The sequence below is a fragment of the Mytilus galloprovincialis genome, chromosome 9 (genome assembly GCF_965363235.1).
Source record: "Mytilus galloprovincialis chromosome 9, xbMytGall1.hap1.1, whole genome shotgun sequence".
NCBI lineage: Eukaryota > Metazoa > Mollusca > Bivalvia > Mytilida > Mytilidae > Mytilus > Mytilus galloprovincialis.
Window position 1 is genome coordinate 48,526,158 of NC_134846.1, and position 66,180 is coordinate 48,592,337.

The 66,180-nt window shown below is 32.0% G+C and overlaps 2 protein-coding genes across 5 annotated transcripts; both read left to right on the forward strand.

The window, feature by feature from the left end:
• Window positions 1-6,860: 6,860 nt before the first annotated feature.
• On the forward strand, window positions 6,861-38,664 carry LOC143045178 (uncharacterized). Of its 4 annotated transcripts, none has more exons than XM_076217518.1 (6): window positions 6,861-6,970; window positions 23,641-23,730; window positions 29,494-29,788; window positions 30,905-30,968; window positions 33,101-33,197; window positions 35,211-38,664. In XM_076217518.1, the coding sequence occupies exons 1-6, from the start codon at window positions 6,887-6,889 to the stop codon at window positions 35,571-35,573; spliced, it is 993 nt and encodes a 330-aa protein (XP_076073633.1). In that variant the 5' UTR covers window positions 6,861-6,886; the 3' UTR covers window positions 35,574-38,664. The 4 variants fall into 4 exon arrangements, 2 of the variants coding, with proteins under 2 accessions (XP_076073633.1, XP_076073634.1); XM_076217519.1 differs by having other exon boundaries at window positions 29,494-29,647; XR_012968900.1 differs by lacking the exons at window positions 6,861-6,970; window positions 23,641-23,730 and adding an exon at window positions 23,191-23,427.
• A 2,831-nt stretch (window positions 38,665-41,495) lies between these two features.
• LOC143045180 (uncharacterized) lies at window positions 41,496-58,151 on the forward strand. Its single transcript, XM_076217520.1, has 10 exons — window positions 41,496-41,534; window positions 42,864-42,891; window positions 44,225-44,263; window positions 44,942-45,024; window positions 46,226-46,297; window positions 48,983-49,127; window positions 50,161-50,252; window positions 50,806-50,874; window positions 52,012-52,165; window positions 58,029-58,151. Exons 2-10 carry the CDS (start codon window positions 42,873-42,875, stop codon window positions 58,061-58,063), a joined length of 708 nt encoding a protein of 235 aa, XP_076073635.1. The 5' UTR covers window positions 41,496-41,534; window positions 42,864-42,872; the 3' UTR covers window positions 58,064-58,151.
• Window positions 58,152-66,180: the final 8,029 nt, after the last annotated feature.

Here is a 66,180-nt window from a genome sequence, read left to right on the forward strand (position 1 = left end):
ATCTAACGGGGTCTGTTTTAAAACACATAAAACACGATTTTAATTCAAATTTAGTTTTAGAAAATTTACTCCCGGCCACATAGCGTCGAAGACATGTATTTTCTTCCTTTATTTCCTTTCAAGTTTATCTTAAATTAAACAGTTTCAACTCAAATTGTTGTTTCCTTATAAGGGGTTTTTGATTGATTGATTAAAATATGACTCACTACTAACCGGTTGAACATCCCTACAGAGTTTCAAAAGAATTGCATAATAACTTTGCATTTACACCTTAACAACACCTTATGCAGACATTGCATTCATACACAGGTTATTTAGGACAACAGAAATTATATAAGATTTATTCGAAGTTGTTTCCTAGGACACCAAAATGATTCCCAACAGTATAATCTATTGTCTTTAATTGGACCAGGTTTACAGTTAGATTTCCTCTAGAATTTTGTCATCTTAGCGGATAAAATTTATCCATGTCGATCGTTCCTCGTTACCCCTTACAGATGCCATCAACTAAGAACTTAAACCACGAGCAGAAAGAAGGAAATGTAAAAATATGAATTTGCGTATATCAGAGTGGCGGGTATGTGTCGAACACGCTATAAGACGCTTAACAACTTTCAGAGTCATTGGAAGCATATGGAGACACCCGAAAGAAAAAAAACCCAACCAGACTGTAGAGTTTTGTGCGGGATTAGTGGAGCGACAGATTTAACTTTTTCAGGAACTGTAATACAACAATAAAACTTATATCAAACGTGCTTACTATGTATTAATTATCAATCTAACTAGAATCGAATGAACTTGTATAACTCTCAGCCCCCCTTTTTCTAGCCCACCCAATCCGGCACGCACACACCTTTTATGTCTTATGATATTACAAAAGCAATTGTCATATAGGATGTTACATAATGATGTTCTAGATAAATGTGATTTGAGTTAACCAAGGCCGTGTTCACATTGACCTAAACTCGGTGTAGTGTAAGTGTAACTCACACGTAAACTAAACAAAATTACGTTCCCATTGATAAAATACAATGTGTACATGTAGTGTAAAACATGTTTTGTCTACATGCAGTCGATACTCGATGTAGGCCTTGTGTAGATTAAGTGTACTCAAAACTAGGCATTTAAAACATTAGTTTCACCGTGTATATTTAAAAAAGAAACATTTTTTGAATAAAATTGATATTTATAACAATTATTAATAAAGATCTTTACAGAAATATTTGTCTAAACTTGATATATTTATTTGTTTTTTTTTAAACTTGACGTAGCTTTATTAAGCCCTTATCAAGACTCAAAGCAGCATCATTGCCGAACACACAATTCATTTGAAAATTAAGGTCTATCCGAATCGACTTGACTTGCACAAAAATGTTTGCCACTGGTCTTAACTCAAACAACCATTCACTCATAAATGCATTACTTAAAAAGTGTGAGGTAAATGTATTGTTTGTCTAGTACATGTATCTCGGATCCGTTAAAAGAGGGACGAAAGATACCAAAGGGACAGTCAAACTCATAAATCTAAAACAAACTGACAACGCCATGGCTAAAAATAAAAAAGACAAACAGAAAAACAATAGTACACACGACACAACATAGAAAACTAAAGAATAAACAACACGAACCCCACCAAAAACTAGGGGTGATCTCAGGTGCTCCGGAAGGGTAAGCAGATCCTGCTCCACATGTGGCACCCGTCGTGTTGCTTAAGTGATTACAAATCCGGTAAATAGTCTAATTCGGTAGGTCATATTCATGAAATTGAAGGGGATTGTAGTTACGACGTAAGGAACATATCCGATATCATTTGTGAAACGGTTATTCCATAACGGTCAACCAACTCGTGATGGCGTCCGTAAAATTTACGAAGGGATGATTTCAACTTCACCATTTGGAACTCTTGGTTTAATAGCTTCCTTGTGAGCAGCAAACCTCTATCAAGAAAATCATGATAGGAAATGCAAGCACGGGAATATCGTATCAATTGGGAGATATATACCCCGTATGCAGGTGCTGCTGGAATGTTGCTACTTAGAAATGGAAAGTTCACAATTGGAAAGCTGAAATCATCTCTTTTGTCGTAAAGTTTTGTTTTCAACCGACCCTCATTGTCAATTTCTAGATGTAAGTCAAGATATGAAGCCGACTTAACTGTATCTGTAGTATCCTTTATCTCTAGTTCGATTGGATAGATGCGTTCCACATAGTCACCAAATTTTGAATTGTTTAGTGAAAGAACATCATCTATATAGCGGAAAGTAGAGTTAAAGGATATTGCTAACTTCTTATCTTTCTTCCTAAGAAGTTCCTGCATGAAGTCAGCCTCATAATAATAAAGAAACAAGTCGGCGAGTAGAGGGGCACAGTTTGTTCCCATTGGAATGCCGACAGTCTGTTGAAAAACACGTCCTCCGAACGTAACAAATATGTTGTCAATCAAGAAATCAAGCATCTTGATAATATCAGTTTCAGAGAATTTTTTGTTTGAATCAGAGTGATTCTTTACAAAGTAGGATTTATCCCTCCCTAAGACAAGATACTTGTATCTACGTTGGCCATTCTTTTTTATGAAGCAAAGTAATATCAACTCTTTCAATTTGTCTTTTAGTTTGGAATGTGGAATACTTGTGTACTTAAATTACCCTTAAAACTAAAAAAAAAAACCATTACCCCTCCCTTTGCCAAATACTCCTTGGAGAAGAAATATACCATTTGAAACAAACAAAAAAGATAGGAACATAGTGATCCCTAATATAATCATTCCTTCGTCTCCTTCCATCTCTGTACCGATGTAATGCATAATTGGCTTTATGAGAATAAAAATACATATTCTTCGCCTGTAAGCACGCTGCTGCAGCCTACTTTTTCTAATGCTTAATCGAGACATCTTTATTATTTTTAAACTACTGCAAATCATCAAAATGGCTTTCATAAAGAAGCAACCACTTAACTTAAAAAAAAAGGGGGGGGGGGGTATTTTGTTAATTTATCTTAGCCAGAAATTTTTCCGCGCAAACGTTTATTCCGGTTTTTTTTTCGATGCTGGTAATCAATTTTTTTTCAACATTTAACACTATAATGTATGGGGAAACTCTTGATTTAGAATATATTTGTATCATCTGTAGGACCTTTTTTTTTTTTATCCAATTGGGGTTCGGAATATTTCCATCGATACCCCCAGCCCCATTTGAAGTCAAATGGTCGTTCCCTTACTGCTAGAAAAGTTGTCCGAAAACTTTGCATTCGGTTCTACGTAATGAACATTTAAATGACATAGAGTTTACAAGTGTGAACAAATCTTATGTACAGGTAATTAAACAAGGTGTATAGATGTGAACAAATTTAATGTGAAACCAATGTCCAGTACGTTAAACTAATTGTAAACAAGTTTACTGTACATGGCGTTTGGTGTGAACACGGCCCAAGACGCACAGGATTCAAATGTTACCTGTTTAAATCTAGAATCAATGTTTTGACACCGTCCCCAATTTTAAAGTGTAATTTGTCAACCTCAGCGTCGAGAATATACCTTTTCGTAACATGTCTAATAATAGCCATTCATTAAATATCATCACTTGAAAATTCAACTGGTAATTTGAAATCTATTTATCTCAAGATTGTTAATGCATATACCTATGATAATTTCCAAACCTATGGCAGAATAACCATGAGTTTATAAGATTAAAAAAATAAGATTTCTTTTTAAATAGTGTATTAAAATTATCAAAATTGAAAAAAAAACAAAGTTAGCAGGCAAAATATTAATGGCACTGGGATGGAAAAAAAAACAAAGATTTCGAAAAAAATCGGACAAAAGGTCACCACCAGCGAGCATCATTTAACCTTCATTGTTAATCTGCAGGTTCTAAAAGAAACTAATACGCATAGTTTTGCGTTTTAGAAATGCTTTAAACACATGTGTAAACGGACGGCTTTTGTTTCCTAAAATTCAATCTCAATCTTAGCAGAAAACGTATTTCGCGTGAATTACCTGAGCACCACATAAATTGGTTTTGGAAAATTAACTATTTGCACTTAATTTTAGGGTTTAAGCAAAGATGGAACACAACCATAGGGAGGAAAACCCCAAATAGTTGGTATTTCATCAAAAAGGTGAAGGAAGAAGAAAGCAGATCGGTTTCCCTGATACAGGCTAGTGATCGTGTAGAAAATTCTCCTCCCCGTAGGCTGAAGTACAGATGTTTACAATCGAGGATTGATCGATTGCAGGGCACTTACAGAGCTGGTAACAGAAATATTGAAGACTACTGGAACGCAATGATAAACATTGTCGAGACATTTCTGTGAAAATGAAAACCGTTACAGTATATACTATTCACCTATTTGATACATGCAGATACATATAGCAAATAACCCTATAAGTCTTCACCAGATATTTATTCTTTTAAAAGTATATATAGATGTTATCGTCATAACTACAATATAATTAGCTTAAAACATTATAAGATGATTACCAATGCGACAACTCTCCACCAGAGACCAACTGACATAGATCTTAAGAACTATAGGTCACGTACGGTGTTCAACAATGAGCAAACCTATACCGTACAGTTGACTTTAACAAGCCCCGAAATAACAAATGTAAAAAATATGATGTAAAGCAACAAAAGACAACTACTGAATTAAATGCGCATTTGGGACAGACACATACAAAGGGCACCAACCCTCTATATAACCTGCGCCAGTGGTGTAACGGCACATCCCAAGAACAAACTAAACACATTTAATTTATAGACGAAACTTTATAAATCCCCAACAATACAAAAAGACACAAAGTATAAATGATCTGAGAGTACCCGCACCTACTTTCAGGCCGAAAAACAAACAATAAAAAAAACATGTAATCTGAGACATTAAATATTAATCATAATTACACCTTATACAAGAATACCGTATTATTAGTGGTTGTTTACATGTAGTGAGTGTATTTTCCCCGCATATTCTAACATATTTTATCATGTCCATCGAATGTTCATGTTTTTTCGCCACTTCCCGTGGATATGCATCAAACTTTCCTCTTTGCCGTGGTAATTGCCATTTTGAATATTCCTTTACCCTCGGAAGTCTCTTTCCGAAAAATCATTCGGATATGACGTTACATAAAGCATTTTAATGTAAAATTCCTGCAATACTTTGATAGTCTCTACTTTTTTTTTTCTTTTTTTTTAACCTTTACCCTAGTGGCGTTTTTAAGCGAACTAAACTGTAATTATACTTCTTTTGTATTTATTGTTGATTTTTATTTGTAAGTTCTATATTATTTTTTTGAAGCATTCATGAATAGATATTTTATAATTGTGTGTACATATTTAATGAGTTTTAAATCATGTAATGCATGACTATGCCTTTTTATAAAAACATTTTCCTTCAGAATAACTGTTATAGCTTTTATTTGTATAAACAGTGTCTCGTAAGTCTTTATAGGCTGGGTATTGATCCTTTTTTTTTTAAGATGTTAACGTTTTTATGTATTTTAATGTAGATCAATATGTGATACTTTAATAAACTATTATTTATCTTATCTTATCCTTAAAATTATGCACAAACATGTTTCTGGATTACAGCTTACTAGTAAATTTTTTTTACCCTTCACCTATATATAGAGGGTTTTAATCAAAATCTATTCGGTGTAATATGTCGAGCCTGGCGTCTCGGGAAATTTCCCCTTAATAGCTATTTTTCGCAAATACTCTTTCAATAACATGATATATCTGTTCAGTACCCAGCTTACATCCAATGGAATTAGTATGGTTTTAATTTACTGAGAACAAAATCAGTGCTTTACCAATAAAACATACTAGTATTCAAAGATCAACTTACGTTGTTGAACCGTCTACGGGTCATTCCAAATTTGGTGACTGTGTTGAAGCATTTATCCCATCGAACTTGAGATAAAAGACAAGTTACGTCTGCCTCATATCTTGACTTACATCAAGAAATTGACAATCAGAGTCAGTTGAAATCAAAAATTTATGACAAAAGAGAAGATTTCAGATTATCAATTGTGAACTTTCATTTCTATGTTGAAACATTCCAGCAGCTCCTGCATACAAATTGATACGATATTCCCGGGTTCATATTTCCTAATATGATTTCCTTGATAGAGGGTTGCTGCTCACGAAGAAGCTATTTAACCAAGAGTTTCAAATGGTGTAGGTGTACTAATCTATTCGTGAATTTTACTGGTGCCATCACAAACTTGTTGAGCGTTGTTGAATATCCATTTCACAGATGATACCGTTACTACAATCATGTTCCTTTTTCACGAATGAGACCTACCTGTTACTATATTTGTATTAACAAGAGCATCACGACGGATGAATTTGAACTTTCTTTTGAGTTCCGTATTTCTGTTATTTTACTTTTTCTTCATTGACATGACCCTTTTTCCATGCATAGAAATACAACAATTGAGGTCCTCGAAGTTGCGAATCCTGCATATTCATTTTTTCCGTATAATGTGCCTAATTTTATGTAGAATTAAACAAATTCGAGGTAACTAAGAGGTTAATTAATTATAGTCATAATTTCTATGTGCATTTTCACCTATTTCTCTTTTAAGCAACAACGATTGTAAAAAAAAAAATACATCTTACTTTTGAAAGTAGTAATATCTATTTATCTTCTTCAATGTAATACACATATATTTAGCAAATCAAATACATAAACAGATTTATCTAACATTTTATTTGTTTGTTGGTGGTCCGTCACCGTATCGGATATTAGATACAATCGAGACTAAACATTTTTGCAGGACTTTAGACACAGTGTATAATCTACCTTTATTAAAGATATTTATTTAACTGTTTCAGTTTTAATCACTTGAATAAACATGTAATTGAAAATTGACCATACCAACATAATGCATGAGAGACACAATGTTTATCTTTCATTTTTTCTGTTCTTTCTGGTGCTAAAATGTCATGGAGAGGAAAACTATTTCAAGGTATTGGTAGCGATGACAATAGATCCGCCATATTTGGTGTCGCTATCTGGCCAAGGTAAATAGGTCAAATTTTAATTCATTTGTAAAAGTAATAAAAATACATCGTAGAGGTTTGACAGAACATAGGTGTACTAATAACAATTTGAAATTTACGATTTACATGTTTTTTATATATGTTTCGTGTTCACCAAGTCATAAAACCTCTGAAAAAATCGCTTTATTTTGATTTCCGGAAGAAAGTGGATCGGCCATTTTGAGCAAGGAAGCTGCATGTCACATGCTTCATAACGTGACTACTCATTTTCTGATGACGTAACACACACATTGCGTACCTCGTTTTGAAGATGAAGAATGGCGGAACACAATGGTATTTTGATTGTTTACTTTATTTTTTTTCCTCAAATGTCACATTTTGGTTGAAGTTGGTCAACTTTGAGATAAATTGTACAAAATATGACAACATTGCCATGTTTTGCTATGGTAATTTATTGATCTTTAGAATTTATTAAGAAGAAATTATACCATAAACTTAACAATAATCTTGACGCAAAGTGGCGCAAATAATTTTTGAATGCAAGTGTTCAACAACTTTTCAATCACCTCTAAAATTACCTCCCCTTTTAACTTCCGGTTTGGCCCAGTATTTCATAATGCAAGAAACTCATTTTATAATTAATAAATATCGACGTTTTCTTACTTCATTTAAGTAATTAAAAGCTTCTTATTAAACAGAAATAATTTGTGTTCCATTTAATGTGTAATAATCCTGTATTAAAACATTGCTTTCCTCCTTAAAATTGGCGTAATAAACAGACTTAATAAATTGATTTTTTAATTAATTAACACTTTTTAACACTTTTTTATTTTCATTCAGAGATAGCTAACTTTAGTTTATAATTATAAAAGTATGTTTTTGATTAAACATTTGTTATAAATTGTCATGGTATCATTTTTTTTTAACTCTAAGAATGAAAGACATGATCTTTTGTATTGGTAGGGATGGCACAACTAAAATCTCAATAGTGAAAACATTCCAAGTCTATTTTTTTTTACATAAAATACAGGTTTTTGCATAGCAAAAAATAAGGTATTAGATAGACTAACATAATTTATATGTATCTTCTTGAAATGTTTTACTTATTTTTATTAAGGGGTGCCTTGTCCATCCGTCTGTCTTCACTACAATTTTAGTATGAGATTTCAGAAATTTGCTTCACATAATTACCCGTGTTAAGAGAGAGCCCTATCTCTTGCACGTAAAAAGACACCCTTGTAGATTTTGAAAAAGAGCAGGTTAATGCCGCTAAGTGGAACGGGATTAATATAGGTTGCTATAACTTTTTTCCCAATCCACTATAAATAAATATGTTTAAAACTAATTATCAGTGTGCGATTGAATTGGTATATATATACTCGGCCATCAGCTTAAGTATGACAAGTTGTACTGATACAAGCCAGTTTCACATCAATCTGACAGTACTACTAGATTCCATTTTTAGTGGTACCTGTAAAGTTAAACGCTTGCCTGCTCCTGTAAACAGTGCCAGTGGTTCAAGTAAAAGTTCACCTAATGTAAGAAGCTGATAATTTCAATTTCAAAAGTTAAAACTGACCATTTAATAGAATATTTAAACAAAATATTCCATAAAAAACTGATCCATGTAAAAGAGCAAATTAAGCTCACATTTATGCTTTAACATACAAATTATTTCATGTTATTTTCATGTACATGCAAGCTAACTTTTTATTGAGAACAACAGCAAACGAATACCGAAGCAACATGGGATACATCTATAATTAAGAAAAATCATTAATTGCATAATTATGCAAAAGTAGGACACGTTCAAATGAAAGTTCAAAATATATATATTGAGGAGATTTATTAATAAATAAAAAAAGTATGTGTGTTTACTGTACCTTGCTGAAAAGAAAGGGTACGAAAGGTTTTGGTTTTTAAAATTTTTATTATTCTACTTTAGTCTATGGGAACAATTTTGTGACTTTAACAGTGCTAAATGAAAAAGTTCAGGGTAGGGGGTAAAAATTAGGGATGGTAGGATTACAGTATTAAACAGGCATACTTTTTTTTGGGTTTAATTTTAGTCTGCACATTTATATTTAATATTCACTAATCATGCTTATTATAGTCTGCACATTCATATTTAATATTCAATAATCATGCTAATTATAGTCTGCACATTCATATTAAATATTCACTAATCATGCTAATTATAGTCTGCACATTCATATTAAATATTCACTAATCATGCTAATTATAATCTGCACATTCATGATATTCAATATTTACTAATCATGCTAATTAGTCTGCACATTCATATTCAATATTCACTAATCATGCTAATTATAGTCTGTTATTTACTACCTTCTATGTACTGTAAAATCAGAAATGATTGAGTGCATTTATTACTGCGATTTTGTCATTTTTGACTATTATGCGATTTAAATTTTTGTGATATTATGAAAAATCCTGTTCAATTTATATAATAAATGTCAAAATGCCAGTATAAACAATTGCGATTATAACCTTGTCACTTTTCTTGCAATAACAAGAACATCGCAATAATTTCTGAATTTACAGTACATCTATTGCTATTGAAATTTGAAATATGATTGCTTTATCTCTAAACCTTTGCTTGCACATATATGAAGGAGGAAAGGTTTTTTTCTTGACACATGATTGGCTGGTTCTTTTTTTATTTCTTGTGAATTGTTGTTTAATGCTTTTATTTACGGTGAACTGTGATACAATAAGTCTTATGAATCATGATTTGTCGAAATTTTCCCTTTTATATGATTTAAACATTATTTAACGTTATCATGATCATTTAAAAAAAATATGGCGCAAGTGAGAAAATTCCTAATACTTTTCAGCTAGACGTGATAAAAAAACCTATTTTTCATGACTCAGGAACCCCCTTTCCCCCTCATATATACTCTTGGCCAACCTTAGAAAAATGTTAAATGTTTGCTCTCAATCGACTTATTCAGACCTACCTAATAAAAAAAAACCGTTTCTTTTTTTCAGTACATTTCCTTTTGAGCTTAAGACACTTTAACATCTCTCAGAAAAATAGTTCTCTTGTCTCCCTACCCACATCCAAAATTAAAAGTCGATAGACAGCAAACTAAACTTTTTATTAAGGATGGCCCTATGTAGTTGTACTATATGGTGGTTTGGTTTTATTTACAGCTTCATAGTATATCCAGCAATAGAAATTTGTCTGATCAAAGCCATACTAACATTCATCACACTAATAGCACTCAAACAATTCTATCACACCATTTTTCTGAAGACAACGTATATTATGAGAAAATTTATACTGAAAAACACTTCTTTTATACTAGAAGCAACATTAGCATGTGATTCACTTGAAGCAGGTTTTCCCCAAGATATATTAACTCAAACTATTAATTCCGGAAATTATAGACCTAATAAAGGTGTGCAGGTCAACAGATTCCAAATGCCTTTGCAATTTAGATTACAAAATATATATACTGGAGACGTATGTACAAAAGAAGAAATTCAAAATAGCAAATGTATTCAAACTCTAGTTACCTATGTATAAATATTCCCATATAAAACAATGTCACATGTCACTACAATACAGGATATAATCTACCATGTCAATACTGAAGGGAAATCGTCATGTGTTCAGTGGCTAACTTCAATTTCAGATAAAAGTTCGGCGAGATCTTCAATTTTAAATTCAGTAAATGCGATTTTGAAAAAAAAAAAAAAACTTTTAAATAAATCTAAGTCAAGACCAGATTTTCCCAAAAAAAAAGATAGCTTTTTGTCTACCGAATACACTTTTCCAAATTTTAAAAGTGGACATGTACAAGTCACACAAAAAAGGAAATACGATAAATGCCTTGATATCCTTGATGAAGAGAAACAATGTGCTGTGAATGTTGTTCTTGATTTAGGCAAATATCTAAATGATTCTTTAAAAAAGGAAGAAAAGTTGAAAATTGAAAATAATGTGTTAAATTTGTCATTAAAGAAAAGATGCACTACAAAATATAAACTGAAATTGAAAAGGACAGATCTTTGTTCCCTTCAGAAAACTGTTTTTAATTTAAATAATAGAATAACAAGCCAAAGAACTGTGTTGAAACGTATAAGGTCACAAAATGTATATCTCCAAAAAGTAAATGATAAAAGCATTGCCAAGTTGGATAATCTGAAGATTCAGAATAATGAAATAATAGCTCAGATGGCTAGTTTACAAAATGAATTATCTTCTCTTAGGGAAAAGTTCAAAGATGAAAGAGAGGACAATGAATATTTAAGACTTTTAATATCTGATGATATAGGCAAACCGATCAAATTGTATGATGAACAATCCAGAAAATACACAAAAGAAGCACAAGAATGTGTTTACCAGTTGTAAAATAACAATGTGACTACTAGTCGTGTTGGTCCGGTTATTACTACAGTGTTGAAGCTTGTTGGTATGAGGTCACATAAGTTGCCATCTGTCTCTACTGTTAACAATATGAATGTTCAGAGACTTATTCTCGCCCAAACACAGTTAGCTGAAGAATTAAGTCAAAACAATTCTACTTGTTTACTTAGCGACGAGACATCAAAATATGGAACAAAATTTGAAGGTTATCATGTGTCTGACAATGAAGGGAGATTATGGGTATTAGGTTTAAGAAACATCTTGACCAAAGGGGCAAAGGACACTCTAAAAACATTCCAAGAAATTCTTCAAAACATAAGTGAAGTAAGTGAAGTTTGTGACCATGAAGCTGGCAAAAAAGTATTGCTAAACATTGTTTCTACTATGTCAGACAGGGCATCAACTCAAATTAAATTCAATGAATTATTGGAAGAGTATAGGGCTGAAATATTACAAGATCAGTTAGGTGAATCATGGGGTCAGATGAGTGACAATGAAAAATCATCAGTTACCAAACTTAACAATTTCTTTTGCAGTTTACATGTGCTTGTTCATGCGGCAGAGACTTCAACAGCATGTCTTCTGGAAGCAGAGGGAGGATTATTTGAAAATAGTCCACCAATTTATGATGCGACATTTAAGAAAGCAAGTGAACCTGGATGTCTTCGACTCATAAGAACTGTATCGAAAGCTTTTAGCTGTGGAGGAGGTCCATTTATTGTTTTTGTCAAACCATTTGTAAAGGAAAATGGAATACATAGCATCCCAATCGACCGATTTAGGGGCAACCGCTTTAATATTTTATTCACTAATGCAGCTGGTGTGTACTTTCTCAGTTCCAAAATTAAAGAATTTTTACAGTCAAATGACAGTAATAGATTGCTGAAATCGGTGAAGTTTGATGTCAATAATAATGTGTTTGTAGCAGGATGCAAGGCCCTTGGTTTGATTGCGTATCTCATCACAGTTCCCTTATGGCAGGTAATTGAAGACAAAACAATTCACATTCTTGATATTTCCGTTTACTACAAAGAAATAATCGAGTATATAGAATCATCAATTGATGACATTGAAAATTTTATGTCTGGAATAACTTTGTTGTCTTTTTGTAATAGGGAGAGTTTGGCCAAAGACAGTATCTTCACTTCTTTGATTGATCCATCTGATTATGATGATACAGTTAGCGTGATTTTACGAGTGATTTTGCCTGGTATATGCAATCTGTTAAAACGATTATTTTCAGACTATCTTACTGGAGGAAAATGGGAAATTGAGATGAACAATCAGGAATTACGGGAAAATTTATCAAGTGCTCCAAAACATAATAAATTTTCTGAAACCATTTTTGGTCACATGGACAGAATCCTTAAAGAGAAACCCAATATATCCTTAATCGCAAGCGAAGCATATATTATGTTTGTTCACAATAAAACTGATGATTGGCTTAATGGCAAAAATGATCAAGAAAAGTCATTGTTGTTAAGTAAAGCAAGAAAAGATGTCAAGTCAACACGTCAAAAGTTTAAGAACCGTCTTCTTGAGATAGAAAGGTGTCGGAGAGCAAATTTAGAAGAGAAAATGAAGAAAGCAGAGGAAACAGAAAGAATTAAAAAGTTAGAAGGGTTTACCAGTGCAATCTTAGATTGGGGATTGTGGCAAACAGATGCACAAGTAGATTTAAATATTGGGACAATCAGCAAAGGCAACAAGGAGAAAATAGAAGCGTTAAAAGCCCAACTGAATTTTAGAAGACATGTTCTTATACAAAAACCCAAGGAAAAAGATGTGTTTAATTTTACAAAGGTGATAGGTACATGTAAACGACGTGTAAATCTTATAGTAGAAGAGCTAACTTGTAATGTCAAAAAACTAGTAGAGCATGCTTTTACAATAACTTCCAGTACTGTGGACAATCAAGAGGAGGGGGATGTTCCCATCTTAGTGGGAAAGGCAATTAAGATGTATTTTGAAGGGACAGATGGGTCGGTGAAGACTTCATGGACAGGACGTAATATCAACGGTACACACAATTACTATACCATTTAAAAAAGAAGATGTGGTTTGATTGTTAATGAGACAACTATCCACAAAACACCAAAATGACACAAACATTAACAATTATAGGTCACCGTACGGCCTTCAACAATAAGCAAAGCCCATACCGCATATAGTCAGCTATAAAAGGCCCCGATAAGACAATGTAAAAAACAATTCAAGCGAGAAAACTAACGGCCTTATTTATGTAAAAAAATGAACGAAAAACAAATATGTAACACATAAACAATCGACAACGACTGAATTACAGGCTCCTGACTTGCGACAGGCACATACAAAAATAATGTGGCGGGGTTAAACATGTTAGCGGGATCCCAACCCTCCCCCTAACCTGGGACAGTGGTATCACAGTACAACATAAGAACAGTTATTGAATCTTAATTGAATTTTACTTACAAAATTTTAGTCACGATAAATATATTTAAAAATTAATAGGGCAGTTTATGGAATACCGGTACTCAAACTTTGATAATCAAGACAAATATAGGCAATGTGACATAAATTTTCCAATAATTGATTAACCAGTTTATAATATGAATGAAAAGATAACAGATATGGAGTTTATGTCAGGAAAGTCGATATTTTCAAAAAAATAAAAATAATGTATGAATGAAAAAAAAAGGGGGGGGGGGACTAAATTTCTGCATCATAAATTGTTTTGAAAATATTTCCCAGATTATATTGGACTCTATTTACTTTTATTCACTATTTGAGAAATTGAAAGTTAAGCCTTGTTTAATGTTGAATTGTCCTTTTCAGGTGCCAGCTTATTCACAATGGTTTAATGTCAAGTTTGAAGGAGACCATGCCATTTATACATACCGACTTATAGAGGACTATCGCAGGGGAGACATTGAAATCATCATTTAATTTTCATATTCATTTGACAAAAATTTACTGTTTGCAATAGCATGAATTGTTCTATATAATAAGAATGTTCTTATCCCGGGCATAAACACAATGTCGTATTTGGCGAAACCTTTTCAACTTTTGATCTTCAGTGCTGTACACCTTTGTACTTTTTCACTTTCGATCTTTTGTTATTCTTGTGGTGTTTTGTCTGATACTTGGTCCGTTTCTGTGTGTGTTACGTTTCGGTGTTATGTCGTTGTTCTCCTCTTATATTTAATGCGTTTCCCTCGGTTTTAGTTTGTTACCCCGATTTTGTTTTTTGTCCATGGATTTATGAGTTTTGAACAGCGGTATACTACTGTTGCCTTTATTTAAAACTGTGAGATATTGTTAATTCAGTACTATGAGTGATAGTAATGAGATATTCTATCAAAGCAACCAACCAGAAGGACCTTTGGGATGAATTATCCTGTCAAAACTATGTCATACTCCATGTTGATGGATTCCGTCATAGCCGACAGAAAACACTTTAAATTCTGAAAAACGTTTTTGAGTATAACTTTTTTATTATTAAATTCTTTTTGCATTGTATTTCTCTTGAAATTCCCGTTTAAATGATGTATAATATTGGTATATTTGGATATTTTTTGAATTTTCATTGTTATCGCTAGTATTGGGGATAACCAGGCCACCGTTTCACAAAGCCTTCTTAACTTACGATGATCGTATCAGTTTACGATCGGTTTACGTGTGGTTCTACGTTCCCGTTACGTGTGTTTCACAAAGGCATCGTAAAGAACTACTAAGTTGATCGCAAGTTACGTCGTGTGTATCATCGTAAGTGTATCGTAAACCGAGAAGAGTGCTTTCTTTCACGTCCGCACTTTTATCGAGTATGGCATGCCAAATAAACATTTTAAAAATAATTATTATGGATGGTGAATTTTGGAGATATTTTTATATCAATATTTACTACAACTAAAGAATTTTAGTCCGTTTTCAATATTAATTCAAGATATATGACGCTTACAGTCATTGGACAAAAGTGAGTTCCCACTCAAAAAATGTCCGATCATTTCAACTAAAATCGGTACTTTTCAAAAAAATATTACCAAGTAAGTCTATGAGTGATTTTTATAAAATAGATACCATAAGATGCAGAAATGTCCGAAGTTTAATTGTTTATTTGGCCATATTTTTAGGGAGGTTCTTTTTCATTATTGAATGGGTTAAACACAAATGATTTTTTTTACGATTTTAATTTGGTTAGAATACATAGCAAACTTTACCGTGAGTCAAGCAATATTTTTCTTTGTGTTCACCTCGTCAGTAATTTAAAATACATATATTAACAACACTTTGTACCAATATTCTTTTTGGAGGCAAAAACAGTCAAATATATTCAACGAAACTATCCGACACAGTGAGGGTTTAGTTTAGGGGCAACGAGGGGTGGGGGGGGGGTTGCATTTCTTTGTTCTGTAATTCTTTTAGCCATTCTTATCTTTTCAGCATTATCAATTTTGTTAAATTTCTGATTGAAACGAAACACAGAAAAATATAAATATTGTAACTTAGCTTATTTGTAATAATTTTGATATATAGGATAACAATAAAAATTATTTAAGCAGTAGATTAGATGAAATTAGTTATATTTGATCTTATCTAGCTTGTAATATTTGAGAAAATAGTAATGAGAAGCTAGCGCTGAGCATAAAGTTTTATAACATATACAGCATTATTAGTTATCCGACATAAAGAGTTATCTGGAATCTGACAAAGTAAAAAATTTATCACCAGAACAGGTTAGATTTATTATTGATAGCCCAATATAGAAAAAAAAAATGCTTATCAATATAATCGTTTTGAAGGATTTAATTGTTTTTTTTAACTTTAATTCGTAGTGAGAGAAAAATAGGTTTTCCCCAACCCCCCAAAAAATCAAAAACAATGTCATCCGTCTCCGAGCATTCGTCTTCCATATCTATATATAAAATATATTGGTTTTTTTTGTTTTTTTTTTAAATTGGAATGTATTATGGATCTCTCAAATATGAAACTGAGGACGTAGGAATCATTCCGGCGAAAGAGACGTTTGTATTCTGCGACTCCATTTTATCCATAAATTTTGAAATTATAAAGAAACTAAGGTTTCAACTCCATTAGACAAAGTTGATCTTCGTCTGCATGATTTGGCTATTTATTCGGTTCTGTTTGGTCTGATAGCTCTTCAACTGTTTCTGTTTTTTGTGCATGCTTCGTTCCAAAAATCGAGAACTCTTTCACGAAATTTCATTGTAACATGAATGGTAAATTTTCCTTTGATCTCCTGGTGAGTTAACTTGGTTATTTTTAGCAGAGTGCGTTAACTGAATGAGTTTTTAGTTATTTCACTCTCCAATCCCGCCGTAGAGAACTTCTCGTTTGAAAAGCAAAGAATGGGAGGAGCTTAAACCAGTGCATTAACTACCATCTCAAAAGTTGTTAATGCACGGTCTAGCTCCACCTCCTTGGGGTAGTAATTAGGGAGCAACCATTTGAACTTCATGGGGGCTATGTTTTTTTGTCTCAGTCGGAAATTTGTTTTCGCAAAAAGCGCGATCAATCTTATTTAGTTTTTCAACGCTTTCAAATTTTTTAGGTATGGGGAAAATCTGGATTCAGAATTTATTTTTTGTCATCTGCTTGACCAGAATAAAAAAAACTGTTCATAAAATCTGGGATGAGAATATCTTTTTATAAGAATAGGAAACATACCCCCCCCCCCCCCGGGCCCCCACATAAAGTTCTATTTTCGTGTATTGGACAAGCTTCAAACATTTGTCCCTGGACCTTACATGAATTCGACACGCAATCAATTAACCGATCTTCCCTAGTTTTGGCGAACGAAAGAACAGTTTGATTTACCTTTATAATTGGTATTAGGGAGTATGTTTCCTTTTTATCACAACGTCCTTTGAAACTACAAGTCTTTTTTTATGTTTTGATTGCAAATAATCATAGAATAAATTTTTGCATTAACCCTCCCCCCCTCCTTTTTTTTTGTCCCAACCACACACCCTTTTTCAAGAATTTTTGGGAAGAAAAATAAATGACTATCGAGTATGAATCAAACGGCAACAATTCTTTGAATTTTAAACGTACCTTTTAGTATCGTACAAACAAATCCAACTGACACTAATTTTCTGAAATCAGTTATAGTATCAAGCCACTATTTGATTGACGTATCTAAAAGTGCAGAAATGTTTTATTGGTTAGGGTTTAACCTTTAACATGTGTTAAAGGTTAAACCCTAACCCTGTAGCCAATTAATGTTACAAATCATATATAGACACGCCTTACTCATTAATATATTTAATCAACTCAAAGCTACGCTTTTCGTGAATTAAATAAGTTAATTCGTAAAAGGCGTGCTATATATATAACTTGTTGTAATTATTATTGACACAATGTAGGAGAAGGATGTACTAAGGTTAACTAAGTCTGCAATAGTGGACGAAAATACCGATGCTTATTAATGAACATAATTTGCATGGCTAAAATCATTGAACCAGTTTTGATAAGGACCAGTTCAACATTTCATTCCACATGATATACGTATATCAATATTTAATTTGGTATGCAGCAAACGCAGAGTTTAGTTATTTTGTCAACTTTACTTTATATTCTCTCTTTTTTTTTCTCTTTTTTTTTGGGGGGGGGAGGGGGGGGGGAGGGGAATTATTCTCTATATCTGTAAACCTCATTCACAACCTCATATATCTTGGGTTATTCCAAATAAATATCTGGTATTCAAGCGCCTATTAATGGGATAGGATGCTTAATACTATAAGAGTATCCACAAGTAGAGTTTTAAAAGTCGGTGCATGAGAATATTATGCTACAACCAACCAACAAAAAGGGTTGACTACTAAATATATAAAAGCTAAAGAATATGCAAAGCATGTAATTTTTACAACGCAGGAGTTCGGGTTAAAGGGGTTCCCAACCGTGAATATTAAATAATATATACCGATTTGATTGGCCAATAAAAGTTTTAACACACGACGCCATCAATTTACGTAAATATTTTGGAAATATACAGACGATATTTCGCAATCCACGGCTCCTAGGAAAGTTTCTTGTAGTGTTACGTAAAGCGGGAAATACGCGTTTATGTATATAGTTAAAAATTGGTAATTTCCAATTTTTAACTTTTTTTACATTTAGGCTTTTTCCTTTTTTTCCTAAATTGTTACATTATTTGGAGAATAGCGATTAAATGTTTTTGTATCGTTTATATCAAATTTTATTTGTATATTAAAACTAGAAATTGATCTGTTGTCTCACAAGGAAACAGCTGTTTTGACGTTTTTTTCTAGTAAAAAAATCCTAAATTTTCTAGAAACTTTTCACCCACATTTTGTCGGCTTCAATTCAGTGAGCAATATTGAATTTCATGCTAAATACAGGAGCTTACCAGATTAAATTAACGCGACCTATTAAAATAGTCAAAACAATAAGTTTTTATTCCAATTACAATTGAACTTTTTATATCAATTCGAAATTTATGTCATGTTGATCTGTAATATATTTATTTGTATTAAAACTTGACCAACTTCTTTAAATCTGACAGACCGTACGCGAACAGTCAGACGTATGTCGTGTATTTTGAAAAAGTACGCGTACGGTACAAATACTCATATGGTCTGGAACATAGACATCTATCTATATTGTTGAAAACTATACTATACTATGTTGCCTTCTGGATGTCCTTAGTTTGTCTTTGTCATTTGGTTGCTGTCTTATTAACGTATAACCTACACTTCCAACAGTTTTGTATAGCTAAAACGGCTAATGTGTATAGAATGATTGTCTTTCTTTCCCTAAATAATAAGCTTAAAAGAAGAAGGACCGAGGAGAGATGTGCACAGGTACTTGTTTTGATCTATCAATGGGAAGGTCGACTATCCATATATATTACATATTGATAGTCGACCTTCCCGTTGATAGAAACAGGTGCATGTGGCGATGTCCCTAAATAAAAAAAATTAAAGTAAACAGACAACCTTTAGCAATCAGTTAAATCCATACCGCATAGCTATTTTTATTGAAAATCATATTATTGCTACATGTATGCAAACAATTTTGTATAATAAATAACTTCAGATTTTATTGGTTCTTTTTCAGAAGGATTGAAATTCATCACCTAGAATACATGGAGAAAACATAGAACATTTTAGAAACAAGACCAGAATAAATTCAAAGACAAAAGTTGGATCAGTTATTATTTTCATCACTCAGTCAATGATTTGGACTTCTTTTAAATACCAACAGATATTGAAACCACAATAATATCAATGTTATGTGCTGAATGACCAAAAAGTGGACTATACAATCACACAATGCTTGATGATAAGAAACTATTATTGTTTTTAGTGGAGGGATATTGTGAAAAAAATACTTTTACTTAAACAGCTACTAGTATGTTAAGCCTAATAATAGAGTTTTCAAAGATTTCAAATGGAAAATAATTGTGTTTCGAAAAAGTATTCTATAATTCATAAATAAACATATGTTGATACTTACATTATCTGCTTTTTTGTTTAAAAGTGAAGTTTTGAACAGTTATAGAACAATATGTTGAATTAACATTTCCAAAGAAAAAAAGATATTCAATTAAAAAGATTCATCTTATAAAAATTTACAACCAAATAGAATACATTGTAACATACACATTACTGTATATTTATATCTATATATTTATAATTTGAATCCCATATGATTTTAATTTGTCCCATGGGATATTAAAAATCCCATGGGATAATTAGTCTCTGACATGGGACAAAAAATATCCCATGGGACTACAATTATCCCATGGGACAAAAAAAAATCCCATGGGATTTTACCAAAATACCGTGGGATTTTGTCGATCCCATGGGATTTTGCCCTGTCCCATGGGATATTGAAAATCCCATGTTTTTATAAATCAAATAGCAAAATAAATATAATAGTAACAGTATTAATTCAACCTATATGGGTCATTTAAGTTATAAAAAACATGCAAAACTATGTTATTGGGTCTTTTTAAGTCACAGACATGAAAATATATCAAAATAACACTTGCATATGTTAGATATGAATGTTTTGTGATACACAATATACAGTTTACAGTATGAAAAGTTATAAAAACATCCTTAATGTTTTCTTAAACCCTTGGAGATAGCTTGAATTAACGGATATTTTTTTTTACTATAAATCCTTTCAGACTTGAAATAGGACTATTATTCATATGATTTGTTTTTTGCAATTGATTTATCACTTTTTATTGCATTTGATACATACAAACATTTTTTTTAATGATTTAGGAGGTGTATGTTGGTTTTATAATAAAAAATTTCACCAAAAGGAAATGTTACATTTTTTAAGTCAATGGTGTAACCAAAGGACAAATTAGTAGGATAAGAGTTATCTTTCGCAAGATTTGGGCATTTAAAACAGTTTCTCCCTTAGCAATATTACCTGTAAGTATGTTTTGCAAAATAAACCCCAAACAATTATGTTGAAAATATAGTGAAAAAATCTTAAAAGTAAGTAAAAGCTATATCATAATTGAAAATAGTGTCCATGGTGTACCCTTATACAAATCATTTTTTTGTCTTTTTCTTTTGCTCGGTGTTTTTGGCTCTGTGTTCAGAACTTAATAAAGGTAAAATTTGAAATGTGATGTCAATGGTGATACTTTTGTGTCATTGGAGTAACTGAAGGGTCAGTGGTGTTAATATATAAAAATGCGACATTTGTTTTATTTTCATTCATGAATATAAGTGTTTGTGTTTTTAGGTCGTGTACGAAGGATTAGATATATTATTATCATTTAACCTTACACAATTCACATATATTCAGACAACCTTTAGCAATCAGTTAAATCCATACCGCATAGCTATTTTTATTGAAAATCATATTATTGCTACATGTATGCAAACAATTTTGTATAATAAATAACTTCAGATTTTATTGGTTCTTTTTCAGAAGGATTGAAATTCATCACCTAGAATACATGGAGAAAACATAGAACATTTTAGAAACAAGACCAGAATAAATTCAAAGACAAAAGTTGGATCAGTTATTATTTTCATCACTCAGTCAATGATTTGGACTTCTTTTAAATACCAACAGATATTGAAACCACAATAATATCAATGTTATGTGCTGAATGACCAAAAAGTGGACTATACAATCACACAATGCTTGATGATAAGAAACTATTATTGTTTTTAGTGGAGGGATATTGTGAAAAAAATACTTTTACTTAAACAGCTACTAGTATGTTAAGCCTAATAATAGAGTTTTCAAAGATTTCAAATGGAAAATAATTGTGTTTCGAAAAAGTATTCTATAATTCATAAATAAACATATGTTGATACTTACATTATCTGCTTTGTTGTTTAAAAGTGAAGTTTTGAACAGTTATAGAACAATATGTTGAATTAACATTTCCAAAGAAAAAAAGATATTCAATTAAAAAGATTCATCTTATAAAAATTTACAACCAAATAGAATACATTGTAACATACACATTACTGTATATTTATATCTATATATTTATAATTTGAATCCCATATGATTTTAATTTGTCCCATGGGATATTAAAAATCCCATGGGATAATAAGTCTCATGGGACAAAAAATATCCCATGGGACTACAATTATCCCATGGGACAAAAAAAAATCCCATGGGATTTTACCAAAATACCGTGGGATTTTGTCGATCCCATGGGATTTTGCCCTGTCCCATGGGATATTGAAAATCCCATGTTTTTATAAATCAAATAGCAAAATAAATATAATAGTAACAGTAGAAACTCAATGAAATTATTGAATCCCATGTATTTCCGCACATTTTGGTTATATACATGACACTGTAGCTCTTATTTGAGGCGGCGGCGGATTTGCAAATGAGTGTTTTGCAAATTTAAAGTGTCCAGTGTTAAATGGCAAAATTAAAGCATAAAACATATCAAACGAATGGACAACAACAGTCATATTCCTGTCTTGGCAAATGCAATTAAAAATGTAGAAAATGCCGGATTGAACCTGGTTTTATAGCGCTAAACCTCTCAAGTTCGACCCAAAGATAAGGGACAAAAATGATAAAAACTATACAGGTCAAATGACGGTATTTGACAAGTTGCAAAACCTAGTAAACATGTACCAAATAAAAAGCTGTAAAATAACTACTAGTAAGAGAAAAAAATGTGACATAGTTGAAATGAAGAAACAACAGCCTGATATATTAACAGTTTGCTAAACAAGGATAGTTACTACTAATTTAGGTAGGCAATAAGCACAAAAAATCATTAACAAACGAAAGAGAACAGAGAATATCGATCTTAAAGTTTCTGAAAGCTAGCCAAAGCATCAAAGCTACATATAACAACCAACTAAGTTCTCCAAGGATAAATTACAGAATTTTTGATTTAATAAACAAAAGACTCACAAATTTCGAAAGTAAGAATACGCTTTAATTAAAAAGTGGCAATTGTGTTCAATTATGACTTATTTGAATAAGTGTCTTTTATTTTCGACAAAGGGTCATCTTAGCAGTTTTGATGTCTTTTTCCTCATTTACTCTGCTTGGGGATTGTTAAACAAGATATCGTGATATATAAAAAATAAGTCAGCTTATTGAATTTCATCGAACTTATTAATACGACATTTCGGAAATGCACTGATAACTATTGGGTTTAAACGTTAAATTTAGAATTGGGTTGTTTTATTAATAGCATAATGTCATAATCAATATAATGACAAAATCTTTTTTACAATAAGAACTTGCAAAAGAAGGTTCTTCGCAACAGACAAACTACTCTATTTTGCAATGTACACATATATACATGTTAAAATCCAGAACAGAAACGGTTATCAAACAGCAGTTTATTTTTTTTCATGGTGAATCTTATATAAGTTCTCGGTTTGGAGGGGAAATTCAATACCAAACGGGTTACACGAAGGCATTTTCCGTTTTTATTTATTGAACCAAAACTCGATTTAACCAGTTCTCAGAGGACACACATGATTGTCATCCTGCATAACAAAGATGAAACAGATTTAATCAATTACTGATATATTTGGATTTAAGGTTTACATAGATATTTTAGTTTCACTTTCGTTTCTCCCACATTACCTTTATAAATCAATAATATTTAATTACGTCTAATTCATAATGAACACACACTTGAAAATTTGGAAGAATATATTTTAACCTCAATGATTGACAGACACAATGTTTATGTTCACAATTGTTCTATTCTTACTACTGGTAAAATGTCACGGAGAAGAAAATTATTTCAAGGTATTGGGAATAACCAGAACAGCTAGTAAACGTGAAATTAAGTCGGCGTATAGAGCCATCTCGAAAAGAATACACCCAGACAAAAACCAGGTATATATGTATTATATACTTTCGTTTACATTGCTTATTGGCTTTGATGATTTATAAACGGGCTCTATCAGCCGAATTGACTAAAAGCTATTTAGAATAGTTGCCGAATGACAAGAATCACCGACTGGCATGTGACATCGTTATAAACATAAACAAACGTAGATAAATATAAGCAGATAAATAACAAGCACGTAAAATCTATACTTAAGATTATGTTTCTTAATTAGGGGTAATAAGAAAATATAATGCACACCACTGTTGTACGAATAATCTGTATATTTATCAAAATAAGAACTAGATAAGTGTCAATTATATCAACTCTCTAAAGTACACCAAATGACGTAGAAGTTAACAATTAACTACATGTCACCCTAGTGGACTACTACCTTTAACAATAAGCCGTCTGAATGCTTTCATATGGCAAAATGAAGGGTACATTATTCATAAGATTTGCACCACGTGACTTTGGCCCTTTTGATCAATTTACTTCATTTAGTTTAAGATTGAAAATATAAATTCTATCAAATTTGCGGATAATCCAGTCCTTTTCCGTCATGGGTCTAAAACTATTGTGTTTTTGAAAACTCCCTTGGCGGATATTTATAAAAATATTGTGTAATTCTAAGGGAACATGCTGAGTATTTGACTTTTTACGAATTGGGATGTTTGAAATCATCATGTTTTTAAACTATTGACCGAAAACTTTAAATAGCAGGTAAGTTGAATATTATTTAACTTTAAAATTCAACCTATATGGCTCATTTAAGTTATCAAAAAAACATGCAAAACTATGTTATTGGGTCTTTTTAAGTCACAGACATGAAAATATATCAAAATAACACTTGCATATGTTAGATATGAATGTTTTGTGATACACAATATACAGTTTACAGTATGAAAAGTTATAAAAACATCCTTAATGTTTTCTTAAACCCTTGGAGATAGCTTGAATTAACGGATATTTTTTTTTACTATAAATCCTTTCAGACTTGAAATAGGACTATTATTCATATGATTTGTTTTTTGCAATTGATTTATCACTTTTTATTGCATTTGATACATACAAACATTTTTTTTAATGATTTAGGAGGTGTATGTTGGTTTTATAATAAAAAATTTCACCAAAAGGAAATGTTACATTTTTTAAGTCAATGGTGTAACCAAAGGACAAATTAGTAGGATAAGAGTTATCTTTCGCAAGATTTGGGCATTTAAAACAGTTTCTCCCTTAGCAATATTACCTGTAAGTATGTTTTGCAAAATAAACCCCAAACAATTATGTTGAAAATATAGTGAAAAAATCTTAAAAGTAAGTAAAAGCTATATCATAATTGAAAATAGTGTCCATGGTGTACCTTATACAAATCATTTTTTTGTCTTTTTCTTTTGCTCGGTGTTTTTGGCTCTGTGTTCAGAACTTAATAAAGGTAAAATTTGAAATGTGATGTCAATGGTGATACTTTTGTGTCATTGGAGTAACTGAAGGGTCAGTGGTGTTAATATATAAAAATGCGACATTTGTTTTATTTTCATTCATGAATATAAGTGTTTGTGTTTTTAGGTCGTGTACGAAGGATTAGATATATTATTATCATTTAACCTTACACAATTCACATATATTCATTTTAAGCGCATATTTTAGTATTTACATGGCCATGATTAGGACAACCAACTTTTTTACGACAATATATTCTGAAATTATTTTTGAATATGAATAATGTCAATAAGTCGTAATTTTAACCTAAACAACATTTTGGAACAGTTGTTTGATGTTAAACAATAATATTTAGTAGCTAAATGTATGCTTTAAATTGGTAACACCATTGACACAATTCTATCAAAGCATGACCTTAAATTGTTAAAATTGAAGGAACTCTTCATTTTTCCCATTGCATATTTCTGAATAACGTTGCTACCATACTATGGAATAGTGGAACACATTTAAATGTTTTAAACAATGACATCATTTTTCAAAATGTTACCTCGTGTAAATTTGCACTTTTTTTGATAATGACCCGTATGCGGACAGATCATGTACAATTCCTACTTGTATCTTGATTTCTGTTTGGAACATTTTTCTATGATTTTTTATGATTTTTCGATATTTTATATAGCAGCTATACTACGGTTACGCTTCCAATTTTCAAACTAAAAAGGCCGTAAGTTTTCAAAGTAGACAATGTTCACTTGTACACTAACAGAACACTAAACACATGTACAAATCACCTATATGCGGACAAATTGTTGATACAGCATAGGAATTGGCATACTCCCAATTTTATCTAAGGAGCATATATAATCCTATTGTAATGGCTACCGTCATGGTAAGGCAAAATGGCCGATTTGCTAATTAGCAAAGTACCCAAAATTTTGCCATATGTTTTACGGGTCTAAAGAGTCAAGGAAATCAATTTCTTACTCTGTCTTAGTTTCAATTTTTACAGCTGAGATTCTTTTTACCAGCGGCACCAAAAGCAAAACTGGTCTTGTACCTGCTCGATTGCGTCCATCCGAAAAAAGACAATTTTCGTTAAATTTTTCTCGGCTTTTCTTAAAGCGATTTATTTGATATTCGGTCTGCAGCTTTATGATGCTGAGTTATACCGAATTAGAAATTCTAACATCTGCTTGTTTGATATTTACCACTTATTGTCCACCTGTATAAAAACATTTCTTTATGGGATTTATCAATTATGCTTTGTTATAATTGTTACCTCATCCAATGAATGCAGCGACGCAGGTATAGGTTACAATACACCATTAGATTTTATGGGCGCAGCCATTTTATGAGCATAACATGGTATTCAGAATTAAGAGTATGGCGAATCCTGATTGGTCGATATGTGCGCCCGTTATTTTTTTATCATTAGAGATTTCGTGCACTCTGCTTTATACAAAAGGCAAAATAAAAATTATTCCATAGCCCTTAAGGCACTGAGATGACTTTTCAACGCTAGGACAAGACACGTATTTTTAAGGGCAAAATTGATAGGCATGGGAGATAAGTACAAAATACGCTAAGAAAAGCAACGCGAACCTATATTTTTTGGACCAAAAAATACTGTCCTAATAACTTTTCTTTGATTCTAGGAAGGTTTCGTTAAGAAAATCAACTTTCTAAAGTCTGTATCTCGAAAAAGGCTACCATTGTCGCCTATGGGGAAATTAATTGTTTATTTCAATCTTCAGACCCGGTTTTGGTCGAATGACTTATTAAATACTGAACTTGTAGATTACATTTCGGAGAAATTAGGATCTAAGTTTCAAGTCTATTATTAGAATAATCTAAATTTAGGTTTTTTTTGTGTTTCTGAAATTAAAACATAAAATGTGAAACATGCATACGTAACAGGGAACATTATTTTGGTTAAGGTATGAAATTTTTAATTAATTTAAAAAAATTGTTGTGCAATTTTATAATGATATGAAAATTATTAATGTTCTTTTTTTTGTCACACCATACCTAAATATGATTTGAAATTATTCAGCTACTCTTCAAATCTTTCCGAGAGTGATTTCAATCCCTTTGATTTTCTCTGTTTTACAAAATGTTTAAAGTTTTCTCCGAACGTTGCAAATAAAACAGCCGTTTTTTTCTAATACAATTAGAGTTGTAAATAATTTCATTCCCCGAATAATTAGAGCGTTCTCTGAAATGTATGTTGTGATCTGACCTTGTTTCGGTTAGTGACAATTTAGCGCATTGACAGGACTTTTCAAAGAAAATATCGGTCGTTTAAGCGCCAAAGTATAACCCATTTTAGCGCAAGATTGTAAACTCATTTATGTGAAAAAGTGAAAATATCAATGACCATTGAGCGACAGAAATAATGAATGACAAATACTAGATTATCATTTTGGTTACTAGTGTTCCTTTGTCCGACTCCTTTCTTTTTGCTCAAACATAATGCATCCATTCCTTATATATCACGATTTTGTCGAATGAGTGACAGTATGTATGAAGGTAAATTTGTCGACACCTGGATTGTTCTCAGAAAAATATTTTTCTTGAACTATTTTCAGGAAGTATATACAAAAGATATCAAAATTTTTGAGAGTAGTTAAACCAAATGGACATACATTTAAATAGATGGTTAACTGAGGGATACTTTTTCTAAAAAGGAGATAGTCCTGTGTTACTCCGAACTTACATGTATCACCTGACTCGTCTTTAAAAAAAATGGATAGGGTAGAGGTCAATGTATCATTTGTCAAAATCTTGTTGAAATTAGCCCTGACATTTTTTTCTTTCATTTAAAAAAAATATAACCATATAAAGATGAAATTCCTTGACATATTTATAGTCTGAATTAGACAATTGTTTAAATAATTGAACAAATAGAAAATGCTAGAACCCTAGGATGACACATTTAAACAAAATATGTATTTACCAGAAAAAAAAACGCCAAATTCCTGCATAAAAATGCTAAAACAATTATTGGTAATTAACCTTGAAAATCACACTTTTTTATGGAATTATAATCATTTATCATTTACGAAATCTTTTAACATCTATATAAAAGAAGATAATGTTCAAACTATATAGAATGAAATTCAAAACAGTGTGGCTGTGGCCATTGATTGACACATTGAATTCATCAATTGAATGGGACAATTTAGGTAAACGTTTGTATGTAACGACCACTGCTCACTATGTACTTTTTAAAGACACTTAAACTATGGGGTCACCAAAGGTTCTCAACACCTTATTAAAGTAATTCGAAAAAAATAATCAGAAATAACTCGATGTTTTGATTTATATAAATTATATAAATCAAAACATAAAGGTTATTCCTGATTATTTTTTCGAATTATTTTATAATTAAAGGCGTTAAGAAACCTTTGGTGACCCCACAGTTTAAATGTCTATCGTAGGTACGTCGTGAACAGTGGTCGTTACAGACAAACGTTCACGTAAATTGTCCCAGTCAATGGATGAATTTAATGTGTCAATCAATGGCCACAGCCACACTGTTTTGAATTTCATTCTATATCTTTTCTTCGACAGTCTTTTTTGTGTACTAAATATAATTATTTTCTGAATACTTGGTTGTGTATTAGCTTGATTCCTTGGAAGATGCTGTTTATCAAAGGGATAAATCGAGGGATTTAACTTAAAGTATTAATTTTTGAAAAAGTCGCATACGAAATGTTTCTACTATTGACCATAACGAATGCATTTTTTATTATTTTTTTAAAACATTTTCAAGAATTAATATTTTTCGAAACCAGACTGAATTTGTGCCCCTCAATATTTTTCATTTATGTACTTTATTTTGCCTTTGAACTTTAATGTTTTGCGCGTCAGTGATGATTCTTTTGTAGACGAAATGCACGCCTGACGCACAGAACAATAAACCTAGTCTCTGATGTTTTTATATCTTAAAACCGTCAGTACATAGTTTTATTTATACGAATTTTATGTTTGAATGTTAATTTTCTATCTTTTTTATACCTGATGATATTTGAATCTTTAAAAATTGTAATTCTCGAATATATTACCTTGTGGAATCAAACTTGACCAGTTATATAAGATACTGCTGTATCAATCTCGTAACAAATAAAACAACATAAATGTTCAGATGTTTGAGGCTACTGGTATGGCTTGAACAATTGAATAAATGACAATATAATATTAATTAACAGCACATGTATGACTTTTCTATAAACGAGAATTAGTGAAAATATTTTGTTACATTTGTTATTGGCACAAAAATGTATTATGAGACAATAATATTGAATAAATATATTATTTCTATTCAGTGCGATGAGTTTGCTGCCGAAAAATTTATCAAATTGACTCATGCATACACAATACTTTTAGACGATGCAAGTCGAAGCCGATACAAAAAACGAAATCCTTCTTTTGGACGGGAAAAAGAGGAATATGATTGGAATATTCCAGTATCTACAACAGGTACCTTTGATGCAGTAAATGTATGGCTAATAACATTACGATCAAAAGTATATTTATTAGGATCACAATTATATATATTAGGATCAGAAGTATTTACCTTTCGGACAAACGTGTTTACATCTTTAGAAAATCCAATAAGAGGTAGGTATAATATTTTTCTAGTTTGGTTACCTAGAGGGATGATACTATTGATACTTATGGTATGCGTGCTTATTTGCATTTCAAAACAATGATACCAGAAAATATTATTCTAAAATGGCAAAATTTTGGACAGGTCTTTCTTTGTGTTATAGACTACAACAAATTACATAACCGACCCCGCGAAAATATAGACGAACACAAATGTCATTGAGACCACAACCCAAAGTAAAAAAATGATCAAAATACGTATAAAATGGCAACAAACATTACTTAACTATTTCAGGTAAGGGGAGAGCTTTATACACTCAAAAACATGTGTAAGCGAGCTGCATTCTTAAAGTGTTTGTTCCAAGTCAGGAACCTGTAGTTTAGGCGTCTTCGTTGGTTGTTGTGTGTGTTATACATTCCTTTATTGTTAACTGTTTTGTCAAAATTGTGCTGTTGGTTTTCTTGTTTAAATTGTTTTACATTTTGTCTTTTTTTATAGCTACGGTTGTACATGTGGAGGAGGATTTACAAATCCGGATAACATGATTTCATCTTCGGCTGTTTTGGTGGATGTTTTTAGTTTTAAAAGCTGTACTTGTGTTTTTTATACAGTTGTTTGTCTTTCGACCTTTTTTCGTTTTTGACATGGGTTTGTAATTTAATTTTCGACGCATTATTTTGGATACTCTTTTGATAACTTTTGCCACTCTTTTGTCATGTTTTGGCCGTGGCTAGCTAATTATATTATGGATTTTTTTTTCGTTTGTAATACCGCTATGTGATCTTTAGTACTTGGATTACTAACATGGCATTTACACTGGTTGATAGTTGACTTTGACAATCATATCACGTCTCTGTGTCTTTATATTCAACTGTCAATGGAGTGTTATAGGATACTATTTCAATATGAGATATTTTGAATTTCCAAGACACTTTGAATAATACTCAAGGCAGTAAAACAAATATCAATGTAACGAGCTGAAAATGAACACATAAACAACTCATAAATTTAACTTATCAAATCGGCTAAAGTACTTTCAGACAGTAACGATTCCTTAATTGAATACTAGTAATAAGTACAATAAACTTTGAAATGTTTATTATTTCCTTGTTTTTCAATAATTTCAGGTTTCTTCAATATCAAGCTATTGGTTGGGTTTTTGCTGTACCTGACATCAAACTTTTTGAGCAGGTAACAAGAACGAACAATAATTTAAGATTTTTCTGGTAACGTTAAAGCGATTGATTTCTCACAGAAAAAATAAAGTGGATTTCCAATTGTTTTTCAATAAGCTTAACAAAGCGACATGACCTTTGACCTTTTGTGTCAGATTCATGACCATTGTAAATGTATTAATTTCCCAAAAGTACTCAAGATTCTGTAGACCATTAGATTCAGCAAAAGAACGTAAAAAAAGGTGCGTTACCTGAATTATCAATTTTAATGCAAATACGCTTTTGAAGGTCTACAAGTTTATGAATGGAAACATCTCAGATTATTTTCTTTAGTTTACATCGTTTCGTATCAGAGTATAGTACAACGATAATAAGACGTCTTAATGTACATTTTATGACAACACAAACTATCTGAAGCTTGATACCTTTGACGATTATTCCCAGTAATAATGCTTTAAAGGTATTTCTAATATTTTAATAAAGTAATTCGTAAGTTGATGTACTATACTTTTGTTGCACATATGAACACCCTATCACATCACCAGTGCAACCAATTAACAGTCATGTAAAACATTATTTGTTATCATGAATTATATGAGGTTTTATTATGGGGTTAATATATGGAATAACAGGTACCATGTGTGGATATAATATACATAAATCATTAGACTTTATATTTGATTTGACGCATTAGAATGGATTGTCTGGACATAGAGACGTTTACGTGAAATTTTTAACAAAATTTCTGTAAATAGAGTTGATCATTGAATATTCAACATTACACGGGTTATGTTCTTCTCTTATACTTTATGATGGTATGATACCAAACCCCTAACGGAGAGATTGCGCTTGATTTTAATAGGATGAAGACATAGGTTTAATAGAGGTCCGGAGCTTACCTTCTTTTGTTACCTATTCTGACATCGGACGCGTACTTTGACTGCACTTTTTGCTGTGTTTTTGTTTTTCTACAATGACTAGAGGTATAAAGGGTTTCTTGAGAAACACATTACACACATTTTTGCCCCTGTCTCTAGTCAAGAGCCTAAAATAAATAAATCCTTAATTTCTCGCTGTGTTGAAGACCGATTGGTGACCTGAGGCTGTTTTCTGCTCTTTGGTGGAGTGTTGTCTCTTATATGCATTCCCCATTTCTATTCTCAATTTAAGTGTTATGAACATCCTATTCGCTCTTAGGTAGGAAAGGAAGTAACGTACTTTTGTTTGCATGTAAAGAAATCATCCAAAATAAAAAGGTAAACTGAAGATTTGATTATTAAGGATTTTACCGAACAGCATTTAAGTCCAATCGTCTAATAACATTTAACAACCCGACATATTCTTGTTCCGAAAGATCTCAGAAAAAAGATATGTTATCAAAGTCAGGAGAAGTTATTTTAGAGGGAAACTATATGTATATACCTTTATACATTTTAATGTTACACTTGTTCTTCCGTTTCAATGTTTTCAGATATCTTAGATAAAACATCATTTGAAAGTAAATGATGTGCTTTAGGACTATTCAATCTATGTTTATTTCATAATTGGCATATTTTACATTTGTTATAGATTGTTGAAGTAGTTTTAGAATAATACCGTTGATTAATTTTGAAAATAGATCATGTAATTGATTAGGGTTATATTAAATAAAACAGAACAATAAAAAATCTGCTCTCAACTGCTACCTAAACTTTTCAAATAACAATCAAAAAGGTTTTTATTTACCATAACATACGACTGTCGAGATTTTAACTAGGAACAGGTACATTCATTCACTTGTGAAAGGATAACAATAGTTTGTTTTTGATCTTAATCCTATCTTTTTCATATTTTATCATTTAAATAACAAAAGGTGTAAAAGAATACAACTATCAGTACACTAGCCACTTACAAAGTTAACTTTTCATAGAGGAGTTGAAAATTAATAAATCCATGATAAGATTGTCAAAATACCAGGTACGGTGCTTGTAACATGAACCTTAAGTTACTGCTGCTTTACCAACTTGGATAAAGGTCATCTACGAAAGTATCGAAAACATTGTGCTCGAGTCAAAATGTGTTGAAGATAATAACATTTGTATTTACGATTCAGCCCTGTTAAAAATTACTTGATTTTATAAACAGTTATAAGTATCATTTTAATTGCAGGAATTTACTGTTCCAGTTCATCCTGACATTTCTGCTAGCAGTAATTTCAGTTCATTTTTTCCTAATGAGATTATTTTCGACGACATTTTATAAATTGGTAAGCTAGCAGTTTCATTGACTCTTTACTCTACAATTATCAAAAAAAGTGATCATCAATATGACGGAAAATGTCCTTTGCGGTTGTTCTTTTACCATTTGTGTTGTAAAACTTCAAAGAAGCTTATTGTAAATTATAGCACTAAACAGTATTCTATCAAATATATGTACAGTAACATGTATATTTTGAATTGATTTTTTTTTTGCATAAGCCATTCAAACTTCAGGCTTTAACAATATTGCTGCATATTTAAATCTGATGGTTTATCAGGTTTTTATTTGGACGTATGCCTTAAAAATCATATGAAACAAGTGAATGGTGAAAAATAATGTTAATCCAATTCTTGAAACAATGCATGCATATATCATAAACTTAGTATTCTGTGCACGATGTTATTAATTTTAACGCATCCATTTCGTATAATCGTCAACAAGATATTTCACTCGGTCATTTTTGTTGTGAAAATATGGGAGATAATTATTGGTCGTGCTTAGAAACCGAAGTTTACCGATTGTCCACTTTTTAAACAATCAACAAAAAGGCATGACTGTTCAGGTAAGCACGTGTATAACATGTACAATAAGATATTGTATATTTTCAATGACGGAGCGATGTTTACGTTTGTTGACTCTCTCTTCCAATTTGGTTTTTCCCCTCGTACTAGCGTATTGCAATTACCGGATTTTCACGAGAAAGGTCACGCCGAGGTAATTGCATAAGGAAAACTTGTCGACGAATTGTTGTCTGGAAACCAAGCAAAATTCTTTTAAATTTGGACGAAATGAAAAAAATTATTCAGAAAAAAGTATATGTACATGTTTTACTTTAATTTTCCATTTAAGTGATTTGAATATTTAACTTATTTTTTCCATAAAATTAGTATGTAATATGTACGTTTGTGTATAAGCGCTTTTCCTATGTCCTATTTAGTACTCTTTAGATCGATCTGAATTAAAATCGTCTCTCACATAAACGTACTTGTAATAATACATACAGTTTTATTTGGGATCTTTTTCTCGGTTAAGGAATATTTTAACAGACAATGATTAAACCCACGAAGTATACAATACTATAATTGACACTTATCAGTATGTAATACATCTTAGCTTCCATTTTAAGATTTCTTTATTAATGGTGAAAGAGAGGAGGCAACGTATACTAAAGGGACGACCACAATCATAAGTCGATAATGAACTCACAAAGCCATGGATCCGGCTCCAAATGTAACCCGTCGTGGTGCTAATATTAGTACAAATCTACTGATAAGTCTTGTTTAGTAAGATAAATTCGGGGCTGAGTTGTCGGCATCATAGTTACAATTTATAATTGGAACACATTCGCCGTCCAGAATTATGATCTGTATTTTTGGATTACGTTTTTTTCTTATATAATCTATAAACTGACTTAAACATAATAATTATATTGTCAAATCCACCTGGATACAGAATATTTACCACATTATCAAATAACTAAAACATATTTCCATAAACCAAATGAGGTTGCTGATATAGGCACTTTGATTCAAAATTGCAAAGTTTACTTGATTTTTTCGTTTTGTTTTGAAGGACGTGACATCCCAATATAAAATAAAGTGTATGAGAAATACAATAGCTTTTACTTTACATCCAATATCAATTTTGTTTCAGTTTCAATGAGCATGTCCCTCGTTTACATTTTGGGGATAAATATAGAAATTTGCAAATTCTAGCACATTTAATTGCCGCTACTATGATATGGCATTGGGAGGAACTTGACTCTTCAACTTGGATTTTTAAAATATGCCTTTTAAATAAATACACAATAGGCATTGGTCTGGAATAGAAAAGAGAAGACCCGTTCGGATAGGAATCCTGTTGATAATTTTATACAGTCACAGCTGATCGGACTGCGAATGTTTATTGAATACTATAGTATCAAGCGTTTGGACAGTTGTCATATTCGATGTCAACCCGCTATGCAGACAAACCTTACCAAATTTATTAAAAATAAATTCTTTTTTTACTTATTTAATAGCTCAGCTGGTTCAAAATGGAGGTAATAGCTGTAATCCTGTTGCTGTATTTTTGGTTTGCGTACATCAAGTTTATGTTTATGTTATTCAGCATGAAGAATGGATCACCACACATAAAGTTTCACCCTGACTGGTTCATATTTTATATGTTATTATCATTTGCCGCAGCTATGCGTTACTTCTTCAAATATCAGCTTCACAAGAATGTACGTTATGTTTCATGGTATAATGTCATACAAAAATTAATTGGTCTGTTAGTAGCTTCTTATTCAGTAAAAGACAATCCTGATGTGGCCTTAGTACAATGTTTTATTATTATATTAGTATCTTGGATATTTCTGACTGCTTTTGAAAAAAAACAATAACAGTTTTAATAAATTTTAATTAATTTAGTTTAATAAATATTTTTCTGTTATAAGAACATTTTTTGCAAGAATTTACCTTTTTGTTATATGGAAATGTACTATTTTGGTATATAACTTCTTGAAAAGACTCGTGTACATCTTCAAGTAGCATTGCTAATAGACCTTTTCAACAACTCTCGACACCGACAAATGACACCTACAGCTTACAGATAAATGGAGGGATCGTCTCAAAGACAAAAACGTCTGATTATCATTACGATATATACATTCGGTTTGGCGGTTATATATAGCTACAGAAGATATATAAAAAATATAAAAAGTAAATGAAAATGATTCTCTATCATACAATATTCTTATTACACGTATTTACTCGACATTTCACGTTGAATTGATTAAAAAATTAAGTACTGCAATCATTTCGTATCCTGATCAACTTTCTCTTCAGCTTTATGTATGCCGCATGCCAATAAGAATACATGTGTATCTGTAAAAGTTTTTCTGAAAATTTTCGAGAATTTCTGAAACATTATTACTGGACTGTCTGTCCGTCTGTTATCACACTTGTAAACACGGTCGAGACATTTTTTTAAAGGGGAGGGGTAAAATCATATTGATTTCAAAGGTCGAAGGAAAAGATCAAGATACCTTGTTAAAGTTGGTGTATTTCCTTCTTGAATAAGGGGAGATGTATCACCATTAAAGCAGTACATACCTGCGTATGGAATTTATAATTCAACATACTAGTTACTATAGAGCTTTGTCATTGTAAATTTTTTTTGAATAGTCCTAAGCAGGGGCTGGGAGTCCAATGTCTTACATGTTTTTCCTTATTTATTCAAATGGTTGTCCTCACGAACTGATTATCCAATATAATAGCCCGTGTTCCGAAAAAACAACAGACGTTGTCCTTTTTATCGTAGAGCCATTCCCCTGTTTTGAAAATGACCTCTGAGTTTCTTGCAAGAAGCGGGAATTGCTTAGCAATATAGTTTAATGGGGTCCGTGTTGATCAAGTATTGTTGGTTTTATATGTTACACTGTCATTGCTATATTTTATTTTGTTGTCAACGGGTCAGAAATTGTTTCGCTGTTTCTTTTTTCCTTGACAAATCTTTGTCGATTTTATAATCGTTTAATTATTTTTCGTATTAATGATTCTTTTTAAATTTCGTCTATGACCATGCATAAGGGAGTGTTTTAGTTAATTATATTAGTAAAACCCCGTCGCATGTTTTGTGCACCTAAACCAAGTCCTGAAAATGTTGATACTGTGTACGGCCTTTACACGGTGGAAATTATGCTTCACCTTCATATTTGATTCCTTTTTAGTCGAACAGTGATCGCTTTTTTTTTCTTCTGTGTTTTTTCCTCACGTACAGAAAATAAGTTAATCTTTGTTTTTTCTTTTTAAACTTAAAAATCCATGCCATTTTACCCTGTTGGAAAGTTATGTCATTGTCAATCAAATAAATTTCAAGCATTAAATCTCTTAGGGATGTATAGTATTATTTTCAATTTTTATTTTTGAGACGACCCCTCACATCTTACCTGTCGTAGTCGTGCTCAACTGTAGGTGTAGACAATTGTTGAAAAGGTCTATTCAAACATTTTAGAAAGGCGATCATTTGAATTATTACAAAGATCCTGGTCTGTCGAATGCAGAATTGTATACCAGTAACATCAACTCAAAACGAAAAAGGTATGATTGATTGTATTATATTCAGACTGTGGTTGAACTATATTTCAATAAAAGGTTTGCAAAAAGAAGTATACCTGTATAAAAAAAGGATACCTATACAAAAAAAAAATAGGAATGTTGCTCAATATCTCAATGAAACCGAAATTTCTAAAAAGTAAAATAACAAAAATACCAAACTTTGAGGAAAATTCTAAACGGAAAATCCCTAAGCAAATGGCAAAATCTTAAGCTCAAATACATCAAACGAATGGATAGCAACTGTCATATTCCTGAATAGGTACAGACATTTTCTTTGTAGAAAATGGTGGGTTGAACCTCGTTTTATAGATAGCTAAACCTCTCACTTGTATGACAGTCTCATAAAATTCCATTATATTGATAACGATGTGTGAACACATAAAAAAGACATAATAGGTAAACATTTCAAAAATAGAGGTACAGCAGTACACATTGTGTTTAAATCTTAATAACTAAAATAAAACCAAATATATCAACAAAATAAAAAAAGGCCTATAGACAAAGCACATCAGCGATAGGAAAAACAGGAGTGTTCTTCGGTTTTGATAAAATACGTATAACCAAGGATTTCTATAGTTAGGTATTGATATACGATTCTTTGGTGCAACCATGCCCAGAAATGTAAATAAACAGAGACGTAAAGTACGAGAACACCAATTGTATTTTCTTTGTATGCATAGGTTGTATTATGTATTATTTAAATATTAACATATCTCAATTATTGTGACCGTCACATTTGTTTTCGGAAAATGTCTGTGCCATGAATTTCAGTAGTTGGACAGTTTCTATTCGTTTACCCACTGAAAGAACCTCGTACGTTCACATTTTCTTAAAACATCATTGTGTTTCAAATAGACTTCTCAATTATTGAGCCTCTTACTGAGAATTGTTCTATAGGCAATCATATCACATCTTCTTATTTTCAATGTCGAGATAAAAATTATTACTTGAATTCCAATGCGTAAATTCTATTCAGAGGAAATATAAACTTTCAGAATGTGAAGTTCAGTTTTTAATTGGCACCAACTACATGGTGTACATACATTTTCATAATTCTAATTGTTTCAAAAATGAAATTTATTTGGAAATTAAAATACTTTTTTCGTGTATTAGTACCTTTATGTGTACATGAATATTGCATAATATTTATTATTACCATTCGATTTGTTTCTAGTAACATGTCATAAGATAGTTTTCAAGTAATCATTATTTATAATTTTACTACCTTTTGCTATTAAATTAAAGTATTATGTTCTTGGATTTTATTTTCCTGTACATATATATGTTTATGTTTAAGTTTGTTGCTATTTTGTGTCAATGAAGAATGTCATATTAAATTAAAAGCAAAATCACGAATAAACATTTTCCAGTGGACGTTTCACCGTGTTTGCGCCAGCCATTGAAATATTTGAGCCCGAATCAAACTTTTCTGTTTTTACTGTATTATTAGTATCTTTTATTGGCTTCGGTAACGAATTAAACAGTTAACAGTTAGGTTGATAAACAGGGAAATTAGAGGCAACAGTAGTATACTGGCGTTTAAAAGTCATAAATCGATTGACAGAAAACAAAGCCGGACAATAAACCAAAACCGAGGGAAACACATCAGCTAATTATATACATATTTCATTCCACGAGAAGCATTACAATTAGTCAAGTGTTTGGAAATTGTTCCTGTGTGGAAATTCTTTTACTGTTAATTCATTTATTTTCCGTGGGTACAACAATATTTTCCTGGATATCAAAATTCTAGGTTTTACTAAAGTTTGCATTTAAGTCTACGGACAATGTTTACTTTATTTAACACTAACATTTCTGTTTTAACTGTATCCGTGTTATTCCACGAATAATGATGAATCTACAGTATGCCGACGAAATTAAACAAACTTCTGCTTCAATTTCTTCAAACTTGTATTGTTTGTAACGTCTCAAACCAATCTGATGTAATATCCGATTAAAATTTAAACGACCTTGCTGCAATGTGATTATAAAATGTGTTTGTACAAATGACTGATCAAGCATAAGTGGATGCATGTATGACTTTGAGCGCTGTCAATGCTGTAGGGTAAGAATAATAATCAATTGAGTTAAGGGTTTTGATACAGAAAAGTTAAAACAGCTATAATAATATGCATGACACTTGAAACTTGTTCTTTAGCAATTCAAGGTGTCTTATGTTTGTACTCCTGTACTTGAGCTTATGAACCCCGTCGTCAAGAAATGCTTGCATGCAGCGCATATTATTGATTCGATAATGGAAATGTATGGCATATGCAGCAAGAAGTTTCAAAGTTTTTAAACATATATCTGGTAATTTGTCAGAGTTGTAAGCATGTAAGTCATGAGTAAATTGTCCTGTAATATTGATGAATCTTTCCCAGTTGCAAGAACAGTCGATATGATCAAAAGTTAAATTTGAAAGCGTTAACAATGATCTTATTGAATTATGTATAATGTGAAAGTTTTTAAACGCATCTCTGTCCATGGTTCTACCATTTGTATCAATGTTTAGATCCCCCTCAAAAAATTATAGAAGACCCTTAATGAATAATAAAATAAAATACATCGATACAAACTTACAATATCACGGCACATAACAATCTCGGCGATAAGACAAGCAAGTTTCTAAATCGTACAAAGAAAAGGGAATAAGATGAACCCTACCAAAAACCGTAGTTTATATCAGATGCTCGAGCATGCTTTGCTTTGCAGATGCTCGACATATGGCACAATGGTTGGTATTCTTACAAATTTGTTCTACAGATGTCAATACTTGAGACTTTACTAATACCTTACTTTTGTATTGTAACCTTTTTTAAATGAATAAAATGCATTTATCATTAGTTTTATTTATTGATTGATTGTAGGTTGCTTAACGTTCAGTGGCAAATATTTTATGCATGTTTATCGAGAACAAGTTAACAATATTAAAGTACAATGGGTTTTGTAATACAAGAGGTCATCTAGGATGATGGTCGGGAGGGGGGATTTGGACTGCCACAGGAACATGGGTATATTGGATAGGGACAGAAATTTTGCCTTGCAACAGGCTACCTACGGACCCCTCAAAGAGTTGTTGCAATGGTTTTTAACGTGCAAAGAGCTTGACACTCTATTTACACGAGCCAAACGGACGCCCCACTTTGGCAAGCGTTTTACTGCCGGTCGGGAGAAGACCATATTTCTTTCCCCCTGTCAACCTTGGGGGAATTTATTTATTGAGAGATTCTGCAGTAAACGGGAGATAATCGAATTTTAACATTTCTCATTCTAATCAAATGTCAAACTATTTTGGATTTAAAATCGGGAAATGGTATAGTACAAATATATTTACATCTTTGTAAAGCAAATGATACAGGCACGAATCAGATAAAATGGTTCATTATTAATCAAAAAGACCAATTTGAAAGATTATTTCAAATATTTTCTTGCTGCTCATCATCATTTTGATTTCGTATAATCATGATTATTAAGTTAACTATTACATACATTTAAAAAGTTGTTATATAATTGTAATGAAGTCAAATTAGAATAAAACAAGTGTGGAATCAGCTACAGATTACGGTATTACCCACTAGGACGTGCAAAATCACTACTGCATAGTGAACAAGAAGGCAAAGTGAAACAATTCAAAGGAAAAACTTAAAGAGGCAAAGATGTACAGGTTACCGAGTATGGAATAACGGCTTTATAATGTTCTTATCACAACTCTTCCTACAGGTAAACTGAGTAAATGTACTTTGCATTTTATATTAACCAAAAAAGCATAATCATTTATCAGAATACTACAAATAACCTCATTTGTATATTCAGAGGTGTCGTCCAAAAATGTTTTAAGTGAACTTTGGTACAGCAAGCATTAAATTCCGTTACAAAATCACACACTCTAGTACGAATTAATCTAACTAACAGCTTTTACATTTTATTCTGCGTGTAAATCGGTAGCTTATGATTTGTGCGCCCAATATCTTTTTTTAATAATGGATTATTATTTAGTGTATTAACTTGCAATCATCTTTAGCAGTGTTGATACATTTTTAATTTGACAATACCAGTCTTCAAAATAAAAGTATACAGAACCTATAGAAACTGTTTATTTCTGTTTAATTTATAAAGGAATAGGGATGTTAAGATCGGTTTCGAACTTTCATTCGTGAAAATCTAATGAAAGATAAGGCATATTAACTTAAGTTGTATATCATGATAACGAGGTCATTATTGAAGATAAGTTCAATCTAGTTCATGTACGTATTGTTATTTTATAGTTTGAAAAGAAATACTTCATATATGTGTACACTAACTATTACCCCTTTTAAAATTTTACAATACGTAATTGCCATTTCCCTTCTCTTTTGTTTTCTATACGATTGGTGACTTCCTGAAAAGTAAAAACACATTTCTTCAATGTAAATAGCTGTGTTATATTGTAATATCAAGTAATTGTAAATTTGTAACTGAACGGATGGTTTTCGCTTTTCGTTGTCTACGCGTTGTATGTTTACTTCGATTGTCCCCTTTGTATCGTCCTCTTTTTTCCTTTTATTTACAAACAACACCAATGTAAGATGTCCTTTTCAAACAATCCTTTTATTCGAGTTTTGTAATTATACATACACATTGTTAACGTTGCACGTGTGTAATGGCGTATGAAATCTTCTGATGTTTAACGTTGTACTAGTTGAAGAGCATACTTTGAATCAAATAACGACATATATGTTGTGCGTCCCCATAAACATAATAGGTAAACCATTCATATATATTGATTTAGTGTAGTCTGTATGACACAGAACAATAAAAAGACTGTAGTATACTACAATTTGCTTCAAATATAGTATAAACATATGTGATGATGGCACGACATGAATAACATTTATTTTCATAAGAGAACAAATGTACGACGAATAGACTTAAAAGACGTACATTTGTACTTTTTAATCAACAGTTTATCAATATTTTGGTTTGAACAAAATGTATGTTTCTTGTTCTTGTGTTCGTTTAAAATCCTTATTTGAAAGTGTAAAGGTATGCTAATACTTGCATTCATAAGGACCAAAGGTTTACAAATTGGCCCGCAATATTCCAAGTTCAAATATGTTCATTCGACGCTTGAGAAAGAGGGACGAAAGATACCAGAGGGACAGTCAAACTCATAAATCGAAATTAAACTGACAACGCCATGGTTAAAAATTAAAAAAAGACAAACAGACAAACAATAGTACACATGACACAACACATAAAACTAAAGAATAAATAACACGAACCCTATCAAAAACTGGGGTGGGGTGGGGTGACTTGTAAGGAGTGAAATATATCTGAACTGAGCATAATTATAATGAATATTCAAATTGACCAGATCCAGTTTGATATTGACATTATTTTAATATAACTAAAGTATAATGGCATTATTTATAGGTTTTAATTTCGTAATGAAACCAAGACCTTTGGTTCTTTCTAATTTTCGTGTGTTTTTCCTCCGCCTAAAAATTCGATGAAGTGATTGGATCACTTGATATCGGTTTACATGTTTATAAGATATAATTTCTTATATTTTTATTATTCCTTTGTAACTTCAGTGGAAGAAAATGAACATGCTTTTCACAGGTAAGAACTAAGTTGAATATTAATTAGACTTTTTAAGGGGGTAGACCATGGTTAAGGGAGATAACTCTTTAAATCAGTGACGCGTTTGTAAAAGTCAAGTTTCATCAATGCATTTTAAGCATTTACCTGAAACAGATTAGACATAATCCATGTAAGCTTTCATTTAATTCCAATGTAAAATTACTAAGCAATTAACTATTAGCCGTGCACAGAGTTTGTATGGTATGTGAAACATCCTGGCTTTGAGAAATAAAGCAAAACTGTAAGTATCGACGATGCAAAAATAATGGTTAGACAATAATTAATACTGTTCACATAGTTTTATGTTTGAACAGCAATATACTTCTTTTGCCTTTATTAATCTATTAAAAACAAAATCAATGCTAGCACCGACAAAAACTGGACCTTACTACACTGTAAATCGATATTCTCTACAAATATAAAAGGATAGACTAGTTTAAATGGATCGTCACAATCAATACGGTGTCTAAAAATAAAATCCCCATAAACGTAAAATAGAGACAGTAAGAACACAAGAGAATCAAATTCATAAATTGATGAAAAAACGTTAAAATCAAACAACACGAATCTAATCATAGCTCAAGAGTGAAATCAAGTGTATCAGAAGATTAAACAGTCCTGTTTCGTATGTAGCACCCGTTGTGTTGCTTAGGGTAATCAAAGATAAGCATCAATTGTTGATGTCACAATCAAGGTAAAGTGAAACAACACACTCAGATAAATGTACTTAATAGGGGTAACCAAATAAGGATGTGATGGGCATTGGTAACATACTGATATTGACATACTATTCAACATATTAATTATATCATTCAGCTGCTAAAATGATATTGTCTTCATCACTGTCATGTTTGAGGGATAATTCAGACAATAGCAAAACAAGCGGCAACTTTCAGGAGCCTCTGGCCTTTGTTAGTCTTGTATGATTTTTAATTTTAGTTTCTTGTGTATAATTCGGAGTTTAGTATGACGTCCATTATCACTGTACTAGTATACATATTGTTTAAGGGGCCAGCTGAAGGACACCTACGGGTGTGGGAGTTTCTCGTTACATTGAAGACCCATTGGTGGCCTTCGGCTGTTGCTTGCTCTATGGTCGGGTTGTTGTCGCTTTGACACATTCCCCATTTCCTTTCTCAATTTTATTTTATTTGTATTATCTGTTTTTTATCAAGTAAATTATTTATGATGTGCTGCTCGGTCGATATATACCAAATAAAGTCAATATAGTTGTTGACGGAGTATAAATTTCCTTGAACGTAAACTAATCATACCACATCTCCTTATTTTTGTATTGACATTTTTTTTTCAGTTCCTATTCTGTTAACGTTTTGTTTGTCATGTGTCGACGGTAAGTCTATAAACCGTTTAGTATAATTATTCAATTTTAAAGTGAATTTACGCATGCATATTATAATTGAAATTGGTGATAGTCCCCGGCTTGCGCAGTTGTTTTTATATTCTTTAGGTCGTGCTTTAGTATATGTCGAGACTCAACTTTAATTTCGTTATAAACTAATGATAGAAATAAGTGGACCAAATGGCTATAAGACTTCACCAGGCCTATATTTGAGTAAGCCAGATGCGCTTGAATCAAGTTAATTGAACGATTAAACAAATTACGATGATGAACAAAACAGACAAATAAATTAGCAAAATGACGCCACGCCACGCAGGAAAGATACTTCGAAATACACACAAATTTTATATATACAGAGTCATATTTATATGAACCATAAGTCAGTGGCCAAGTTATCATTAATTTCACTTACACAGTGTTGTCAATATAAAAGAATTTTATGCGACTGTCAAACAAGCCAAGATTACTTCAACAATTTCTAAAACAGGAAATGCCTGTATTAAGACATGAATATTCTGATAGTTGTTTTCCATTCGTTCGATGTGTATGAAATTGATTGTGCAAATTGCTAGGGGACTTTCCGTATTGAGTTTTCCTTGGAGTTTGGATTTTTATTAATTTGTTTAAGAACATGCATTTTTCAATAATTGAATACAATATTGTTCACAGGTTTAACCTGTTTATCGTGTAATGGTGTTGCTGATATCAACGACTGTCTTTCGACTGCGGCAACATGTCAAAATAGTAACGAGGTAACTATTGTGACAGTATTTCTTCCCTTAGTAAATGTGGTAGATACTTAGCTGTAAGCGGTTGAGCTAAGATAGTAGTTATTTAACTTCGTCGGTTTATGAGCTGCCTTGTAACACAGAGGTCCCGGGTTCGAGTCCCGGCGGAGACACAGATAATTTTGTTATAAGAATTATGATCTCCGGTTACCAGTGGCGGATCCAGAAATTTTCATAAGTGCCCATTGACTGCCTAGTATGGGGCCGCTCCTGTCATGGTTCAGTGATTCCCTATATACTCAACCATTTTTTTTCAAAGAAAAGGGGAGGGTGGGCCTCGTGTAAAACCCTCTAAATCCGACTCTTGTTACACTGTGTTGGTTCTGTTGTGAAAATTAGCAATAAAGTTTGATGCCTTAATTGCGGACCAAAAATGTAAACGACTTGATTTGTTTCTTTCATACATGTATCCATCCGTTTTAGGTCCTTATTTCAAAACAAGTTCCAAATCTGATCTCGGCTACAAGAATTCTTGTTGAAAGTAAGAAACTTGTTCCGTGCTTTTTTGCAAGATGACAAGTGTTACAAAACGGTCGAAATTTCATAATGTAAGCCATATGAATAATTATTTTTAAATGATAATATTAACTTGAATTAGAAAAATTTACTTACAGAGTAGATACATGTAAATGAATGGAGGTATTTTTCGGATGCAAACACAATTCCTGCCTACCACCACTTGGTGACCCCAGACCATGTGAGTGAAATTCGTGTGGACAAATAGAGCACACTGTGTACCTAATATTTCAAACGATTATAGCATTCCAGAGATCCATCAGCTTTTAAAAATATATTGAAAAATATGCAATAAATAGTCGTGCAAATTTGATGTATAACTGTACGCAAGGGAGTGGGGGAGTGCTAGTGGCATGGTAGAAAAGATACTATAGGTAAACGCATTGCCAACTAAGTTGACTCTACCTTTTATATTGACGGTGTCTTTTGGTCAAATGCCTCTTGGTTAATATACATTTTGATTTTCAGTAGATTTTCAGTAGGTGGAACGTTTCAATTTCCATCTACGGAAAATCAAAATGTACAAAAAGGCATTTGACCAAAAGACACCATCAATATAATATGCAAAATGACGAAGAAAGACTAGAGGCTATTTTACATTTGTATATCAAGAGTTTAGCTGATCGTCGATAAATTTTGTATATTCTAGGAGTGTTATCTCGACAAAACAATTCTGCCGAATCTCCTAGCTGTGTTTTCTGCCGGTTGCAGATCTAAACAGGTAATACTATGATTGTAAACGAAATCAAATATTTTGTTTACCTTTTATCCTGGCTATTAAATATAAATTATAATCCGGAAAATGGTATAAAGTAAAATTTCAAAAATACTGATCTCCAAAGAAATTCAACTCGATAATTTTTTATAAAAAAAAAACCTAATAAAAAGTCAATATTGTTTTATAATCTTTATCAAAAGCAAACAAATGTGTAACAAAGAAGAACTAAAAAAGGCATATAGACGAATCAAATTGGCAAAATTGAAAGACAAGAATGCAAAATATTACCATAGCAGAATAACACAATGACGGGATGTAGAAGAACATAGCTACGCCATATGTAACAAAGAAATACAATAAGCATGTAGACAGAGCACATTAGGAAAATGAAAGTTGTTAGAGGCTTTGGACTAGCTATCAGTTAACTGCGAGTACTCTCAGATCTGTACCTAGTGTCTTTTTGTTGTTGGGATGTTCAAGTACCTGTCCATGTCCATTTTTATCTTTAGCCATCTGATGATCATGAGTTAAGACTTTTTCAACTGATTTTTATAGTCCGTTCTTATGATGTACTGTTACACCACTGTCCCAGGTTAGGGGGCGATTGGAATCCCGCTAACATGTTTAACCCCGCCACATTCTGTATGTTTGTTAGTATGTACCTGTCCCAAGTCAGGAGCCTGTAATTCAGTGGTTGTCGTTTGTTTATGTGTTACATATTTTTTCGTTCATTTTTTGTACATTAATTTAAAGGTCGTTAGTTTTCTCGTTTGAATAGACCACTTTCGAGTTCATCCGTCACCGGAAAAACTCGTCAATTATACGCGCCTTTATGACGTCATTTACCAGATAGAGGGGGTCGCCTGTATCCCTGCACTATTTACGTTCACCAAGGGTCTTGGTGGTCGTCATTGTGCAGGATAAACTAGAAATAATGGTTGTTCTGTAGGTACTTAATGACAATTCCCTAATGACATCAATGTTGATTGTCAATTTTGAGAATTCAATTTGTCGTATAATTCGTACAATATAGAATTATAGTTTTCCAACCACTCGCTCAACATTGGAATGGAAGTGACGACGCCCCTAAACGCACAAATGACGTTCACTAAAACCAGAGTTTTTGACGGAAATGCATCGAACTCGAAAGTTGTCTATTGTTTTACATTGTCAATTCGGGGTCTTTTATAGCTGACTAAGCGGTATGGTTTGCTCATTGTTGAAGGCCGAACGGTGAACTATAGTAATGTTGTTATTTCTGTGTCATTTTGGTCTTTTGTGGAGAGTTGTCTCATTGGCAATCATACCACATCTTCGTTTTTATAAGAATGCAAAAATTATTTTTATGTAAAGAATGTTCAACAGATGATGTTTGGTAGACAGTTGGTTGCCTGTTGGAGTTTTCTTTTTCAGTCGTGTCGTTGCCAGTTTATTTTCGACTTATCAGTTTGAATTTCTCTTTGGTATCAGTCGCCCTCTTTTATGAATAACATGTGAAAAAATGTCACTTAGGTTAAAATCACCGCCAAATTGTTGAGGAAACATTGAAAAAAAGTCTAAAACTAAAAAGAACCTATCAATATCAACTAGAATATAACCTATAATGATAAATTCAACGATATTGGAGTCTATGCGGCTGTTTTTTGCCTTTGGTCGGGTTGCTGTCTCTTTCACAAATCCCCAATATACATTCTCAATTTCATATGTTATCATTTTCTATTATTCATTTTTTTAAGGAAGCTGGCTTGTCATGTTCTTGATTTTTTGTCAGATTTTCATAATCCTCTGGTTTTATCCATTTAAATGCCTTGAAAAATTTTGCCCGGTGACCCCCATTTTTCTTTTTGAAATTCTTTAACAGGTATAGTGATACGCCATCTGTAAAAGTCTTATAAAATTTTAATTACTTTTTAACAGTTTTTGAGAACTTTAACTTGTCAATGATAAAGCTATGAAAAGTCAAGAGAGAATATTTTCCCGCCAAAATTTCAAAGGCTCATATCTCGAAAACAAGCACGGTGACCTATATTTCTTTTTTGCTTTTTGGATTCCTTTATTAATTCCTTATTAATATAAACTAGTGTTTTGAAAAGTTAATTACTTTGAAACTCAGAAGCGAGCTCCCTTAAGGTAGCAAAATAACCTTAACCCTCTTCCCATTAAAAATTAAATAAGAAATACAAAAAGACTCATAGGCATAATACATAACTGACTCATTCATTATTGTCATTAACATTATTAAAATGTATCTATATTAAGGATGTTTGCTTGTCATGTTTTGGAACTTTTGTCAGATTTTCGAAATACTCTGGTTTTATCTGTTTGAATGCCTTTAAAAAAAATTGCCCATGGACCCCCTTTTTTCTTTTTATAAATCTTTTACCTGTATAATTATAAGCCATGTGTAAAAGTCTTATAAAATCTTATTTATATTTTAATAGTTTTTGAGTACTTTAACATGTTTAACTGGTGAATGATAAAGCTATGAAAAATCAAGAGAGAAAATTCCAATGGTTATATCTAAAAAAAAAAATGACATTGACCCTTATATTTATTTTGCTTTTTTGATTCCTGAATTAATCCCCTATCAATATATACTAGTGTTATGGAAAGCTATTTATTTTGAAACTGAGCAACGAACTTCCTTAAGTAAGCTAACTAGTATTGTTAAATTGATGTATGCAATAGGTTTGTGATTTATTTGCTGCCGCTAGTGCTGGGAAAAGAGAAACTTCAAGGACAAAGAGAACAACCGTGGCCTGCGCCGAGTGCTGTACGACAAGCTCAAATAATTCAACAGGAATACCGTGTAATGGCTATCTGTGTAATCAAAGTAGGTATTGCATCTAGTTCTTGATTAATATTTATTTTAATAAAGCTGACACGCTTTTTAAAGTCGTTAAAAAAGATACCCGAGGGACAGTCAACTTAGCATTGAGTACAGCCATATTGTTATGTAAAATAATCACTATAAATAGCTACAAAGTAAAGGACAAAACGTTTTCAAGATACTTAAATGATTGGATAGCTGTTGGAATTAGATTGATTCTATATATTTCAAATTGTGCAATAAATATAAAAAATAAAGTAGCGAAACATGTTGACAAAGGAATATTTAGTTAGAGATTCACCATAGGTCAACACCGCATGCCACCTGAACGATCCATTCACTGTGAATATATGACCCTGCTGCTACACCCCGTTCACATGAATATAGACTCCTTAAATATGTATATGTATGCATAGTAGACGGTCTGCAAGCAAAACAACGTCAAGTTTATACTAGACGAAAAGACTTTTCCCATTCGTGTTCTTCCTAAGCCAATTTGGCCAATATATATATCTATTACCAAGTGTTGTTGGGATGAATAAAGACACGTGTAAATCATTGTGTATTAAAAACGCTTGCAAAGAGGGAGGAAAGATACCAGAGGAACAGTCAAACTCATAAATCGAAAATAAACTGACAACGCCATGGCTTAAAATGAAAAAGAAAAAAGAAAAAAACAAATTAAATAAGAGTAAACAAGAAGCAACATACTAGAAAACTAAAAAATGAGCAGCACGAAACCCACCAAAACCTGGGGGTGATCTCAGATGCTCCGGAAGGGTAAGAAGGTCCTGATGTAAATGTGACACCCGTCGTGTTTCTCATTTTATTACCAACCGATAAATAGTCTAATTCGGTAGCAGTTCTCAGATAATGTATCACATGTGGAGCAGCGGCTACTTATCCACCAGGAGCAACTAAGAACATCATAGTGTTTGGTGGGGTTCGTTATGTTCAGTCTTTAGTTTAATGCACTAGGTTACATTGTGGTTAAATTAATTCTTATATAATTTACACTTATTTTTCAATTTTGCAGAACCAAAAACTGATATAACAACTTGTGGTGTGTGCGATAAAGTTGCGGACCCAACACTATGTTCTGTTATACAGGACTGTCCACCAAATGAAGTAAGAATTTCTAAGCTAATTTGTTCATTAAAATATTTGATTACGTATGGTAAATGTGCACATTGCTGTTCATACCTATTTCAATTTTAAGAGTTGCCTTGGTCTTCAAACTGTATTATGGTTGTAATTTCTTGTAGATTGTATTGGAAAAGAAGTGTAGCAAATAAAATTTGCATTTAGATAGCGGAAAATTGCTCATTACTTTTTTGAAAGTTATTACAGTCTGCAAATGAGTACACATATAAAAGAATAATAAGATGTGAAGCATAATTGAAAGAGAAGAAAAAGAGAAAAAATTTCTAAAAAGATATATGTAAAGTAATAAGTAACGATACCGATAGACATCATTTACAATGTTGCAAATTTCAATGTTTATTATTTGTATTAACAATAGATTTCATATTAACTGATATATCATAGAATGCCAATACAACCCCCCCCCCCCCCCCCCCCCCCAACCCGAGAAAAAAAAAGAAAAAAAAAGATGTATATAAAACATTTCGCAGCAGTTGTTTAATACTACCTCCATCATAGATTTGTATTACTCTTGCAGGTGTGCACATCAGAATTAATGTTTGCAAATAATCAACTTGTACACAGACTTGGATGTGAGAGAAAAGATGTAAGGCTGTTTATTTTATTATCAACTTTTTTATGTACAGATTTCACCACTTTAAAAAGCTCATAAATAATGTAAACTAATAAACAAACAAACATGATACAAGGCAATGCACTGTACTGAATATACTGTACCAAGGAAAATAATGGCCTTCTTGGTCTATTATCTACGGAGTGTTATTTGTCTATTAAATGTTTGATTTAAGGCAAATACACGATTTTTTATTGTTGAATTTTGTTATTTCCAAAAAAATCGTATTAAAATTGGACTTCAAACTTATGTATCGATACTTTTGTTGACTAGTAAAGATATCTAATGCCAAATGTGGGATAAACGATACTGAGCAGAACTGTTAAAACAATAAATGTGTAGTATAATTAACAACTGGACAAATCTCTACAAGAGACCAAATGATACAGAAATTAAGAAACTGTAAGTCACCGCACGGTCTTCAAAAATGAACAAAGCTAATACAGCGTAGTCAACTACTATAAAAGGCCCCGAATTTACAAATAACAGGAAATAAAATTAACGGTATCAATTTTCTTGCACCAGATGCGCATTTCGACAATACATGTCTCTTCAGTGATGCTCGTGGCCAAAATATTTGAAATCCAAAGCTTATATAAAAGATGAAGGGCTATAATCCAAAAGATTAAAAAAGTATAGCCAAATCCGTGAAAGGAATCAGAGCTTTACATGAGGGAGATACATTCCTTAATTTATAATAATTTCTATCATTTTGTAACAGCAAATTTTAATAACACAAAAAATCCGTATTTTCATGCCAGTACCGAAGTACTGGCTACTGGGAAACCTGAGGCCTGACGTTTGTACAAAAGATAAACACAGAAATATACGACAACAACTGAATTACAGGATTCTGATTTAGGACATCTGCATGCGCCGGGGTTAAACTCGTTTGAAGGTGCCTACACGTCCCTAACCTAGCACAGTTGTGTAGCAGTACAAGATAAGAAAAAAACTTTAAAAATCAATTGAAAAAGTACTAACTCATCAGATGGATACACATAGAAATATATATAGCACTAATACAGAGTGGACGTGACCGGGTACTTATACATCCCCACAACTGTTGATAAAAACAATCCAGGATTTTATATTTGACGCATTTTATAGGTTTGCGATGTTACATTGAAAGGTTACAAGTACGCACATCCTGGACAATATATTGGTCCTAAGCGCAAAAGAGTAGATGGGGAAATAGTTATTTGTTCTTCTTGTTGTGATACACGTACCTGTAATATGGCAGATTGTAAAGCATTGATAAACAGTAAGTGTACAACAATTGTGGCATTAGATTTACGTTTTTGAAAACATTTAAACACAGTTCTTTATATTAAATTTAAGATGACAAAGTACGTGTAACTCTTAATACTAGTCTTGCATATAACTTTTTGGTAATTTTATTTCATGTGCGTCGTTTATGAAAAGTGTTGAGGATACAAAAGTAATGAAATGGTCAAAGAGAGGTGAGAGATAATAATTGGATATTTAAACTACTAAGCAAAAAATAAAACTAAAATTGCCATGGTATTTCAAATGTTTAATCATTAGAACTAATTAAAAGGTTTAACTTCAAAATTTAAATGAACACTAAACGATTGTATGCAGATTTAATACAGTATTCGACCTTAACTGTCCTTGTCAGGAAATTTTGAAATGTATATAGGAAAACTGGATGTTTGCTAAGAAGTGTTTATTATGTCAGATTTCATGTTATACTTAAAGTAATAAGAAAATGTTTAAAGGGTGAACCAAGGTCAGGTTAAGGAATTTTTGTCAGATGTTCGGACAATTGGTTGTTTTCCTTTAGGATTCAGGGTAAACTAATTTGCCCAGTTACACTCATATTTCTTTATATTTTCCAATAGCCCATAATAGGTCATTAACTAAAAAATAAAGCAGATTCTGGATTTTTCTTTCTATTTAAGACACATATAATACCAATGCAAATATAAGATTAAAGTCTGAATCAGCATTTTCCCGCAATTTAAACAAAATATCGAAAAGGACTCCATGACCCTTCAAAAGTTTTAGCTTATTATGTTCTTTGACGAACACTCTTTTGACTTATTGAAACGATGATAAATTTTTAGACTAGTTTAAAAAAAAATTCACTTAGATACATTCTTATGGTCATTGAAATGTTAATCATAAAAAACAGCCACTTAAATATTACCACACCATCAGTAAAATTAACATAAAACACAAAAACCAAGACCTTATAGTACAAAATTAAAAAAAATAAATTCAAACATATAAGATGAACAAAATCATGAATGATGATAATGATGGATTTAAGTAAACGTCCACTGGCAAATATCATAGGCATATCAGAACGATTAAATGTTGAACTTCACAAGGTTACAGCCCACTAGCTATAGATGACAAGTCACACTAGGGCGCAGGGTATCATGTTCACACCGAGTTGACTAGTCTTTACTCTTACCCCAAAATACAACATGCAGAGAAACAGTATTACAACTTTTATTTTTCGTTCATGGCGTTTTCAGTTTATTTTCGACTTATAATTTTGAATGTCCTTTTAGTACTTGTGTCTCCTCTTTTCAAATCTTCAATATGACCCGATGGTTGTTCGTTTATCCCGTTTCAAAAAATGGAAATTACCAATAAAAAGCAAAAAACGCTTTAGTATTAAATATTTATGTAGATTTTCACGAGTGAAAATTCTCAAATCAAGAAAGGACAATCATTACTACTATTAATAGACTTAGTGCAAGTGAAAAAACGGTTACTTGAATTGAAGAATAACAACTAAGTCACGGTAAGTGTTATTCGAATTATATATTAAATGAATTTAAGCTGGATCTTTTCTGGACTGAGTTTGATCATCAAATGTTTTTTCGTATAATACAAAAACAAGTTTGCATTTAAAGAAGCACAATTATCGTACTTGGCATTACGCACATCAAGTCGAATAAAATGTATTGCCTAAACGTACAAAGTTGTTATCCAGGGGGAATATGTTCAACAGACAGAAGTCGACAGAGTGAAATGTCATCTATATGGAGATAATATTCTAACACCGAGTCAACAGGTCTTTGCCTTCACTTTTTAATTTCGTATGTTTCGTGGGGAAGCAGTAAATATTTGGTTTGAACTCCCGAGTAAGGAACACTGTACTTCCTGTACTTGCTTTGAAGCATTCCATTCTGATAATACATTAGGATACTCTAGCGATCTTGAAAAATGCGTGTCCGAATTATACATACCTGTCAACTGACCCGGATTCTGCGGGTGTGACCCGAGATTTTCACAATTCTGAGGGATCACCCGGATCACCCGCCGAGTCATTGAAATAACCCGGAAATTCCGAAAATGACCCGATTTCACCCGTATTTCTTAGCCTTGAGATTGATTTTCATAAGTAATATTCCTTTGAAATACCGGCAAATTCGTAATTCTTCCATGAACATGCAGTTCATCTAGCTATGTAAACTGTCAAATTAAGTGACCCATTAAGTGCATGGCTTCACTTGACAGCTTTGGTGTCAAACACACTGTTGATTAACACCAATTACCTTAGCTTTAGGTCGTAAATAAATTGCTCTGTTGTTTTACAAAGATATTTCAACTAAGAGTTACTTCCCCTTATTTGTCACCATTCAAAATTATTCCTTATATTTACGTTTTATGGGTGAAAAAGATTAAATCATAATAATATAAAATTCAAATACATATTGAAAAATAACTTTTCATTATTTTTATACCTTTATACAATTTTTAAAAAAAAGTTGAAAATTATTTTTTACATTTATACTCCTTTAACTGTATTACTATATTTTATTATAGTCTAATTTCCTTCCATGAATGAAAATTACTGTGCTTAAAGGCTACATAGTCAATAATCTCAAACATTTAAGAATTACAATAAATTTTAGTGTTTTTAATGATAGCAGTATTTCTTTTCTAAAAGTAAAGCACTTAAGGCGAAGTGTACGTAATTAAACTACACAATGGATTTTTTAAAAATGTTACATGTAGTTTCTGCTTGTAAAAATAAATCGGAAAATAAAATAAAAAAAGGGGGTAACCGTTTTCGTTTTTGAGATACGAACTGTTGAAGTTAACAGCATCATACACCAAAATTACAAAGGATATATAGGGAAAATCGTGAAATTCGGCAGGAATTGTTACATTTCCAACATTTTCTATTATATTAGACAATCGATTTTTTTTTAAATTTATGAGACGATTCTAAAATATCTGAGGAATCGATTGGTGCAAAGAAAGTCCTTAGCAACCGTGCTACTTTTCAAGCTATACACTGTTAAGGATGTACTTAGGTGAGGTTTTGGAATTTGTGTCAAATATTCGGACTCCTTGGTGTTTTTCCATACAATACAATGTAAAATATTTTGCCCCATAACACCAATTTATTTTTTCATATTAGACTTAATAGCTCTTGAAAGGTCATTTACCAAAATTTTAGAAGATTCTTGATTTTCTTTCTTTTGTTTTGAGACCCAAATTATACCAATGCAAATATAAGGTAAAAGTCCGAGTCAGCCTTTTCCCACCATATTTTAATTCTCAAATATCTCGAAAACGAGGTCCATGACCTATCAATATTTTTAGCTTATCTTTATCCTTAATTGATGCTCTACCAGCTAATAATATCAATTTTCATTTCTTAATTTCTTAATTTTTACCTAACCTCACCTAAGAACATCCTTAAAGCTGAATCTTGAGTGTAAAAAAACAAAAAACAACGACAACGTTATTGACGTCGCAGCAACAGTTACCACGCTTCATATAGTTCTATATATATATATACCGTTTTGTTGGAGTTCGTGTTGCTCGGTCTTTAGTTCTTTATGTTACGTTTTGTGTACTATTGTATTGTATTTGTCTATTATATTCGGGTGCGTGCGGAGATCGCCAAGCTAGAAAACGGTTGACACTTTCTTCATTATGAACTAAAACTATTTTTGACCTTGGTCTCTTCTCAGAATATCAGCCATCTGTCTGGCACAGGATAACAAATCAATATTTAAGTAAATTTAAGTTGTGTTGTAATTCTTAGTACATTTGGGTAAATTAATCTTATCTTTGTGCCGCATAAGCATCTTTTATTCAACACATCCCTGAGCCACGACCTTTACTTTTATGTGCATTCGGAATTTACACAAATTGTAACCCGAATAATTCAGTCGTATTATTCAGCTTATGTACGAATGCTACATTTCTTGTGTGGGAGAAAATGGACATGGCAAGGGCTTGAATTATTTGAGTTACCCAAATTGAAACTCGGGAATATATTTCTAGCTGTTCGGAATTCGCGGAAAAAAAATGATTTTTTTTTCTTCGGCATTACGGTATTGAATCAATATGAGACAGGGGCGTAGCTAGGTATTCAGTCAACTGTGTACACATGACATTCGATAATTAAAGAGTTTTGACAACTTCACCGGTTTTCATCTACAGATAACATTTTTTACTAATTTTTTTTAATAAAAGAAAAAAAATGTGAAAAAAATTATGTGTAGGCACGTGCCTAAAGTGCCTAACGGCAGCTACGCCCCCGGATCCCAAAAGGGTCAATCCCGAAATCCCGAGCTAAAAAACACCCGATCCCGGAGTTCTGATAAAGGTCCTAACACCCCCCCCCCCCCCCCTTTGTAATTCTATATTCTATTCATTCATAATCTTGAATTGAGACTTGATGCTCCAAAATTACATTCTCTAATTTTTAATGATGCACACAGGCACATTAAAAGAAAACAGATTTCGCTATATATCTCTTCGAAATTGGAATTTGTGAAAGAAGAAATGACATTTTATATTTTATCATACATGTGTACTTTCAATTTCAATATTGTTCTAAATTTAGATTTAGTTTTATAAATTGCGGACGGAATAGAAGACACCTGTTTATTTTCTGCACATGTAGAAAAAGTTGAAAACTGGGAGTTGAATGAAAGAATTTTTACTTATTTTAAGATAAATGTTAGAGTGAGACAAGTTTTAAGTTACTGAGTAATTTTAGGGCCTACTTTGTTTATTTTTTGTTTGTTTTCCGTCTTTGTTCTTCCGACTGGTAAGTTTTGCACTAGTGGTCAAATTATTCTCTTGGTATAGTCTGATTTCTTATATGAATATAAATCATGTCCTTAAATTTTCAATTGCACAAAATACGAACATTTCAACGTCTTTTTAATTAAACAATTAAATTCACACGTCTTTCATTAATTATTTGTAACCTATAATAAAACTTTACGTTGAGTACTGTGTTTTTCGTTCAAGACTACGGCTTTTTTAAAACGATATTGTTTGGTCATTTCAGGTTTTATTTTAATTAATTTGATATCAATAGAAGAAAAATTGTTACAAAGTCATGTTTATTTGTTTATAATTTTGTTGTGAGGCGTTTTTTCTTTCTGTTGATATCATAAACACGAAATGCCTTCTCCTACGCGCCTAAAACAAAACAAAACAGTGTTTTTAAGTCAAGCTGCCAACAGAACAACGTACAGAATGCTGTGATTTCTAATTGGAGTTATTTAGATAATTCTATGAGGTTTACGAGAGCACATGCGTGCTTGTTGGGTTCATTATAGACCGCAGAAAGTAGTTTTCTTTCGTGTGTCCTTTCTTGGAGTAAGGGAGATAACTTGCGTAACTAACGACGAACGTTTTTAATCCCGTATTCCGCTAGAGGCGTGCAATAACGTACACTTCGCCTTAAGACTGAATTACACAAATTCATAAAAATGTTTAAAAGTGCAATGAAATAATATTTAATAAGATTTAAAATGACTTAACAAAGTGAACATGCATTGATGTTTTGGTATCTTTGATATACATTATAAGAAAATGTACCATAAATACTGAAATTCAGCTCGAAAAAGTTCGTACGCGTTATGACCTGAGATTTGATTCTTCAATGCAGGTCATGACCTGCATTTTCATCGTCACAGGTTGACAGGTATGATTATATTACAATCGCAATCAGATTAACGGACAAGGAAGGGATTAAAAAAAAATTAATGAACATGCATGTATACTAGACAAGTGTTTGAAATTGGTGTTTTACGAATATGAAACTTAATTACATATTATTAGTCATATTTGTAAATTTATAATATTGTTTCTTGTTCTCTTTTTTTCAGTACAGCCATGCTACAATAAAACCCTATGTGGCTGAAAAACAGCGGCACTCTACACATTTTACCAAAAAGTTCATCAATTTTCTCGAATAAAGCTACTTTACATAAAAAAAAGCAAATCTCAAATTTCAGTTTGTATTAATTTTATAATTGGAGGTTTATTTTAGTATTTATTGTATACATGTATTTAAAAAAAAAATATACACCTTAAGCTTAAGAGGACTAGTAGATTCTCTTACCCATGTTGTTATATCTATACAGTACTATAATTAATACTAACATAATTAATTAATAGTATCAATGCATACACATTTAGGTTAAATTGCTACAACTGCATTTGTGTACAATCGGCATGTAATTATATATAATATTACTGAAAATCACTATTACAGCTAATCTACTTGTTTGTGTTCCTACAGAACTTCATACAATCGAGGTTAAGTTGAGTTGGATTGTTTGTCAGTTTTACCATAAATTTATCTTAAGCTGTAAAATGTTAAAAAAACAAACACACAAAAAAAAACACAAAAAAAACCTTGTTTTTTCCTTTACACCTTATATTTCTATCTTCCAAAGATAGATTGATACTTACCAATGCTATATTTATCTTTCTCATTAGGAAGTGGAAATTATGAAATAGAAATTCATAGTCCACTAAGTATTTAAGCAACTTCTTTGTTCGTACGTACTCAAGTATATAGTACATAGGTGTTGAAAAGTATCAAACGATGGTTGTTTACATCTTCCCTTTTTAGTTGATATATAAAAGTAAAAAGTATTTCCATTGATAGTTCTCTGTTATTTATCAGGTATACAAATGCATTCGGGCAACAGTTAGATAGTAGTAAAGAATGTTATATATAGACAGAAGCAATCATGCCGGGGTGTTTTACGTGTTTCGTCAAACCTATACCTTCCCTTAAACATCTAGCAAATGTCGAATAAATAATCACACAGTAGCAGGTAAACAAATGCATCCAGGCAACAGTTAGCTAGTGGAAAAAAGTGTCATATATATATATATATATATATAAGAATAGCGAGGCCAAGAAGGTCAAGCAAACATTACTAACACCATTAAAGAAGATGTCGAAGAAACTGACGTCTTGTAAAAATTACGAAATAAAATGTATAAATTTAAAGTATAACTTTCTTAATGTTAACACAGTCTAATCAAATGTAATTTCAAGAAGAAGACATTTTTTCTATGGTCGGGTTGTTGTCTCTTTGACACATTCCCCATTTCCATACTGAATTTTATGTTTGATAAAAATTACGAAACATATATTATATATTGGATTCTTAAATGTCAACATCATCAAGTCATCGTTTATATCACCAAAGAAAGTTACTTGCCATACTAAACTCCTAAACATATAAAAGAGGGACGAAAGATACCAGAGGGACAGTCAAACTCATAAATCGAAAATAAACTGACAACGCCATGGCTAAAAATGAAAAAGACAAAGACAAACAGACAAACAATAGTAGACATGACACAACATAGAAAACTAAAGAATAAACAACACGAACCCCACCAAAAACTAGGGGTGATATCAGGTGCTCCGGAAGGGTAAGCAGATCCTGCTCCACATGTGGCATCTGTCGTGTTGCTAATTATGTGATAACAAATCCGGTAAATAGTCTAATTCGGTAGGTCACATTCATGAAAGGGAAGGGGATTGTAGTTACGACGTAAGGAACATATAAGCGAACCAAGATTAAAATAAAAACAATAAACAAGACTAAAACATAATTACTTGAGACAGGCGTAATCGTGCCGGCTGTTTCACATGTTTCGTGAAATCTAAACCTTCCTTTAAATACCAAGCCACTGTCGAATAAATAATCACACAGCATTGTATTTAGTAAGCTTATGTTTTAAAAGAGGGGCGAAAGATACCAGAGGGATAGCCACACTTCATAAATCGAAGATAAACTGACAACGCCATGGCTAATTGATGTACTTATCAAACGTATGCTTTAAAATAACAATATATATTTTTTTATTTCGATGATCGATAATTTTTTCATTGTGATTTTTGACATTTAATTCTTGTTTATGAAAAAATGCATGTAAAGCGGTCCTTGTTTTTAGTTGGACCAATCATAATCGAAACAAAAAAAACAACGTTTTTTTAATGATTTTTAATATGATTGAACTGCCAAGCTATCTTGTTGTATTACAATCATTTTATGTGAACGTGATCGTAAGCAATATGTTATACTAGGGATACTGTTTACAAAATGTCGTAGATGGCGATTATGGTGGTATATTTTATCTTCTCTACAGCTACAAATGGTAAGTTATCTGGTTAATTAGTTTTAAAAAAGTTGGTATTATATACCAAGATCATGGATTTGTTTTTATTAAAGAAATTATTTTGTTGATTTTGGTAAACAATATTTTCAATATTCAAGAACAAAAAAGAACATAAACAAACTTTGTTCGAGTAAAATATATTTTATTAGTAATGATAGTTGGAACATAAATAACTGTATTAAATTCAAAATGAATCAAAGGTAAGAGAACAAAAATACCGAACTCCGAGGAAAATTCAAAACGTGAAGTCCCAAATAGCAAAATCAAAAGCTCAATCACATTGACTGAATGGATAACAATTAGTTAATATCAATCAGGTTAGATTCATTCTTGTGTATTTGTGCATGCACCCGCATTACGGGAAACTTCTACTGGTAAAAATCAAAATGCCAGTTTTTCGTTTGAAAACATACATGTAATAGCAAAACATTTTTATTAATTGATTTTTTTTTTATTGGGAGGTGATTATGTTGTGATATTCATACTTTACATCACTAAAACTATAAAACAGTTATACAGAAAGGTTGACATGATCTTCTGAGCAGGAATGATGGGCCAAGGTTATGTAAAAGAACGTCTCGTTAAAGTTCCCCTGTTTTGTCCTTGCATATTTTTAACTCGTGTTTGATTTTCATCTTTCCTTATGTACCTTGTCTATATGCCATTTTGTAATTCTTTTTTGAAACAGTAATTTGTTTTAAAGTGAGATTATAAAAAAAACTATAATCACAAAATCACTGAACTCAAAAAGGAAAGCCCTAATCAACTGCCAGATCAAAAGCTCAAAGACATCAAACGAATGGACAACAACTGTCCTATTTCTGACTTGGTATAGTCATGTTCTTATGTAGAAAAATTGTGGATCAAACCTGGTTTTAACGCTATTTAAACCTATCACTTTTATGACAGTCGCATCAAATTTTAGTCTTCTTTATACTTATGTACCTTAGCACCTAAGAAAAATAGTTCATCTACAAACTTAAGGTCGTTGACTTGCTCGCTGCTTATATCTTTGCTGAGCTGTCGCTTTTATTACAATACAGCAATATTATAACAACATAAAATATATACAAAATACTATGTGTCATCATCTTTCAAATTATCAATATTCAAAACACACAAAATACTGTCTCGTGGCCGATCAAGAAACACAAAATTTAGAAATCTGCGTCATTGTATCAATGCCATGCGAAACCCAAGAGTAGGACCGCACTTTTAAAACCAGAAATGTGAATGTACAGAAATGTTCAATCTTACTAATAAAAGGACATTTTAGTCCAAAGACTATGGCTAAAAAAAAATTTGAAGACAAATTATATAATTATATAAAAAAAAAGTTATATATAAAAGACCATAAAAAAATGTCAAATTGAGTATTTTTATGCTTATGGAAAATGTGATGTACATTTGTACACAGTACGGAAGCAGGGCTTGAAGTAATACCCATATAACTACCTATTAACCACTTTAATTTTTGGTCTGTTTTTCGGTAATACTCATTTGACGTGGCTTGGTACTTATACATGCATTCTGTCAATGTGTTTGTAATATCTTTCGTAATTTGCTGGTGTGCTTTGTACGTGTGACTTTTCGTGTTTCAATGGTACATATGACGTGGCTCTGTGCTTCTAAACATCCCATCATTATTTTTTTGTTTAATTAAAATGCCGTTATCTAAATGTTCTATCCTGATTTTGAAAATACTTTGAACTACAAAATTATTTCATATTAATGTGTTGTTTGTAATATCTTTTATTTTTGCTGCTGTGCTTTGTACGTGCTACTTTTTTGTGTTTCTTTGGTACATATGACGAAGTTTTGCACTTTAACATCCAACCGTATATTATGTTATTGTTCTATTATAATGTCATTATGATAGCTTATATTATGATATCGAAAATACTTTGAACGACACGTTTATTTTATATCTCTTCCGGTGGGACGTAACATTCCAGCATCAAACACGCGACTCTCAACTCGAGTTGATGTGAACCCCGCCATGCAGTCATTTGAGTTGATTTTAAATACATAAATAAGTAGCAATGCATGTGGTTGTTAAGTTTTCCTTTTTTGTGCTTCTTTGCTATATATTTGTTTGTTTTTGTTCTGATTGCGATTGTGACACGGCGATGATGGCTGTATCCCTATTTTGATAATTTTACCTTGTTTTATGTCGGTTTTGTTCACGCATCGATATAAATATAATGGAATTTGATGCGACTGTCATACATGTAAGAGGTTTAGCGCAATAAAATCAGGTTCAATCCACCATTTTCTACATTGGCCTGTACCAAGTGAGGAATATAACAGTTGTTGTCAATTCGTTTCATGTGTTTTATCATTTGATTTGCCCATTTGATTAAGGATGTTCCGCTTTGAATTTTCCCTCGGAGTTCAGTATTTATGTTATTTTACTTTTTAGTAATCCAAATGCTCTGACACTCGTATAAACCGGTTAGCTACAGAATCTGCTCCATGACCATCTACAAGAATCACTCTTCCAACTCCTGTATAGTTTCCAACACCTACCATAAACATCTGAATTAGCCGCTAAACTGGCACCTCCTGACCTTAAAGAATGCAAGTCGAAGTTAAGCTAGTTGTAAAAGACCCACAGTAGCGCCTTACAAAACACAATAACAAATTGGCATTTGTTGTCTCTCCGCTAAGCACGCGTTGCCTGAAAAAAACAACACAACGACAAAAACTGTCTGTTTGGCTCGCAACCAAAAGTATCCGGGTAGTGTGTCATCCTGTTTACGTTACAAATCTAGCTTAGCCTGTTGGTCCAAAACATATGAATGTGAGTATGAAATAGTTTAATTCTTTCTATCAGAAATGTTAACGAACCTGGCACTTGTCAACATATGGTGCTGTCAAGGATTTGTCTTTTCAAAATGACTTATGAGGAAACTTTCGTATAAAAAAGATATGGTATGAAGCCAATGAGACAACTCTCCACAAGCATGACAAGAGACCAAATGAAATAGAAATCAACAACTATAGGTCACCGTACAGCCTTCAATTAAGAGCAAAGGCCAAACCGCATAGTCAGCTTTAAAAGGCCCCGAAATGACGATGTAAAACAATGTTGTAGTCCCTTTTAAAAATTATTCCACTTTTAACTTCAGAAATTAACACAAACATTGGTTTCAGTTTTCAAATATTTTAATTCTGGCTGTATAGTTATATATGTTATATGTTACTATAACAGAAATATATGTGTGTTGTAGTTCTCAGTTTATCTGAAGTTATTGGTATGAATAATCGAAGTGTTGACTTATATAACGTCCTTTCTTAGAGAGGTATACAACTACCAAGCATGGCCGGACTGGCAAACCACAATGACAGCCATTTCTTTAATACACAATAATGTGCTTAAAATCAGTAAAGTTGATGAAAAATGCAAAAAGACCATTTAGTTTTATGTGATCTCCAAAATGCTCTCAATCAGAGAGAAATCTTATGAGGGGAAGTCTATAAAATGGTTTTGCTAACGTTCAGTTTATGTTGATAAAGATTATTAAAATAAAAATGCAGCAACATTTTTCATCTTTAAAAGTTCTGTTTCAACCTCAGAAAGACTATCATCAGCCGAATAGAGAATTGAAACGAGGAATGTGTCAAAAACACAACAACCTTACAAACGAGCAGAAAACAAGCTCAACATCACAAATGTATCTTTAACGCAGCGAACAAAATCGCACCTAGAGATGGGCTTAAACTGATCAACTAACATCAAGTATACTAGAAATTGACGCCACACTTAACCTTGAAACATACTATTGGATTAAACTTTAAAAAAAACATAGTTATTTGCAAGTGCCTGTGAATTAAAGAGCATGCTTGAAGATACCACAAACATGATGAGGTATCCATGGTATCATGTAATTTACTCTTGAATTGTGTTTTAAAATCTTTGATAGATTTTTGACTTATACAAACATTTTCCAATCTTTAATCGTGCTTTTGACATAATTGATGTTTATGTTAAAGTTGTCTCAAATATCCTTGCATGTTGGCTAGATATGGTTTTTGATTCTAATGAAAACTCACTTAAACCTTTGAAATCTAAACTTTAATAAGCACTTTTATAAATAAATGATGTGATTGATGATCAATTTAAGTCTCTATGAGTTTCAAATTGTCTTCAGAATAAAAGAAAGACTACAGATGTGAATTCATGTTTATAAAATATATATTGAAATTTATATCTTTTCATATCCAAGTTTAAAGCCTTCAGAAACATTATACTTATTTGACATTCAACACAGGTATCTGCGAATTTGCATATAAAATTGTAATAATGATACATTTGTGTAATCTAACCTTGCTAATTGCTGTATAGAAATCATTTTTGTTTGAAGTCTGCTTTTGATGATTTTGTTTAATCTGATTTACATCTTTTTACTTTTTTCAAGTACAAACGTCTTAAAACGTTAACTAGTTATAACGCCAGGTTTAATCCACCATTTTCTACATAAGGAAAATTCATTCTGGTACCAAGTCAGGAGTATGACTGTTGTTTTCCATTTATTTATTTTGTTTGACCTTTGATTTTTCCATTGTCAAGGGACTTTCTGTTTTTAATTTTCCTTGTAGCTCTTTGTTTTTTGTTAATTCACTTTTTCTATGTTCACGATACAAAGAAATGATAACAGGGTCCCTCCAACAAAAACAAAATAGACTATATACTAGACAATACCAATTAACACTCAGATTGTCCGAGAAATAGAAAAGAAATCAAAGACCCTTTAACAACATAAATACCTATGCTTAATTAGTTTTTCGTGAATCTTTGTAGCTGCATTGGAACTTGCTAGGTACAAATCAACGAAGCAGTCAACCAATTATTTTGAGATTGCAAGTCTTTCCTACTTAGCTGTTAATGGTGATTACACACAGTGGGTGGAACAACTTCTTGATACATGCGCACATACATTCATGACAGTCACTGCAGAGGAACCGACATGGTGGGCGGTTGATCTTGGTGCAATTTACCACATCAGCAACATAGTTATCTTTGGCAGAAAAGATTGCTGTTGTAAGTATTAACCAGTAAAATAAATGTACATGTCTGAAATACTACATATATACACAGATGACTTATTGCTGTGGTAAGTATTACACACTAAAATAAATGTACAAGTCTGAAATACTACATATATACACAGAGGACTTATTGCTGTGGTAAGTATTACACATAAAGATAAATGTGCTAGTCTGAAACACTACATATATACACAGACGAATGATTGCTGTGGTAAATACCGGAATTACACATTAAAATAAATGTACAAATCTGAAACGATACATATATACACAGACGGCTGATCGCTGTGTTAAGTATTGCACACTAAAATAAATGTACAAATCTGAAACACTACATATATACACAGACGACTGATTGCGGTGGTAAGTATTACACACTAAAATAAATGTACAACATGTACAAGTCTGAAACACTACATATATTATTAGACGGCTGATTGCTGTGGTAAGTATTACACACTTAAATGAATGTACAAGTCTGAAACACTACATATATACACAAACGTCTGGTTGCTGTGGTAATTATTACATATTAAAATAAATTTACAGATCTGAAACATAACATACATATACAGACGACTGATTGCTGTTGTAAGTATTAGAGGTCGGTCATTTAAAGACGTATCAACAGTATCATATACGTTGACGTATCCGCATCTGCAGATATACCAAAAACAGTATATGATCCCGAGCTTTGATTTTATGTACTTTCAATAACACAAATGGGCGACCGATTAATTTCTAATGCAGAAATTTACAAAACAATAAGAAAATATCGAG

Bases quoted from the DNA above. Each gene is read 5' to 3' on its own strand.
- LOC143045178 (XM_076217518.1), top strand. From the start codon at position 6,887: ATGCATGAGAGACACAATGTTTATCTTTCATTTTTTCTGTTCTTTCTG. The intron at 23,731-29,493 runs GTATATATGTAT...ATTTCTATTCAG, and splicing joins TACACCCAGACAAAAACCAG to TGCGATGAGTTTGCTGCCGA. The intron at 30,969-33,100 runs GTAACAAGAACG...TTTTAATTGCAG, and splicing joins ACATCAAACTTTTTGAGCAG to GAATTTACTGTTCCAGTTCA.
- LOC143045180 (XM_076217520.1), top strand. The intron at 45,025-46,225 runs GTAACTATTGTG...TGTATATTCTAG, and splicing joins CATGTCAAAATAGTAACGAG to GAGTGTTATCTCGACAAAAC. The intron at 50,253-50,805 runs GTAAGAATTTCT...TTACTCTTGCAG, and splicing joins AGGACTGTCCACCAAATGAA to GTGTGCACATCAGAATTAAT.